Below are 60,948 nucleotides of genomic sequence, written 5' to 3' on the forward strand. Positions count from 1 at the left end.
TAAAAACAGTCAGCCTCCTTCAAGAGCAAGAGCATGTCAGAGGCAGAGAGGAAATCCTGAGCCAGTAACTCATCCAAAACTCAAACATCTGTGGTACTCTGCCCCATTTCTAGGCACAGGTTGGCCCTTAGCAATCATGCATGTACCCACCAGAAACAACCCTGCTGAGGAACTTAGTCACCTCCACCTCGAGGGACAAACATGATATCTCTTTGACCAAGCTCTGATCACTCGTCCTAATGTCTCTTTATGTGACTCAGTGTCAAACTTTGTTTGATAATTGCTCCTGTGAAGCACCTTGAGACATTTTCCTATGTTAAAGGTGCAATATAAATATAAATACAGGTTGTTGTTTGATATACTGATGGGGTGAGAGGAGACTCCTGTAGAGCATGAACACCAGCAGTTGAGCCAAATGGCCTGTTTCTGTGTTGTAAATTCAATGTATTTCTTAGCTTTGCTGCTGTGTTGACAGGTGACAGATAAACCTTTCCCTCTCTCTTTCTCTCTCTCTCTCTCACACAGGTCTGGTTTCAGAATCGGAGAGCGAAGTTCCGCAGGAATGAGCGAGCCATTTTAACTGGCCGGACAGTCTCACTCCTCAAATCCTACAGCATAGAAACGGCCATCGAACAGCCTGTTGTGGCCCGACACACCCCACTGAGCACAGAATACCGCCCGTGGTCAGCAAACTCATCCTACAGGTAATGATCAGTTGCCCGTAAGAGGGAATCGTTAACACAAACTGACAATGAAAGTCAAATTAAAAATCCCCACACAATGGCCAGAATTTTTGGCCCCATTGGTGTTGGGCATCATGGTGGGCAGGGGGGTCAATATGGCAAGAAGGCCAAAAATTAATTTTGTACAGGCTTGAGAGCACAGCGGGATTGTCTGCCATGGCAGAATGTGAATCCTGCTGGAGGCCAGCTTGAACCCGCTTTGCATCCCACTAATGGGATGCAAAGTAAAGCCCGACCAGAATCTTCCTCCCCACGCCAGATTTACCGTTACGCCGACCGGCCCAGAACACGTCTGGACAAATGTGACGTGCAGAAGCCAGAACTTGGTTAGGGCCTTGCTCGCATCGGGGACGTCCAAGGAGCAGAAGATGCTGGAGCCCTACAGCTACTGGACCCTGGAGGAACACATGCACCATGATTCTCATGGACATGGCTCCACCATGAAGCTTGCTTATGGAAGGTGGGAGGTCTCCGTTGATGTCTGGGGACTGCTTCAGGACATCACGGTCTTGGCCATGGGCTGCTATAAGACCATAAGACGTAGGCCATTCAGCCCATCGAGTCTACTCCGCCATTCAATGAGATCATGGCTGACCTGATAATCCTCAACTTCACTTTCCTGCCTTTTCCCCATAACCCTTGATCCACTTACTGATTAAAAATCTGTCTATCTCAGCCTTGAATATACTTAACTACCCAGCCTCTACAGCCCTCTGCAGTAAAGAATTCCACAGATCCATTACCCTCTGGGAGAAGAAATTCCTCCTCATCCATGTCTTCAATGGGTGACCCCTTACTCTGAGATTATGCCCTCTGGTCCTAGTTTCTCCCACAAAGGGAAACAACCTCTCAGCATCTACCCTGTCAAGCTCCCTAAGAATCTCGTATGTTTCAATTAGGTCACCCCTCATTCTTCTAAACTCCAATGAGCACAGGCCCATCCTACTCAACCTCTCCTCATAAGAAAATCCCTCCATACTTGGGATCAGCCTTCTCTGGACTGCCTCCAATGCCAGTATACTTTTGTTTAGGTAAGGGGACCAAAACTGTTCACAGTATTCTAGGTGTGGTCTAACCAGTGCCTTGTATAGTTTTAGCGAGACTTCCCTATTTTTATGCTCCATTCCCTTTGAAATAAAGGCCAACATTCCATTTGCCTTCCCTATTACCTGCTGAACTTGTATGCTAGCTTTTTGGGATTCATGCACGAGGACCCCCCAATCCCTCTGTGCTGCAACTTTCTGCAGTCTTTCTCCATTTAAATAATATTCAGCTCCTCTATTCTTCCTGCCAAAGTGCATAACCTCACATTTCCCCCATTATATTCCATCTGCCAAGTTTTTGCCCACTCACTTAACCTGTCTATATCCCTCTGTAGACTCTTTGTGTCATCCTCACCACTTGCCTTCCCACCTGTTTTTGTGTAACCCGCAAACTTGGCGATAGTACATTCATTTCCCTCATCCAAGTCATTAATATATATTGTAAATAATTGTGGCACCAGCACTGACCCCTGTGGCACTCCACCAGGTTGCCATCCTGAAAATGCCCCCTTATCTAAACTCTCTGCCTTCTATTAGTTAGCCATCCTCTATCCATGCTAATATACTACCCCCAACACCATGGGCTCTTATCTTATTAAGTGGCCTTATGTGCGTTACCTTATCAAAAGCCTATTGGAAAGCCAAATATATTACATCTACTGGTTCCCCTTTATCTATCCTGCATGTTACTTCCTCAAAGAATTCTAATAAATCTATCAGGTATGACTTCCACTTCATGAAGCCAGGTTGGTAGGTGATGGCAGGGGTGGGGGAGTCGACAGTGATTGGGGAAAGGACGTGGGTGACTAGGGGAGGGGAAAGGACGGGGGTGACTAGGGGAGGGGAAAGGACGTGGGTGACTAGGGGAGGGGAAAGGACGGGGGTGACTAGGGGAGGGGAAAGGACGGGGGTGACTAGGGGAGGGGAAAGGACGTGGGTGACTAGGGGAGGGGAAAGGACGTGGGTGACTAGGGGAGGGGAAAGGACGGGGGTGACTCGGGGAGGGGAAAGGACGGGGGAGCGGATCCAAAACTTAACAACTACCATGATTATCGAAATCAAAAGTGAGCAGAGCCTCATGTTGGTGGGAACAGGTGCTGCATGGGAGAATAACCCATGGGTGGGTAGAGATGCAGGTCGGCTCAGATGGACAACTAAAAGAGAACCCCATCAGGCAGCATTGATGAGTGTGAGGATGAAGGCCCCGTGTGCGTGAGAGAGTGCTCGCATGAGGCTCCAAAAATCCCTGCCACACACACACTTCTCCCTCCAGAATCACTCGTGGGCCGGCTGCGTGCAGCTGAACTGCTAGTGAAGGGGGGTGGGGGGGTGATGTTGCAGGGGGAGGACCCACGAAGCCTGTAAATGAAGCTGAAGGACAACATTACACATTATTCAGCGAAAGCGAATATATTTTCAGATTATAAAGCGACAAACTGTGTTCACCCGTCCAGCCACTTGTGATCAGAAATTCTTAACTTTTCTAGGCCTACCACTTCTTCTAGGTGCTGCCCTGACATCCACAGCAAGGGTGGAGACAGCCTGTACAATGCTTGTCCCTGTTGCCTCTGATTACTTCAGTGTGTCTCCTCTGGAGAACCAAGGCCTAGAGGGCCCCAGCTTGCTTTGGCTGTCCTCCTATGGGCCAACCACTCCCCCTGCGGTGACAGAGGACAAGGGTTGAGGGGGTTGCAGGCAAAGGGAACTCGGAGGGAGAGGACAGCCTCTGAGGATTCCTGAGTGGTTGACCTAGGGGTGTCCAGCTGCCCCTCCTCCTCTCTTCAGGTGCCCAAGGGGCCCAGCCTGACTCCTTGAGGGGAAGGAGCACCTGGAGGTGCCCCGTTTCCCTCTCGCGTTGCCACTGCAGAAACTCACCCATGACTCCTACGATGGGGTGGAGGTCTGCGTGCATCTCCGCGTTCTGCTGGACCAAGGTCCCCATGGAGACATCCACAGGCGCACATGTTAGCACCACTTCATCAGAGAGCAGGTGGATGCACTCCTCTGACTCGCCGGCCACTCTGTTGAGGGCTTCCAACAGCTCTGTGTGATGTTCCCACTTCTTCTGCTGACTCTCCACGATGAGTTGGAAGGTCAAATCCAAAGGCTCGTCATCTGATCGGACCTCACAGATGCCTCTTCCCCAGCAGTCCTCCGAGTGCCAGGGAGCTCAGCTGAACCTGCCTCCTCCTGCAGTGGACATGTGACTGTGCGGTAACCACCAGATTATGAACCCGCATCTGCTCTAGATCTAGGTCCCATCGTGGTGTGTGTCTCTGCGCTGACGCAGAGTGTGGGTAAGCGCTGTGACGGGTCTTCCAGGCTGCTTATTTCTGGCTCTTCATTGGGGGAGGAGTCCTCTTGGCTGCAGATGGGGACGTGAATAGAGCTGAGGCTGAGGGTGTCGGTAGAGATGAGTAGCCCATGGCAGCAGAGTCAAAAGCAGGAGAGAGAGCTCTCACAGTTGTGTTGAGAGAGGGATGATGGGGTGTGGGATCCTCACGTGGGCATTCGCCGCTGACCTCACCATTGCCGCAGGCAGGATCCACGTCCTCACCAGTCAGCGCGATGGCACACCCTCAAAATGAGTGAGGGGCCTAATGTGGGCCACTCCACCCCTTGTCTGGGACCCCTCCCTGCTATTGTCAGCCAGTTTCTCCTGCATGAAAACAGATGGAGAGATTGTGAGCAGGACACATGGCACTGCGTGGAATGTTTGCTGAGCGGAGCCACGGACAGGATGAAGACGTGAGCTCCAGAGGATATGAGCCTGATGGAGATGTGAAGATGTGTGTGAGAGTCACTGGTGTTGTCCCCTGAGGTGTGAGATCCCTGTGGGTGTGTGATGGGTTTATGAGTGTGTGGTTTGAGAGTGATAAGGTGGTTGACTTTACCCTGACAGAATGGATGAGATCATTCATCCTCTTCCTGCACTGGATGGCTGACCTCCTCTGAGCTCCAGTGCCACCACCTCCCAGCGGGGATTGGTGACTCTGGTGGACCTCCTGTGGCCAGAGCGGGGGTAGAGGACACTGCGGTGGTCTTCCACTGCATCCAGCAGGCTCCCCAGAGAGACGTCACTAAATGTGGGGGCTGCCGTCTTCCTTGCTTTTGGGGCCACCTGTCGCCTGGAGCAGTCCTGGAGCAGAGCTGCGCTCTGGTGCACTTTAAATATGGCGCTCGAAGCGAGGAACCGCTGAGGTCACAGTGTGGTGGGCAAATATGAGCCCGTCCACCAGCGATCTGGAGTATTTCCCCTGAATGCATTATTAATGAGGAGGGGCAGACTGGGAATGGAACGATGCGGCCGGCTGGTAAAACGACTTTTCTCCTGCCCCCTCCTGCACTTTGTACAAATCTGGGATCAATATGCCCAATGTATTCAATTTCTTGCTGAAATTATTTAAATACAAAGCTGATTTGAAACTGGAATCCTTCCGAACATAAATCAGGCAAATTGAGTGACGGGCAGAGAAAGTCAGTGTGTCTCAGTGAGTAACACATTCGACTTAGAGCCTGAAGGCTGCAGAGTTACAATGAATGTGAAACGAGGCCCTGTCTTCACCCTGTATCTAACCCCGTGCTGTACCTGTCCTGGGAGTGTTTGATGGGGACAGTGTAGAGGGAGCTTTACTCTGTATCTAACCCCATGTTGTACCTTCCCTGGGAGTATTTGATGGGGACAATGTAGAGGGAGCATTACTCTCAGAATCACGGAATGTTATGGTGCAGAAGGAGGCCATTCGGCCCATCGTTTCTGCACCAGCTCTCCAAATGAGCATTATAACTTAGGGCCATTCACCTGCCTTTTCCCCATACCCCTGCAAATTGTTTCTATTCAAATAACCATCTAATGCCCTCTCGAATGTCTCAATTGAACCTGTCTCCAGCACACTTCCAGTCAGTGCATTCCAGACCCGTACCACTCGTTGTGTGAAAAAGCTTTTTCTCATGTCACATTTGCTTCTTTTGCAAAATTACTTTAATTTTTTTTATTCATTCACGGGATGTGAGCTACACTGGCTGGGCCAGCATTTATTGTCCATCCCTAGTTGCCCTTGAGAAGGTGTTGGTGAGCTGCCTTTTTGAATCACTGTAGTCCATGTGGTGTAGATACACCCACTGTGCTGTTACGGAGGGAGTTCCAGGATTTTGACCCAGCGACAGTGAAGGAACGGCGATGTATTTCCAAGCCAGGATGGTGAGAGGCTTGGAGGGGAACTTCCAGGTGGTGGTGCTCCCAGGTGCTTGCTGCCCTTGTCCTTCTAGATGGTAGTGGTCAAAGGTTTGGAAGGTACTGTCTAAGGAGCCTTGGTGAGTTGGTGCAGTGCATCTTGTAGATGGTACACACTGCTGCTAACTGTGAATCAGTGGTGGAGGGAGTGAATGTTTGTGGATGTGGTGCCAATCAAGCGGGGCTGCTTTGTCCTGGACGGTGTCAAGCTTCTTGAGTGTTGTGGGAGCTGCACTCATCCAGGCAAGTATTCCATCACACTCCTGACTGGTGCCTTGTAGATGGTGGACAGTCTTTGGGGAGTCAGGAGGTGAGTTACACTTAACACAATTCCTAGCCTCTGACCTGCTCTTATAGCTACAGTATTTATATTGCTGGTCCAGTTCAGTTTCTGGTCAATGGTAATCCCCAGAATGTTGATTGTAGGGTATTCAGTGATGGTAATGCCATTGAACGTCAAGGAGTGATGGTTAGATTCTCTCTTGTTGGAGATGGTCATTGCCTGACACTTGTGTGGCATAAATGTTACTTGCCCTTGTCAGCCCAAGCCTGGATATTGTCCAGGTCTTGCTGCATATAGGCATGGACTGCTTCAGTATCTGAGAATTTATGAATGGTGCTGAACATTGTGCAATCATCAGTGAACATCCCCACTTCTGACTTTATGATGGAAGGAAGGTCATTGATGAAGCAGCTGAAGATGGTTGGGCTGAGGACACTACCCTGAGGAACTCCTGCAGTGATGTCCTGGAGCTGAGATGACTGACCTCCAACAACCACAACCATCTTCCTTTGTGCCAAGTATGACTCCAATCAGCAGAGAGCTTTCCCCCTGATTCCCATTGCCCTCTCATTCTTGATCTCTTTACGAGCGGGAACAGCTTCTCCCTATCTACGCTATCCACACCCCTCATGCTTTTGAACATCTCTATCAAATCTCCTTTTAGCCTTCTCCTCTCCAAGGAGAACAGTCCCAACCTCTCCAATCTATCTTCATAACTGAAGTTTCTCATCCCTGGAACCATTCTTGTAAATTTTTTCTGCACTCTCTCCAATGTGTTCACATCCTTCCTATAGTGTGATGCCCAGAACTGTACACAAGACTCCAGCTGAGGTCTAACCATTGTCGTATATAAATTCAGCATAACCTCCTTGCTCTTGTACTCTATGCCCATATTAATAAAACCCAGAATACTGTATGTTTTATTAACTGCTTTCTCCACATGTCCTGCCTCCTTCAATGATCTATTCACATATACATCCAGGTCCCTCTGCTCCTGCACACCCTTTATTTTATATTGTCTCCCCATGTCCTTCCTACCAAAATGTACCACCTCGCACTTCTCTGCATTGAACTTCATCTGCCACCTATCTGCCCACTCCACTAACTTGTCTATATCATTTTAAAGATCTATACTGTCTTATGCGCAATTTATAATGCTTCCAAGCTTTGTATCATCCACAAACTTTGAAATTGTCCCCTGCACACCAAGAATTAGATCATTAATATATATCAGGAAAAGCAAGGGTCCCAATACTGACCCCTGGGGAACTCCACTAAAAACCTTCCTCCAGCCTCAAAAAAATCCATTGACCTCTGTTTCCTATTTCTCAGCCAATTTTGTATCCACGTTGCTACTGTCCTTTTTATTCCATGATCTATAACTTTTCTCACAAGTCTGTTGTGTGGCACTGTGTTGAATGCCTTTTGAAAGTCCACGTACACCACATCAACAGCATTACCCTGGTCGACCTTTTCTGCTACCTCTTCAAAAAACTCCAAGTTAGTTAAACACGATTTCCCCTTTAGAAATCCACGCTTCCTGTCTCCTGGCCTTTGTCATAGGAGGGGTGGGTGTGGGGTGTGGATCTGGAACTTACTCCAAAGCTTTTTAAAAAAATAACTGCAGTTATATTTGTGTAAAGAGTCTTATCTGATGCACGTTTTGATAGCTCAATGCCTCCTTACAGCCCGACTGATTCCAGCTCGAGTAGCCCAGGAATGACAATGGCAAACAGCATCGCCAGTCTACGACTGAAGGCAAAGGAATTCAGTCTCCAGCGAAGCCACGCACCTCCCATCAATTGACCCAGGAGTGACCCGGGACTGAGCCAGGACTGACCCGGGACTGGCATGGGACAAAGCCGAGTGCTCAGGACTGTCTGACCAGGACAAGGTGGATGATATGGCCTATGTCTAGGAACCAACTCGATTCCCGATTGACTCTGGTTGCTACTTTTAGGACTCATGCATCTTACGACATCTCCTGGGATAGCACAGGGGTTATCATGCCGACCAGCACTGCAGTAGAGTAAGGTGCTGTGATCCTGACACTCAATGGTAACCAGTGGGTCACAGAACCATCACAGACATCACATTCAGTGTTCACGAGGACACGTGTCCTTATTAAAGACTGTGAGGTCTGTGGTGATTCATTGCTGGATACCTCAATCATAAACCCCTCCCCCAAGCCCCATAATCCTTTTCCCATCATCCCAGAATCCAATCCCACTGCTCATTGATTTTCAACACAAGGAGGCAGAGGAGAAGAGCGACCTTAATACACCAAGCGAGAAAAGGAGGTTGTTGCTGGGGTACAGGTTCCACACACCCTGACTCTCACTGGGGTACGGCTCCCACACACACTGACTCTCACTGGGGTACGGGTCCCATTCACACTGACTCTCACTGGGGTATGGATTCCACACACACTGACTCTCACTGGGGTACGGGTTCCACACACACTGACTCTCACTGGGGTACGGGTCCCACACACACACTGACTCTTACTGGGATACAGGCTCCACACACATTGACTCTCACTGGGGTACGGGTCCCACGCACACAGACTCTCACTGGGGTACAGGTCCCGCACACACTGACTCTCACTGGGGTACGGATTCCACACACACAGACTCTCACTGGGGTACGGGTCCCACTCACACTGACTCTCACTGGGGTATGGATTCCACACACACTGACTCTCACTGGGGTATGGGTCCCACACACACTGACTCTCACTGGGGTACAGGTCCCACTCACACTGACTCTCACTGGGGTACAGGTCCCACACACACTGACTCTCACTGGTGTATGGGTCCCACACACACTGACTCTCACTGGGGTACGGGTCCCACACACACTGACTCTGGTACTCTATCCCTTCGTACCCTTTGCGAGGCTGAACTTTGAGAGGGTTCAGACTGAGAAATCTGATATTGCGATTACTGAATACCCCATCCCCTTGTAAATTAATCCTCTTGAAATAACACATCCATTTGACTTTTGACAGCTCCTCTGGAAGCAGATTCTCTTAAGCTTTCTGACACTGTTCCAGTTTTTAATCATCCCCTGTACAAAGAGATTTAATCAAATTTTCCTGTCTCATTCTTTGGAGAACTATTTTAAATTGAATGACTGAGCCTCTTGCTTTGGAAACAGTTCCTATCTAATTCTTGTTCAAAACCTTTTGTCATTCTGATTCTGATCTTCAATCTCTCAGGATCTGGGATGAGAGTGTATCCCAATCCCAATCCCATTTGAGACAGGATTCTCCCAGTCTCCAGAGACATTCACTCCATCCACCAGCTTTCGGTTTGAACCTTGATCCCACAGGTGAAAGGTCAGTGATTTCCGGGGCCTGGACTATTCCAGAATCAAAATAACACATTGGGTTCTGAAAGGGATCTGACTGGAGGTTGTGGGGAAGCTGACTCTCGTACAAAACATTTTGTAGTAATGACTTGCCTTACGTATGTTTTAATTCTCTTTGTAAAAGAAAAATATTAAATAAAGCAAATTTAAGTATTACATTGAAAACCAGTGACAGGGCTAGAGCATAACCTCATCAGATTTTAACAACCTGACTCTAATTGAGTTCTGAAGAAGAGTCCTATTGGACTCAAACACTAACTGTTTCTCACTCCACAAAATGCTGCCGGACCTGTTGAGATTTTCCAGCATTTCCTGTTGTTGTTTCTGATCTCCAGCATCCGCAGTATTTTGCTTTTATTTGACTGTAGCTGTGTCCCATTCGGCATCTGCCAAGATCAACCATAGCAACTTGCATTTATATAGCACCTTTAATGGAATAGACTGTCCCGAGGCTGCTACACACGAGCAATTATCGAACAACAGTTGGCCCTGAGCAACATGAGATGGTGGTCGAAGAGGTCGGATTTAAGGAGAATGTTAAAGGAGGAGGCATAGGTAGAGAGGGCTCGTGGGATTGGGTGGTATATTCGTATAGAGAGAGGATTAATTAATGAGCAGGAAACAGACATACCAGCTTCCTCAAGCTCTGATTTCTTCTGTTATTAAGTGAGGTTTAGGGAGGGATCCCCAGAGCAGAGGATCAAGACAACTGAAGGCACGGATCCCAGTGAAATTTCCGTTAAAATCGGGGATGCCCAAGGAACAATGAGGCCATGGAGGGATTTGAAAACAAGAATGAGACTCTTTTAGCTGAGTACACTGATCTCCTCTGAAATCATAAACTGATTGAATTCTTCCCTCTTACCCAGTGTGTGCTATAGACGTGCAGCGTTGACACCGAGACATACATGGACTGTAGCGTAGCAGACCTGCCGTCTTACCCACTGTTCCTCAGCCTGTGATGTGGGCCTCTTTCTCTCTCTATTTTGCTTGGCTACTCTTCCCTTGGACCAGATTTTAATAACTTTTGGCCCTCAAAAAAGATTCCAAAAAATCATCATTGAGGAAAAAACATCCAGAACGGAGCCAAGCATTAAATAAAAGAGCAATTCCCTGGAGCACAAACTGGAGTCAGAAACAAAGCAAACATACTAGAGAGAGGCAGACATTTAAACCCCCTCCCCCCCCCACCAGCCCCCAATACTCTGCTCCCTGTGTCCCAATGTTGACAGGGACTCTCACCAAGAAACAATTAGATCAATCCCACTGTTAGCCTTCTTCTAGGGCTGATGGATTAGTTCTGCTCTCTCCTCCTCCATCACCTTGAACTCCTCCCCACTTCCCCTCCCCCTCCTTTACCCTCCCCATCCTGTGCTCTCCCCCTACTTCTCCCCTCCCCTCCCTCTCCCCTCCTCTCCTCTCCCCTCTTCTCCCCCTGCCCCCTCCCCTCTTCTCCCCCTGCCCCCTCCCCCCTCCCCTCTTCTCCCCCTCCCCTCCTTCCCTCTTCTCCCTCTCCCCTCCTTCCCTCTTCTCCCTCTCCCCTCCTCTCCTCTCCCCTCTTCTCCCCCTGCCCCCTCCCCTCTTCTCCCCCTGCCCCCTCCCCTCTTCTCCCTCTCCCCTCCTTCCCTCTTCTCCCTCTCCCCTCCTCTCCTCTCCCCTCTTCTCCCCCTGCCCCCTCCCCTCTTCTCCCCCTGCCCCCTCCCCTCTTCTCCCCCTCCCCTCCTTCCCTCTTCTCCCCCTCCCCTCCTCTCCCCTCCCCTCCCCTCCCTCTCCCCTCTCCTCCTCTCCCCCTCCCTCCCCTCCCTCTCCCCTCCCTCCCCTCCCTCTCCCCTCCCTCTCCCCTCTCCTCCTCTCCCCCTCCCTCCCCTCCCTCTCCCCTCCCTCCCCTCCCTCTCCCCTCTCCTCCTCTCCCCCTCCCTCCCCTCCCCCTCCCCTCCCTCTCCCCTCTCCTCTCCCCCTCCCTCCCCTCCCTCTCCCCTCCCTCCCCTCCCTCTCCCCTCCCTCCCCTCCCTCTCCCCTCCCTCTCCCCTCCCTCTCCCCTCCCTCCCCTCCCTCTCCCCTCCCTCCCCTCCCTCTCCCCTCCCTCCCCTCCCTCTCCTCCCTCTCCCCTCTCCCCTCCTCTCCCCTCCTCTCCCCTCTCCCCTCCCCTCTCTCCCCCTCCCCCTCTCCCCCTCCTCTCCCCCTCCCCCTCTCCCCTCTCTCCCTCCTCTCCCCCTCCCCCTCTCCCCTCTCTCCCTCCTCTCCCCCACCCCCCTCTCCTCTCCCCCTCCCCCATTCTCCCTTTCCCCCTCCCCCCTTCTCCCTTTCCCCCTCCCCCCTTCTCCCTCACCCCCTCCCCTCCTTCTCCCCCTCCCTCTCCTCCTCTCCCCTCTCCTCTCTCCTCCTCTCTCCCCTCCTCTCCCCTCTCCTCTTCTCCTCTCCCCTTCCTCTCCTCTCCCCCTTCCTCTACCAATCCCCTCCTCTCCCTTCCTCTCTCCTCTCCCCTCCTTTCCCCTTCCCCTCTATTGTAGGGTGGCTGAGTTGTGTTATTAATGATAGAGTTGATCTGCAGACCCTTCTTGGGTGGAAACATTAAGTTTATTCACAGTATACTCAGCAGCAACTACACGTGTGCCTTCAACTCCAACTCTATCTGTACACTGACTGCTGAGGTAGTCCGTGGTACTCTCCTATTGGTTACTACAGATCATGTATTATTCTTAAAGGTACATTACACTAAATAAAACCATAATTACTACATTCCTCCCCTTTTAACTCGGTTATGCATATATTTACAAGTACATATTTTTCAAGACACATAATATTTACACTGGGTAAAGAATTTCCAAGTTCAGTCTTTCTAGTGGTTTCCTGGTACGTGTGGAACGATGCAGCTCCACAACTTCAGATTCTTTGTCAGGAACCTCCTTTTATGGAATTGCCTGAACATCCGATGCTTCGGAGGACACTTGCAGTTCTGTATCCTCAACTTTTACAGGAACGTCAGACATGTCAGTCCTGGGTTGAATATCTTCAACAGGAAACGCAGACCCGGTCATGATCACTGGTCTCTTGATGATTTGTCTCTCTCTTCTGTAAATGATCCACATGTTTATGGATGATCCAGCCTTCCATCTCCACGTGGTAAGATAGAGGTCCAGTCACTGCACTTATTTCACCTGGTAACCACTTTGGTCCTTCACGTATACCTGCTCTCCAAAGGTAAATTTCCTCTCACTACTATGCCAGTCGTGTCTAGTTTTCTGGTCTCCCCTCTAAATTTGGTATTATTAAGCTCAATCTCGTCCTGAGACAGCATTTCAACAATAACTCCTCAGGTATGACACCTGTTGTTGTGCGAGGGGTGGTCCTGTAATGAAAAAGAAAGCGTGCTAGCTTGGTTGCCAAGGAATCACCAGTTACCTTTCTCATGCCTGCCTTGAATGTTTAAACCCCCTTTCAGCCAGTCCATTTGAAGGAGGATGATACGGTGCACTTTTCACGAGTGATACCGTTGCAGCTGATAAACCGTTGAAACTCAGCACTCATAAATGCCGTGCCGTTATCGGAAATGGCTACTTCTGGTATTCCGTGAATGGCAAAACTCTGGTGTAGTTTCTCAATTGTAGCGCAGGACATTGGTGACTTCACCTCATATATGTCCAACCATTTTGAATGGGCATTGACAATGATTAGAAACATTGTTCCCAGGAAAGGTCCAGTGCAGTCAATGTGTAACCGCACCCAGGGTCTACCTGGCCAATCCCATGGGTGTAATGGAGCTGACACTGGCAACTTATGCAGTTGCTGACATTGCATACAGTGCTTTACTAAACTCGCTATTTCGCCATCCATCCCAGGCCACCATAGATAGCTGTATTCTATGGTCTTCATTCGGGAAACTCCTGGATGGGCACTGTGTAGTTCAATTAACAGTGGCTCCCTTCCCTTTGGAGGAACTATCACTCGTGCTCCCACAATAAGATGCCACCCAGGCTGGTTACTTCATACCTTCTGTTGAAGTACAGTTTCATTTTGTCAGATACGGGCTCCTGTGACCAACCATGTAGCACTTGTTCTCGTACCTGAGATAGGACTGGGTTCTAACTTGTCCAGTCTCTGACCTGTCGAGCACAAACTGGCGAGGAATCTAAGAAATTTAACAGTAAAACAAGTTCCTGTGGAACTGGGACATGCTCATTATTTTCTTGTAAAGGCAAACGACCCAGGGCATCGGCATTTATAATTTGATGGCCAGGCCTATGTATGAAAGTGTATTCATATGCTGCCAGAATTAAAGCCCATTGTTGTATTCTTGCTGAGGCTATGGGTGGTATAGCCTTGTCCTCACTAAACAATCCTCACAATGGTTTATGGTCTGAAACGATTGTAAAATGGCGGCTGTGTACACACTGGTGAAATTTCTTGATGCCAGAGATGATGGACAGGCCTTTTCTTATCTGCGAGTGTCCCTTTTACACTGTGGTGAGTGTTCTTGATACCTAACCTATTGGCTGCTCCGTGCTGTCATCCATCTGTTGAAATAACACTGCTCCCACTCCGTAGGGAGATGAGTTACATGTCAGCACCAAGTCTTTCGCCTGGTCAAAATGCACTAATAAATTGGATGAGTGCAACAATTGCTTCACCTTTATGAACGCTTCTTTCTGGGGCACCTCCCAAGACCAATGTTGGTTCTTTTTGAGTAGAGAATGCGGAGGGGGGGTTGGTGGGGTGGAGGGGGGGGCAGCACCTTAGACAAACTGGGTAAATACTGCCCATAATAGTTGATCATTCCTAGGAATGATTTGAGCTCTGAGGTGATCTTTGGCACAGGTGCCTTTCTCATGGCTCTCACTTTCTCCTCAACTGGGTGGAGGTCCTGTGAATCTACCCGGTGACCCAAACAGATTACCTCCCTCGCTTGGAAAGTGCACCTTTTTTTAAAACACACTCCAGCTTGTAAGAAACATTTTAACACTTCTTCTAAGTTTGCCAAATGCCCTTTTTCAGTGATTCCCATCACCAATACATTGTCTAAATAGACCACAACCTGGACCAGTCCCTGCAGTGAGCTTTCCATTGTTCCCTGAACGATGGCACGAGTGGAGGAGACACCAAAAGGCAATCGTGTATATTGGTACAATCCTTTGTGGATATTAATTGTGACAAATTCCCTGGAGTCATTATCCAATTCTAGTTGTTGATCAGCATGGCTCATGTCAAGCTTTGTGTACCTTGTCCCTCCTGCCAGCTTGGCATGCAGGTCTTCAGTTTTTTGGAATGAGGTGCCTGTCCAGCTTAGTTACTTCATTAACCGTCAGTTTGCAGTCTTCACAAATTCGGATGCTTTGGTTGGGTTTAAGGCCAGGGACTATGGGTGCTGCCCATTCTGAGAACTGAACAGGTTGTATAACACCCAGTTTCTCGATCTGTTCAGCTCAGTGTTGACTTTTTCTCTCAGTGCGTATGGTACCGGTCTTGCCTTCATGAAGCGAGGGGTTGCTTCTGGATCTACATGAATCTTGGCCTGCAAGCCCTGGATTTTCCCCAGTTCGTCCTTGAAGATGGTGACGTCCTTTCTAAGTAGCTCTGGTCACCCAGTTGCTCTCAACTAGAAAATTTCAGCCCATTCTAACTTAATCTCCTTTAACCAGTTTCGCTCCTTCACCTGCTATCACCATCAAGGGTAACCTTGCTGGTTGGCTTCCATAATGGACAGTTACTCTGCTTATGCCTTTTTCTTGAATGTCATCACCTGTATATGTTTTTAGCTTGGCGGCTGTTTCTTCGAAACTTAATTGGTGTTCCCCATTATTCAAATACCTGAAGGTATGTTCCCCAATTATTGTAGTGGAAGCTCCCGTGTCCACTTCCATTCTAACAGCTTTGCCATTTACTTTCAGTGACCATGAAGTTGTCAGATTGACATAAAAACCCAACTGGGTCACTAATGCCCTTTAGGGAATGAAACCTGCCATCCTTACCCAGACTGGGACCATAGGAAGTCCAGACCCATATCAACGTGGTTGACTCTTAACTGCCCCCTGGTGGATACTCAGTTTATTATCAATCCCATTACTCACACTTCAAGCTGCTCACCACCACCTCCTCAGGGTAACTAGGGATGGATAATAAATGCCAGCCATGCCAGTGAAGCTCACATCATGAGAATGGTTTCAAATAAAACATTTAAATAAAATAAAGTCTGTTCACAACTTGGAGCCAGAACGCATCTGATCATTTTTATAATGTGGTTTTTACTTGTTGGCAACTGTAGCTGTCACCACATTCTCAAACTTAATTCCTTAACAGGAAAAGATAAGGCACAGTTATGTTCACCACACCTGACCAGAATAATGGCAACTGAGAGACAGGGGAGAGAGAGACGTGAAAAGAGAGAGAGATGGGAAGAGGGAGAGAGACAGAGGGAGAGAAAAAGACAGTGAGAAAGACAGTGAGAGACAGAGCAAGAGGTAGGGAGAGAGAGAGAAAGGGATAGAGGGAAACAGAGAGAGTGAGAGACAGAGATAGAGGAAGAAAGAGAGAGAGAGAGAGAGAGACGATGGGAGAGACAGAGCGAGAGAGCGGGAAAACGGTGAAGAAGAGAGCACAACAAAGACTCATAAGACCATAAGACGTAGGAGCAGGAGTAGGCCATTCAGCCCATCGAGTCTACTCCGCCATTCAATGAGATCATGGCTGATCTGATAATCCTCAACTCCACTTTCCTGCCTTTTCCCCATAACCCTTGATTCCCTTACTGGTTAAAAATCTGTCTATCTCAGCCTTGAATATACTTAACGACCCAGCTTCTACAGCCCTCTGTGGTAAAGAATTCCACAGATTCACTACCCTCAGAGAAGAAATTCCTCCTCATCTATGTTTTTAATGGGCAACCCCTTACTTTGAGATTATGTTGTCTGGTCCTAGACTCACTCACAAGAGGAAACAACCCCTCAGCATCTACCCTGTCAAGCTCCCTAAGAATCTTAATGTTTCAATAAGGTTGCCTCTCATTCTTCTAAACTCCAATGAGTACAGGCCCAACCTACTCAACCTCTCCCCATAAGAAAATCCCCCCACCCCTGGGATCAAATTAGTGAACCTTCTCTGAACTGCCTCCAATGCCAGTATATCTTTCCTTAGACAAGGGGACCAAAACTGTTCACTGTATTCTAGGTGTGGTCTAACTAGTGCCTTGTATAGTTTTAGCAAGACTTCCCTATTTTTATACTGCATTCCCTTTGAAATAAAGGGCAACATTCCATTTGCCTTCTCTATTACCTGTTGAACAAGTATGTTAGCTTTTTGGGATTCATGCACAATGACTTCCAAATCCCTCTGTGCTACAACTTTCTGCAGTCTTTCTCCATTTAAATAATATTCAGCTCCTCTACTCTTCCTGCCAAAGTGCATAACCTCACATTTTCCTACATTATATTCCATCTGCCAAGTTTTTGCCCACTCACTGAACCTGTATATATCCCTCTGTAGATTTTTTGTGTCACCCTCACCACTTGCCTTCCCACCTATTTTTGTGTCATCCACAAACTTGGTGATAGTACATTCACTTCCCTCATCTAAGTCATTAATATATATTGTAAATAACTGTGACCCCAGCACTGGTCCCTGTGACACTTCACTAGTTACAGGTTGCCATCCTGAAAATGCCCTCCTTATCCCAACTCTCTATTTTCTATTAGTTAGCCAATCCTCTACCCATGCTAATATACTCACACTTATAAAACACTTTTCACAACCTCAAGATGTCCCAGAGTTGTGGTCTAGGAACCATGGCAGCCAATTTGCACTCAGGAATCTCAGCCTTTCTCAGCTGCTCCCAGTTACAGAGTTAATCATCTCCAGCAGCTTCTCGTTGACCATACTGCCACCTGCTGCTCAGCACCAGCTCTGCAGCGTTCACAGACTGGATTTTAGCTCACTGGGAATGAATATTCCCAAAAACACAAAGGGCTGAGTGGGGGACAATTCCCACACAAAATAAATCAGACTGCGAGAAAAGAATAAAAAGAGGGATAGAATAAGAAGCAAAGAAATGAGGAAGGAGAAAGAGAGACGGTGGGATGGAGAAAGAGAAACAGGATTTCTAAAAGGCTTTTGATAAGAAGCCACATAAAAAGCTAATAATGTTCATAAGAAAGTTAAGGGCTCATGAAGTTAGGGACAATATATTAGCATGGGTAGTGGATTGGTTTATGGACAAGAGGTATAGAGTAGGCAAATAGGAAGGCAAATGATAGGTTGGCCTTTGTAGTATAAAGGACTGAGTACAGCAGCAGCAGGTGGCAGCACATCACCATCTTCTCAAGGGCAATTAGGGATGGGCAATAAACGCTGGCCTAGCCAGAGAAGCCCACATCCCGCGAATGAATTTTTAAAAAGTACCGCCCACTCAGTGATGTAAGAAGACACATGACCAAGACCTTGGGATCAGTGTGGTGTTGAGCAGAGATGGGTAAAGATCTGGATATGGAGATAGCTCCTTGTACCCTTTACTGTATTTATATATATATATATATATATATAGCTACAAGTAACTCGTAAAGACTTGCTGTTAATATTCAGAAGACTACAAAGACTTATGTAACAGATGTGTTCTGTAACCAACACCATTACAACAAGGGGACTATTGCAAGGGGATTGGAGTACAAGAATAAAGAACATGGGAAAGAGAAAGAACAGGCCAATGTGAGAGAAAGAGAAAGGAGAAAGATATTGAGAGAGACAAAGACAGATAGAGGGTGGGTAGAAAGAGGTTGAGACATGATGTTTAGCAGTAAGTGCAAATAAGCAAATCAAATTCTTTCCGCTGACATTGTGAAAATTGCTACAATTGTACAGGGTTTTGATGACACCACATCTGGAATACTGTCTGCAGTTTTGGTCTCCACATTTAAGAAAGGATTTACTTACATTGGGGGTGGTACAGAGAAGGTTCACTAGATTGGTCCCTGGGATGAGGGGGTTGTCCAATGATGAGAGGCTGAGTAAATTGGGTTTATATTCTCTGGAGTTTAGAGGAGTGAGAGACGATCTCATTGAAACCTACAAGATTCTGAGGGGGTTTGACAGAGTGGAGGCTGAGAGATTGTTTCCACTGGTCAGAGAATCTAAAACATGGGGGCTCAGTCTCAGGATAAGGGGCCGATCATTTAGGGCTGAGATGAGGAGAAATTTTACTGCACTCGAAGGTTTGTGAATCTTTGGATTTCTCTAACCCAGAGGGTTGTGGATGCTCCATCGGTGAATATATTTCAGGCTGGGATAGACAGAGTTTTGGTCTCTCAGGGAACTAAGGGATATGGGGAGTGGGCAGGAAAGAGCAGTTGAAAGCCAAGGTCAGCCATGATGGTGTTGAATGGTGGCAACAGGCTCGACAGGCCACATGGTCTTTTCTGCTCCTATTTGTTGCGGAAGACAGAACATGGGAAAGAGAAAGAACAGGCCAATGTGAGAGAAAGAGAAAGGAGAAAGATACTGAGAGAGACAAAGACAGATAGAGAGAGGGTGGGTAGAAAGAGGTTGAGACATGATGTTTAGCAGTAAGTGCAAATAAGCAAATCAAATTCTTTCCGCTGACATTGTGAAAAAGATGATAACCCATTAAATAATTAAAGTATTTATTGCCAAACCATGAACAGCCTCCAGATTGACACTTTCTACACAGCAAGAGCCCACAAATAGCAGCACGGTAACGACCAGATAATGTATTAGTTGAGAAAATAAATATTGTCCAAGACACCAGAAAGAACTGCTTTCCCTCTAAATAGTGGTCATGGGATCTTTATGGTCACCTCAAGAGGGCAGACAGGGCCTCAGTTTAATGTCTCATCTGAAAGATGGCACCTCTGACAGTGCAGCACTCCCTCAGTACTGACCCTCCCACAGTGCAGCACTCCATCATTACTACATTAAAGTGTCAGCCTGGATTATGGGTTCATGTTTCTAGAGTGAGGCACGAACCCATAACTTTCTGGCTCATTGGCACGTGTTTTGCCTCTGAACTAATGCTGACATCAAGTGGACAAGATTTTCCGAGTCCATGTGTGAGGGGTTAAGACCTCACACTTTATACTTTTACAAATATCTATAGACATGCTCATCACTATTTCTAAAATTTTAAAACTGAAGAAAGACCTTTAAAATGGCTGAAACTTGTTCTGTCTGAACAAAAGAAGCCATGTTGCAGTTTCAGGGAAACTCATACCTCGTTATCTCTGAGGAGCTACTAACGGCCACTTGCAGAGTGCACAGTGCAACTTCAAAGGGAGCTAGATGAAGGCCTTTTGTATTTGATAACCCAGGCTGACCAGCGGAGATGGAACATCTACCAAGTCAACAGCCTCTCCAATGTTCCTTTTAACCCATAATGGCTGAGATGTAATCAGCCTGGAACATGAAGTCAATTTCCAGACACTGGATAAAAATCCTTTGTTGAAGACATTGTGGAGAGGTTAAGTCATGTGGCATGGGCCTCTGGTTTGTGGAACAAGCAATATTGCTTTGCTGAATTGCATAGCTCAGTCTGCTGTTTAACATCTGACTAGCAGGGCACACTGAAGCCCAGGTTGTACACTGGGCTCCATCTACACTGCTTCTGCTGGAAATTCTGCACCATTGCATACAAGACTAATTCATCGCTGCGTGCATAAATCATGATGTAAAGTCAACACCACCAGAAAAGTGAATTATCCAGCATCAATTTTCAACCCACTGTCCTCTGTGAAGGAATAGCCCATTGGACTTTGATTCAACACTCTAAAGAACCCTGGTGAAACAATATTTATTTTCTCTGTGGTCTTTGTACTGTAAATCTTTTTTTTTTCTATCCCTCTCTTTACTATCTAAATATGAGGAGGGCAATGTGAACCCTCTTTCGAGTTTTGAGTGTGTGCAAATAAACTAATCCTTTGAGTTCATCCTACCTTGAATATTGCTTTAATAGAAGTTGGATCACACCCAAAACTGAGGGGTTGGGAAATATGCTACTGCTTATAAAGATCGAAACGAAATCGAAAATACCTTTCTGTTTATGGGTGGGCGGTGAGAGGAGAAATTAATGCTGTTTAAATTAACCCCCTCCTGTCCGTAACACTTGTTTCTGTGATGGCGTTAGATTTGGTGCAGAGTTTGAGTCTTGGTGGTTCCAGAGACCCCAAAGAATGAGCGTATCATCTGATCTCACTCTTCCCGTCTCTGCCCGAGGAATCGGTGTCAGAATTCTCACTCCCTGTTGTGTTCTCCCACTTTTCCTTCTTCTGGTCTCTCTTCATTTTGTTCAGCCGGATTGCACGCTTCCTGGTCAACCAGTGTTTTAAAGGAGACCAAAAAAAAAAGAGATTTTAGTTGCAGGATTTGCTGAGGAGTTTTAAACCCTTTCACATCCCAATTGACAATTATATGGATAGATATATAGTGAGACTGAGAGAAAGTGAGAGAGACAGACAGAGACAGGGGGAGAGAGAGACAGACAGACAGAGACAGACAGACAGACTGACAGGGAGAGAGAGAGACAGAGAAAGAGACAAACAGAGAGGGATAAAAGCAAAATACTGCGGATGATGGAAATCCAAAACAAAAACAAAAATACCTGGAAAACTCAGCAGGTCTGGCAGCATCTGCGGAGAGGAAAACAGTTAACGTTTCGAGTCCGCATGACTCTTCATCAGAACTAAGGAAAAATAGAAAAGAGATGAAATATAAGCTGGTTTAAGGGGGGGTGGGACAGGTAGAGCTGGATAGAGGGCCAGTGATAGGTGGAGATAACCAAAAGATGTCACAGACAAAAGGACAAAGAGGTGTTGACGGTGGTGATATTATCTAAGAAATGTGCTAATAGGTGACATTAAGGGTAGCAAGCAGGATGAGCAAGGTACAGATAACCCTAGTGGGGATGGGGTGGGGGGAAGGGATCGAAATAGGCTAAAAGATAAATATATAACAATGGATGGAAATACATTTAAAAATAATGGAAATAGGTGGGAAAAGAAAAATCTATATAAATTATTGGAAAAAGGGGGGTCAGAAAGGGGGTGGGGATGGAGGAGAGAGTTCATGATCTGATGTTGTTGAATTCAATATTCAGTTCGGAAGGCTGTAAAGTGCCTAGTCGGAAGATGAGGTGCTGTTCCTCCAGTTTGCGTCGAGCTGTACTGGAACAATGCAGCAAGCCAAGGACAGACATGTGGGCATGAGAGCAGGTTGGAGTGTTGAAATGGCAAGCAACAGGGAGGTCTGGGTCATGCTTGTGGACAGATCGAAGGTGTTCCGCAAAGCGGTCACCCAGTCTGCGTTTGGTCTCTCCAACGTAGAGGAAACTGCATTGGGAGCAACGAATGCAGTAGACTAAAGTGAGGGAAGTGCAAGTGAAATGCTGCTTCACTTGAAAGGAGTGTTTGGGCCCAAACAGAGAGGGAGACAGACAGACCGACAGGGAGAGAGAGAGAGACAAATCGATAGTGAGACAGACAAAGACAGACGGACAGAGAGACAGGGAGAGAGACAGACTGACAGGGAGAGAGAGAGAGACAGAGAGAAAGACAGATAGTGAGACTAACAGAGACAGACAGACAGACAGGCAGATAGCGAGACAAACAGAGAGAGAGTGAGACAGCTTGACAGTCAGGGAGAGAGACAGACCGACAGGGAGAGAGAGAGCGATATAGTGAGACAAACAGAGAGAGACAAACAGACTGACAGGAAGAGAGAGAGACAGCAAGATAGATAGTGAGACAGAGAGAGAGACACAGACAGACAGACAGGCTGACAGGGAAAGAGAGTGAGAAACAGTCAGATAGTGAGACAAACAAAGAGACAGACTGACAGACAGGGAGAGAGAGAGAGAGAAAGAGAGACAGGCAGATCGTGAGACAAACCGAGAGAAAGACAACAACAACAACAACAAACACAAAGACAAAAATGGCTGGAAAAACTCAGCAGGTCTGACAGCATCTGCAGGGGAACACAGTTAACGTTTCGAATCCGTATGACTCTTCATCAGAACTAAAGAGAAATAGAAATGAGGTGAAATATAAGCTGTTTAAGGGGGGGGGAACAGGTGGCACTGGATAGTAATAGGTGGGGGCAAAGAAGAGCTTGTCAAAGATGTTACAGACAAAAGGACAAAGAGGTGTTGACAGTGGTGATATTATCTAAGGAATGTGCTAATGGTGACATTAAGGGTAGAAAACAGAACGAGCAAGTGACAGATAGCCTTAGTGGGGGTGGGGTGGGGGGAAGGGATTGAAATAGGCTAAAAGGAGATAAAACAATATAGAAATAAATTTAAAAATAATAATAAAAATTGGTGGGATAATATAAATATATTAAAAATATATAACAATTATTAGAAAAAAGGGGATTGGAAAGGGGATAGGGGTGGAGGAGAGAGTTCATGATCTGAAGTTGTTGAACTCCATGTTAAGTTCGGAAGGCTGTAAAGTACCTAATCGGAAGATGAGGTGCTGTTCCTCCAGTTTGCGTTGAACTACACTGGGACATTGCAGCAGGCCAAGGACAGACATGTGGGCAAGAGAGCAGGGTGGAGTGTTGAAATGGCAAGCGACAGGGAGGTGTGGGTAATGCTTGCGGACAGACCGAAGATGTTCCGCAAAGCGGTCACCCAGTCTGCGTTTGGTCTCTCCAATGTAGAGGAAACCGCATTGGGAGCAGCAAATGCAGTAGACTAAACTGAGGGAAGTGCAAGTGAAGTGCTGCTTCACTTGAAAGGAGTGTTTGGGCCCTTGGACGGTGAAGAGGGAGGAAGTAAAGGGGCAGGTGTTGCACCTTCTGCGGTTGCATGGGAAGGTGCCGTGGGAGGGGGTTGAGGTGTAGGGGGTGATGGAGAAGTGGACCAGGGTGTCCCAGAGGGAACAGTCCCTATGGAATGCCGACAGTGGGGGGGGTGAAGGGAAGATTTGTTTGGTGATGGCATCATGCTGGAGTTGGCGGAAATAGCAGAGGATGATCCTTTGAATGCGTAGGCTGGTGGGGTGATAAATGAGGACAAGGGGGACCCTATCATGGTTCTGGGAGGGAGAGGAAGGTGTGAGGGCGGATGCGCAGGAGATGGGCCGGACACGGTTGAGGGCCCTGTCAACAACCATGGGTGGAAAACCTCGGTTAAGGAAGAAGGAAGACATGTCAGAGGAACTGTTTTTGAAGGTAGCATCATCAGAACAGATGCAGAGGCGAAGGAACTGAGAGAATGGGATGGAGTCCTTACAGGAAGCGGGGTATGAGGAGCTGTAGTCGAGGTAGCTGTGGGAGTCGGTAGGCTTGTAATGAATATTGGTGGACAGTCTATCACCAGAAATTGAGACAGAGAGGTCAAGGAAGGGAAGGGAAGGGAAGTGTTAGTGATGGACCATGTGAAAGTGATGGAGGGGTGGAAATCGGAAGTAAAATTAATAAATTTTTCAAGGACCAGACGAGAGCATGAAGCGACACCAAAGCAGTAATCGATGTACCGGAGAAAGAGTTGTGGGAGGGGGCCGGAGAAGGACTGGAACAAGGAATTGATGTTTTGAGTCTTCATGACTCTTCAACAGAACTGATTTTGAAGGGTCATGAGGACTCGAAACGTCAGCTCTTTTCTTCTCCGCCGATGCTGCCAGACCTGCTGAGTTTTTCCAGGTAATTCTGTTTTAGTTTTGGATTTCCAGCATCGGCAGTTTTTTGTTTTTATCTCTGGAACAAGGAACGTTCCACATACCCAATAAAGAGACAGGCATAGCTGGGGCCCATGCAGGTACCCATGGCTACCCCTTTTATTTGGAGGAAGTGAGACAAGTTTAAGGAGAAATTGTTCAGTGAGAGAACAAGTTCAGCCAGACGGAGGAGAGTAGTGGTGGATGGGGATTGTTCGGGCCTCTGTTCGAGGAAGAAGCGGAGAACCCTCAGACCATCCTGGTGGGGGATGGAGGTGTAAAGGGATTGGACATCCATGGTGAAGAGGAGGCTGTTGGGGCCAGGGAACTGGAAATTGTTGATATGATGTAGGGCATCAGAGGAATCGCGGATGTAGGTGGGAAGAGACTGGACAAGGGGGAGAGAATGGAGTCAAGATAGCAAGAAATGAATTCCGTGGGGCAGAAACAGGCTGACACGATCAGTCTGCTGGGACAGTCCTGGTTGTGGATTTTGGGTAGGAGATAGAAGCGGGCCGTCCGAGGTTGGGAGACTATCAGGTTGGAAGCTGTGGAGGGAAGATGAGGAGATGAGGTCAGTGACAGTCCTGGAAACAATGGCTTGATGTTCAGTGGTGGGGTCATGGTCCAGGGAGAGGTAGGAGGAAGTGTCTGCGAGTTGATGCTCAGCCTCCGCGAGGTAGAGGTCAGTGCGCCAGACAACAGCACCACCCTTGTCAGCGGGTTTGATAACAAAGTCAAGGTTGGACCTGAGAGAATGGAGTGAGGCAAGTTCAGAAGGAGACAGGTTATAGTGGGTGAGAGGAGCAGAGAAATTGAGATGACTGATGTCGCGCCGACAGTTCTCAATGAAAAGATCAAGAGAAGGTAAGAATCCAGAGGGAGGGGTCCAGGTGGAGGGAGAATATTGGAGGTGGGTAAAAGGATCCATGAAACAGGAGGAGGACTCCTGCCCAAAGAAGTGAGCCCAGAGACGAAGGCGGCGGAAGAGGAGTTCAGCATCGTGCCCAGCCCGAAATTCATTGAGATGAGGGCGTAAGGGTATGAAACTGAATCCTTTGCCGAGCACTGAACGTTCAGCATCAGAGAGGGGAAGGTCAGAGGTATAGTGTACACACGGCCAGGGCTGGGATTAGAAGACAGGATGGGGTCAGAGGGACGGGCAGGGATGGAGTGTCGATGAGTTGTTGGAGCTTGCATTCCTTTGCACCTGAAAGAGACAAAGTTTCTCATTAAGGTGTCGGATGAGACGAAGAATAAAATGAAACTGAGGGCAAGGACAGCTTAGAGATAGGGTGAGTCGGTGCTGCTGGAGGGAGAGGTCTATTGTGTTCATTAGGCGGCACATGACATTGAGTATGGATCTCAGGATGTGACAAGAACAGGAGTCCGAGGAGCATTGTATGTCCCAGAGATATCTGGCAATCTGGGTGGGTTCGAAACATGAGGGATGGGACTTCAGTTGGAATCTAGGTGAGGTAAGTCGGAGATGGAGACAGTCACTGAGGAAGGAGATATGGCTGTGAAAGCGGGTTTTAGTAAACACCTTGTCAAACACCAGGAGAGAAATGGAAAGCAATGAAGGTGAACAAGGCAAAAGAGACAAGCAGAAATCCTGTTGGAGAGAAGAGCAATACTTCTTCAAGGTAGACATTCCTGGAAGAGAAGTGGCAGTCAATTAAACACTAAGATACAAGCAAAATACTGCAGATGCTGGAAATCTGAAACAAAAACAAAAATAGCTGGAAAAGCTCAGGTCTGACAGCATCTGTGGAGAGGAAGACAAGAGTTAATGTTTCAAGCCTGTATGACTCTTCATCAGAACTAAAGAGAAATAGAAATGAGGTGAAATTTAAGCTGCTTAAGGGGGTGGGGGGGGGGTGCGGTGGAACAGGTGGAGCTGGATAGAGAGGAAGACAGACTGACAAACAGAGGGAGAGAGAGATAGACAGATATGAGACAAACAGAGACAGACAGAGAGATGCAGAGAGAGAGACAGACAGACAGGGACAGACAGGGAGACCAACGTAGAAACAGAGGCAAGCAGCGTAAAGGGTGACCAGGTGGGTAACATTCTGCAAAATTTCTAAGTATTTTTATTTTTCACAGCAGAATATTGAGGTGAGGATTTATTAAAAAACCTTCTATAGTCTTCAAAAGTTTTCTTCGTTCTCCACCTGCTGCTCTTCTTCTCTAAATTCTCCTCAGAAACAACTGGACATAACTGTGAAAGAGTGAATGAGGGTCACAGACATGTCACACAGCACAGCCCCCAGACCCCAGCCACAGTTTTACATCCCTGACCTGTTCATGCTGCATTGCACCCCCCACCCCCACTCCTCACCACTCCCGCAACCCCACTCCTCACCACCCCCACCCCCACTCCTCACTACCCCCCCACCCCCACTCCTCACCACCCCCACCCCCACTCCTCACCACCCCCACCCCCACTCCTCACCGCCCCCACACCCCCACTCCTCACCGCCCCCCCACCCCCACTCCTCACCGTCCCCCACCCCCACTCCTCACCGCCCCCACCCCCACTCCTCACCACCCCCCACCCCCACTCCTCACCACCCCCCCACCCCCACTCCTCACCACCCCCCCACCCCCACTCCTCACCACCCCCACCCCCATTCCTCACCACCCCCCCACCCCCACTCCTCACCACCCCCACTCCTCACCACCTCCACCCCCACTCCTCACCAACCCCCACCCCCACTCCTCACCACCCCCACCCCCACTCCTCACCACCCCCCACACCCACTCCTCACCACCCCCACCCCCACTCCTCACCACCCCCCACCCCCACTCCTCACCACCCCCACCCCCACTCCTCACCACCCCCACCCCCATTCCTCACCACCCCCACACCCACTCCTCACCACCCCCACCCCCACTCCTCACCAACCCCCACCCCCACTCCTCACCACCCCCCCACCCCCACTCCTCACCACCCCCACCCCCACTCCTCACCACCCCCACCCCCACTCCTCACCAACCCCCACCCCCACTCCTCACCACCCCCCCACCCCCACTCCTCACCACCCCCACCCCCACTCCTCACCAACCCCCACCCCCAATCCTCACCACCCCCCCACCCCCACTCCTCACCACCCCCACCCCCACTCCTCACCAACCCCCACCCCCAATCCTCACCACCCCCCCACCCCCACTCCTCACCACCCCCACCCCCACTCCTCACCATCCCCCCCCCACTCCTCACCATCCCCCCACCCCTATACCTCACCACCCCCCACCCCCACTCCTCACCACCCCCACCCCCACCCCCACTCCTCACCACCCCCCCACCCCCACTCCTCACCAGCCCCCCACTCCCACTGCTCACCACCCCCACCCCCACTCCTCACCAACCCCCCACCCCCACTCCTCACCACCCCCACACCCCCACTCCTCACCGCCCCCCCACCCCCACTCCTCACCGCCCCCCCACCCCCACTCCTCACCACCCCCACCCCCACTCCTCACCACCCCCACCCCCACTCCTCACCACCCCCACACCCCCACTCCTCACCACCCCCACCCCCACTCCTCACCAACCCCCACCCCCAATCCTCACCACCCCCCCACCCCCACTCCTCACCACCCCCACCCCCACTCCTCACCACCCCCCCCCCCACCCCCACTCCTCACCACCCCCCCACCCCTATACCTCACCACCCCCCCACCCCCACTCCTCACCACCCCCACCCCCACCCCAACTCCTCACCACCCCCCCACCCCTATACCTCACCACTCCCCCACCCCACTCCTCACCACCCCCACCCCCACCCCAACTCCTCACCACCCCCCCACCCCCACTCCTCACCACCCCCCCACCCCCACTCCCACTGCTCACCAGCCCCAGCCCCACTCCTCACCACCCCCCCCACCCCAACTCCTCACCACTCCCCCACCCCACTCCTCACCACCCCCACCCCCACCCCAACTCCTCACCACCCCCCCACCCCCACTCCTCACCACCCCCCCACCCCCACTCCTCACCAGCCCCCCACTCCCACTGCTCACCAGCCCCAGCCCCACTCCTCACCACCCCCCCACCCCAACTCCTCACCACCCCCCCACCCCCACTCCTCACCACCCCCCCACCCCCACTCCTCACCAGCCCCCCACTCCCACTGCTCACCAACCCCGCAACCCCACTCCTCACCACCCCCCACCCCACTCCTCACCACCCCCCCCACCCCCACTCCTCACCACCCCCCCACCCCCACTCCTCACCACCCCCGCAACCCCACTCCTCACCACCCCCACCCCCACTCCTCACCACCCCCACCCCCACTCCTCACCATCCCCCCACCCCCACTCCTCACCACCCCCATCCCCACTCCTCACCACCCCCCCACTCCCACTGCTCACCATCCCCCCACCCCACTCCTCACCACCCCCCCACCCCCACTCCTCACACCCCCACCCCCACTCCTCACCACCCCCACTCCTCACTGCCCCCCACCCCCACTCCTCACCAACCCCCACTCCCCCATGTCCCTGCCACTCTCCATCCCCCACCCCCACTCCTCACCACCCCACACCTCAACACCCTCTAACTCCCATCCCCCACACCCCATCCCCCACCACTCTCCATCCCCCCTCGTCCCACCACTCTCCACCCCCCCACCCCCCATCCCCCACCACTCTCCATTCCCCCACCCCCCACGTCCCCACCTCTCCCATCTCTCTGTCCATTTGAGATTTTCGGATTTTGAAGGGAATTGATAGGATTGATAGAGAGAAATTGTTTGCTCTGGTGGGAGAGTCTAGGACAAGGGGACAAACATTAAAATCAGAGTGAATAAGGAGAACAGTTAAGAAACACTTCTTCACACAATGACTGGTAGAAGTGTAGAACTCTCTCCCCCAAAAAGTAGAAGCTAGCTCAATAATAAATTTTAAATCTGAGATGGATCGAATTTTTTGCAAGACAAGGTTGTAGAGGATATGGAGCCAAGGCAAGTGGATGGAGTTGACACAAAGATCAGCCATTTTCCAATTGATTGATGGAACAGGTTTGAGGGGCTGAATGGCCTCATCTTGCCCCTGTGGATAACCATCCTGTCAACACTCATTTTCTACAGAGGTGAAGACTGATCTATGCAGTGTGTACCATCTACAGGATGCACTGCAGGAATTCACCAGAGGCTCCTTAGACAACACCTTCCAAACCCACGACTACTACCATCTAGAAAGACAAGAGCAGCAGACAGATGCCAGCAGGCAGACTCCACCACCTGGAAGTTCCCCTCCAAGCCACTCACCATCCTGACTTGGAAATATGTCACCGTTCCTTCACTGTCGCTGCGTCAAAATCCTGGAACTCCCTTCCTAACAGCACAGTGGGTGTACCTACACCACATGGACTGCAGCGGTTCAAGAAGGCAGCTCACCACCACCTTCTCAAGGGCAATAAATGCTGGCCCAGCCAGCGGAGCCCACATCTTTAAATTGGGGAGAGAGGGAAGTGGAAAAAAATACTTTGAGAAAAGGTGCAAAACTTACAAAAGTATTTATAAAAACACAGAAACATAGAAATCTAATGGGAGACAGGTCCACCTAAGCTGTGCTCAATGTGAGATTATTAGAAACAGGCAGAGACTTTCAGCCCCTCATGTCTGTTCAACCAATTAATCAGATGGTGGCTGATCTGGTCCTTAACATCAGCCACACATCTCATTTCCAAAAATTATTACCCATCAAGTATTGAATGGATGGGCGAGGTGAGGAGTGTAGAGAGGGATCTCATGATGAACAGGGTCAGTAAACACACAGTAACACTCACTGTATTCCTGTCAGGCGCTGAAAGCTGATTGGTGCTCGATTCCTTCACATTCTTGGAGCACTCAGGCCAACATTCTGAAAGAGACAAACTGGAATCAGGCACCTCCCCCTCTTACACACCCACACACACCCACACACACCCCCACACACACAGACCCGTCCACACACGCACCCACACACCCACCCACACACCCGTCCACCTACCCACACACACACACACATACATCCACACACCCACCCAGACACACACCCACACGCCCGTCCACCCACACACCCACTCACACACACACACCCACCCACACCCACACACCCACACATACACCCACACACCCGTCCACCCACACATACACACACACATACATCCACATACCCATCCAACCACACACCCACACACACACCCACACACACACCCACACACCCGTCCACCCACATACACACACACAGATACATCCACACACCCATCCAACCACACACCCACCCACACACCCGTCCACCCACACATACACACACACACATACATCCACACACCCATCCAACCACACACCCACACACACACCCACACACACACCCACAAACACACTCGTCCACACACCCACCCACACACCTGCCCACACACCCGCCCACAGCCTCCTGAGAGGTGAGACGAGGACCCACTTTGCCACGGCTGACACACTGTGGGATAGATTGGATTTTAAAATGTAGGATTACAGATACTCACTCTCGAAAGATCCCTGTTCTTCACCCTGGATTGCTGTAACAGTAGCCTGATCAAAGAAATGGAGAGAGCTGTGTGAATTGGGGTTGCCAGCACTACTTCATTCGTTTCAGAAACCATATCAAGGCCCTGCAGTAAAAATCCATTTTGGCCTCAATGTTCAATGCACTACTAAGGTACACAGTGCAGGAAGCTCCCGAGCTCCTCACTGCTCTTTTCCCATGTATCAAGTGTTGGCAGAAGCATTGGAGTTGGTCTCAGTATTGCCTGGCTACACAGGGCAGGGGTAGAGACAGGGCACCTGCTCCTGATCGCTAATCAGGCAACATCACCCTCCCCCCATTATACCCGCTCCCTCAAAAAGACAGCCATGTGTGGGTATATTCGTATGTGTGTGTGTGTGTATATTCATGTGTGTGAGTAAATTTGTGCGTGTGAGTATATCCATGTGTGTGATTTTATTCGTGTGTGTGGGTATATTCATGCTTCTGGCTATATTTGTGTGTGTGCGTATAGCCGTGTGTGTGGGTATATTCATGTTTGTGGGTATATTCATCTGTGTGTATATTCAATTGTGTGAGTATATTCATCCATGGGTATATTCATGTGTGTGGGTATACTCACGCGTGTGAGTATATTTGTGTATCTGTGGGTATATTTATGTGTGTGGGTGTATTCGTGTATGTGAGTATATGCGTCCATGGGTATATTCATGTGTGTGGGGATATTCGTGTGTGTGAGCATATTCATATGTGCGGGTATAATCGTGTGCGTGGGTATATTTGTGTGGGTGGGTATATTTATGTGTGTGATTTTATTCATGTGTGTGGGTATATTTGTGTGTGTGGATATATGCCTGTGTGTTGCTTTATTTGTGTGGGTGGGTATAGTCGTGTGTGTGGGTACATTCATGTGTGTGTAGGTATATTCGTGTGTGTGTGTGTGTATACGTGGGTATACTCCTGTTCTTTGGTGAAGGTGGGGTCTAGGTTTGGATGGTTTGATACTCTCCACAGTTGAATATTCATTGTTGGGTTCACAGATGAAGAATGGGCACCAGGGGGTAGTGTTTGCCTGTGGAGTTGCTCCTCAGTGATTCACCTTTAGGGATGTTGGGCAGTGGGGATTCGGAGCCACAGAAAAATGACTCCATTAACAGATAGTTAATCTTCATAACAATGGAGACATTTATCTCAACATCAGCGTCTGAAGTGAAAACAGGGAGAGACTCACATCCTGAAACGCTCTTGGAGACATTTCATCCATATCCGAAGTCTAAAATAAAACAACATCGAGCAAATGATACATCTTCAAATCTGTTTCAAATATTTCAACACAAAAAGCTGAACCATGTCATCCCAGACTGAACCCAGAAATCCCAGGCTGGACCCTGATATCCCAGACTGAACCCAGACATCCCAGACTGAACCCAGACATCCCAGACTGGATCCTGACATCCCAGACTGGATCCTGACATCCCAGGCTGGACCCCGACATCCCAGGCTGGACCCAGATATCCCAGACTGAACCCCAACATCCCAGACTGAACCCCAACATCCCAGGCTGGACCCAGATATCCCAGGCTGGACCCAGATACCCCAGTCTGAACCCAGATACCCCAGTCTGAACCCCAACATCACAGACTGAACCCCGACATCCCAGATTGAACCCAGATATCCCAGGCTGGACCCCGACATCCCAGACTGAACCCAGACATCCCAGACTGAAACCAGATATCTCAGACTGAACCCCAACATCCCAGGCTGCACCCAGATATCCCAAACTGGACCCCGACGTCCCAGACTGGACCCTGACATCCCAGACATCCCAGGCATCCCAGACTGAATCCAGGTATCCCAGACTGAACCCCGACATCCCAGACTAAACCCTGACATCCCAGACTAAACCCAGACATCCCAGACTAAATCCAGACATCCCAGACTAAATCCAGACATCCAAGACTGAAACCAGATATCTCAGACTGAACCTTAACATCCCAGGCTGCACACAGATATCCCAGACAGAACCCCAGCATCCCAGGCTGGACCCCGACATCCCAGACTGAACCCAGATATCCCAGACTGAAACCAGATATCTCAGACTGAACCCCGACATCCCAGACTGAACCCAGATATCCCAGACTGAACCCAGACATCCCAGACTGAACCCTGACATCCCAGACATCCCAGGTATCCCAGACTGAACCCTGACATCCCAGACTAAACCCCGACATCCCAGACTGAAACCAGATATCTCAGACTGAACCTCAACATCCCAGGCTGCACCCAGATATCCCAGCCTGAACCCTGACAACCCAGACTGAACCCAGACATCCCAGACTGAACCCTGACATCCCAGACTGAACCCAGATATCCCAGACTGAAACCAGATATCTCAGACCGAACCCCAACATCCCAGGATGAACCCAGATATCCCAGACTGGACCCCGACATCCCAGACTGAACCCAGATATCCCAGACTGAACCCAGACATCCCAGACTGAACCCTGACATCCCAGACTGAACCCTGACATCCCAGACATCCCAGGTATCCCAGACTGAACCCTGACATCCCAGACTAAACCCCGACATCCCAGACTGAAACCAGATATCTCAGACTGAACCTCAACATCCCAGGCTGCACCCAGATATCCCAGCCTGAACCCCGACAATCCAGACTGAACCCAGACATCCCAGACTGAACCCAGACATCCCAGACTGAACCCAGACATCCCAGACTGAACACTGACACCCAGATTGAATCCCAACATCCCAGACTGAACCTAGACATCCCAGACATCCCAGACTGAATCCAGGTATCCCAGACTGAACCCCGACATCCCAGGCTGAACCCAGACATCCCAGACTGAACGGAGACATTGTAGACTGTATATGTAGCCAGCTGGATATTACCAAGCTGTCTGAAGGTTCTCTGAGCCTCTTCAGTTTGGTCTGAAGGCTCAGGACATGTTCCTCTTGCCGGAAGAATTCAATCTGCAGCTCATCGCACTTCTCACCCTGTTCACGAATCAGCTTCCGATATGCATCATTCTGCTGCAGTGTCTCCGTGTGCAACTTGTGCAAATCTTCCCTTGATTTCAGAGCCTGTGGGAGTTAGCAGATAGCAGGTCACTAAGTGTTAGATACAGAGTAAAGCTCCCTCTACACTGTCCCCATCAAACACTCCCAGGACAGGTACAGCATGGGGTTAGATACAGAGTAAAGCTCCCTCTACACTGTCCCCAACAAACACTCCCAGGACAGGTACAGCATGGGGTTAGATACAGAGTAAAGCTCCCTCTACAGTGTCCCCATGAAACACTCCCAGGACAGGTACAGCACGAGGTTAGATACAGAGTAAAGCTCCCTCTACATTGTCCCCATCAAACACTCCTAGGACAGGTACAGCACGGGGTTAGATACAGAGTAAAGCTCCCTCTACATTGTCCCCATCAAACACTCCCAGGACAGGCTACAGCACGGGGTTAGATACAGAGTAAAGTTCCCTCTACAGTGTCCCCATCAAACACTCCCAGGACAGGCTACAGCACGGGGTTAGATACAGAGTAAAGTTCCCTCTACACTGTCCCCATTAAGCGCTCCCAGGACAGGTACAGCCTCTCTTTATGGTCAGTCTGTGAGTGGAAGGCGTGCAGATAAAATCACACATTTCTCTGCCTGAATGCATCACTGCAACTGTTCCACTGAAGAATAATAATCCCAAAGAGCACTTTACAGGAACACAGCTGATTTTATCACTCCAATTGCCTAGCTGTTTGTCACAAAGTGGGACATTTACAGAGTGTTACAGTTCAAAGTTCTTGTCTTTTTTCAGTTACCTGATCTCTCTCTATCGCCACCTCCTGCATTTGCTGCAGCATTGCTTCAATGCGAACCTTGTACATCTGGGAATCCTTCTGCAGAGTTATGCACCGAAGCTCAAAGACCTCTTTCTCCTCCAGGTACTTCATAGAGTCGGAGAGGACAAGACAAGAGTCGGGATTAGTCAGCAGCTGTTACTCTGCAGCTATACTGATCCGGGAATATCATCGTCAGACTGAGCTGGCTCTCAATACAAGACCCCTGGAAATGGAAAGTCATAGGAACCATAGGACTTCAGAGCGGGAGGAGGCCATTCAGCCCCTTGAGCCTGCTCCACCATTCAATAAGATCATGGCTGATCTGGTTGTGGTCTCAACTTCACTTTCCTGTCTGTCCCCCATAACCCTTGTGTCCCTTGTCGATCAAAAATCTGTCTAACTCAGCCTTGAATATATTCAATGGCTTTATTATTTATTTAAATTTATTATTTAATGGGAAATAAATTTATAATTTGTTACTTATTTAAAGTGTCGCCTCAGCCATATCTCCGGGATAGGTACAGAGGGGAGGTGAAGAAGCATATAAGAAAAGCAAAGAGGGAGTATGGGAAGAGACTGGCAGCTAACATAAAAGAGAATCCCAAGTCTTCTGAGGGCAAATAAATAGTGAAAGGATGGTAAAAGGAGGAGTAGGGCTGATTAGGGGCCAAAAAGAGGATTTACACATGGAGGCAAGGAGCATGGCTGAGGTATTAAATGAATATTTTGCATCTCTTTTTACCAAGGAAGAAGATGCTACCCAGGCCATCGTGAAAGAGGAGGTAATTCAGCCACTTCTCATACAATTGATTAAAATTGTTAAGGAGGAGGTATTGGATAGGCTGTCTGTACTTGAAGTTGATAAGGCACCAGGACCAGATGAGATGCATCCAAGGATACTGAGGGAAGTGAGAGTGGAAATTGCGGAGGCGCTGGCCATAATATTCCAACCTTCCTTAGACCCAGGGTGGTGCCAGAGGACTGGAGAATTGCAAACGTTACAACCTTGTTCAAAAAAGGATGTAAAGATAAGCCCAGCAACTACGGGCCATTCAGTTTAACTTCAGTGATGGGGAAACTTCTGGAAACAATAATTTGGGACAAAATTAATAGTCATATGGACAAATGTGGGTTAATTAAGGAAAGTCAACAGATTTCTTAAGGGAAAATCATATTTAACTAACTTGCTGGAGTTTTTTGAAGAGGTAACAGAGAGGGTTGATGAGGGTAATGCTGTTGATGTGGTTTACATGGACTTTCAAAAGGTATTTGATACAGTGTCACACAATAGACTTGTGAGAAAAGTTATAGCTCATGGGATAAAAGGGACAGTAGCAACATGGATACAAAATTAGCTGAGTGATAGGTAACAGAAAGTCGTGATTAATGGGCATTTTTTGGGCTGGAGGAAGCTTTGTAGTGGAGTTCCCCAGGAGTCAGTGTTGGGACCCTTGCTTTTCCAGAAATATATTAATGATCTCGAGCTTGATACACAGGGCACAATTTCAAAGTTTGCGGATGATACAAAACTTGGAAGCATTGTGAACTTTGAGGAGGATAGTGTAGAACTTCCAAAGGACATCGACAAGTTGATGGAGTGGGCAGATAGGTGGCAGATGAAGTTCAATGAGGAGAAATGTGGAGTGATTCATTTTGGTAGGAAGAACATAGAGACACAATATAAAATAAGGGGTACAACTCTAAAGGGGGTGCAGGAGCAGAGGGACCTGGGTGTATATGTGCATATATCATTGAAGGTGGCAGGACAGGTTGAGAGAGCAGTCAGTAAAGCAGACAGTATCCTGGGCTTTATTAATAGGGGCATAGAGCACACAAGAGCAAGGAGGTTATGTTGAACTTGTATAAGGTATGAGTTTGGCCTCAGCTGGAGTATTGTGTCCAGTTCTGGGCGCCACACTTTAGGCAGGAAGTGAAGGCATTAGAGAAGGTGCAGAAAAGATTCATGAGAATGGTTCCCGGAATGAGGAACTTCAGATATAAAGATAGATTGGAGAAGTTTGCACTGTTTCCTTAGAGAACAGAAGGCTGAGAGGAGGTTCGATAAAGGTACTTAAAATAAGGGGTCTGGACAGAGTCGGTGGAGAGAAATTGTTCCCACTCATGAAAGGATCAAGAACGAGAAGGTGCAGATTTAAAGTAAATAGTAAAAAAAGCAAAAGTAATATGAGAAATTTTTTTACGCAGCGAGTGGTTCAGGTCTAGAATGCACTGCCAGGGAGTGTGGTGGAGACAGACAGAATGTTTCAAAAGGGAATTGGACCATTAACTGAAAAGGAAAAATGTGCTGGGCTATGGGGAGATGGCAGGTTAATGGCACTCAGTGAGTTGCTCATTCAGAGAGCTAGTGCAGACACGATGGGCTGAATGGCCTCTTTCTGAACTGTAGTTATGTTAGATCTGTTTTGTGAGACCCTGGGACAGTGAATATCAGTAGGCTGTTCCACCACATGGGGCATCACACCCAAACCCTTCCCCTCACGTCGTTGACACAGGAGGCAGTTATCAGGGAGGGCAACACTGGCTCATCATTCCTCTCCCAATCTGTTCCTGAGGAACAGCCCCCTTCCGCTCCCATCCCAGCAACAGTGTAGCCAATATTGCCATCCCATAACAACTTGCATTTCTGTAATGCTCTTTGCAGAGATCAAATGTCCCAAAGCATTCCATGGCCTGGAAAATGAGATGGACATTAATGAGGTTTCAAAAGAAGAGAGGCAGAGAGGTTTAGGGAGGGAATTCTAGAGCTTAGGGCCCAGGCAGCTGAACTCACAGCTGCCAATGGTGGAGCCAAGGAAATTGAGTGTGCGCAAGAGGCCAGAATTGGAGGAGCGCAGAGATATGGAGGGGCTGGAGGAGAAAGCTAATGTAACACCTTTATTTAAGAAAGAAGGGAGGCAGAAAGCAGGAAACAACAGGCCTGTTAGCTTAGCATCTGTCATAGGAAAAGTGCTAGAATCCATTACTGAGGAAGTTATAGCGGGATACTTAGATAATCACAATTTGATCAGGCAGAGTCAACATGGCTTTGTGAAAGGGAAGTATTACCTAATATGTTCGAGTTTTTTGACAAAGTAACATTCAAGGTGGATAAAGGGTAGATGTGGTGTACTTGGATTTCCAACAGGCAGTTGATAAGATATCACAGAAGATAAGAGCACATGGTGTAGGAGGTAACATATTAGCATGGATAAAGGACTGGTTAGCTAACTAGGCATAAATGGGTCTTTTTTGGATTGGCAAGCTGTAACTAGTGGAGTGCCACAAGGATCAGTGCTGGGGCTTCAACTATTTACAATCTATATCAATGATTTGGAAGAAGGGACCAAATGTTTGGTAGCTAAATTTGCTGATGACACCAAAATAGGTAGGAAAGTCAAGAGGAGGTAGAGAGTCTGCAAAGTGACATAGACAGGTTAAGTGAGTGGATAAAAATTTGGCAGATGAAGTGAATGTGGGAAAATATGAACTTGTCCACCTTGGCAGGAACAATAGAAAAGAAGCGTATTATTTAAATAGGGAGAGATTGCAGAACTCTGAGGTACAGAGGGATCCGGGTGTCCTGGTACATGAATCACAAACAGTTAGTATGGAGGTACAGCAAGTGATTTGGAAGGCAAATGGAATGTTGGTGTTTATTGCAAGAGGAATGGAATATAAAAATAGGGAAGTTTTACTGCATCTGTACAGGGCCTTGGTGAGACAACATTTGGAAAACTGTGTACAGATTTGGACTCCTTACTACTTTAGAAGCATTTCAGAAAAGGTTCACTGGACTCACTCCTGGAATGAAGTAAGGTTGGACAGGTTGGGCCTGTACCCATTGGAGTTTAGAAGAATGAGAGGTGATCTTATTGAAACATCTAAGATCCTGAGGGGACTTGATAGGGTGGATGCTGAGAATGTTTCCTCTTGTGGGCGAGACTAGAAGTATGAGACATCATTTAAAAATAAGAGGTTTCCCTTTTAAGACAAAGATGAGGAGAAAGTTTTTCTCTCAGAGGATTGTTTTTCTTTGGAATTCTCTTCCCCAGAGAGCAGTGGAGGCTGGGTCACTGAATATATTCAAGGCTGAGTTAGACAGATTTTTGATCAAAAAGGGGGTCAAGGGTTATGGGGGACTGACAGGAAAATGGGGTTGAGACCACAATTAGATCAGCCAATCAGCTCCTGACCTCATTACAGCCTTGGTCCAAACATGGACAAAACAGCTGAACTTCTGAAGTGACTGCCCTTGACATCAAGGCTGCATTTTATCCCAATTTTGTTGATTTGGTTTTCATTTAAAAGATTATCAAGGCTGCATTTGACTGAGTGTGGCATCAAGGAGCCCTAGCAAAACTGGGATCAATGGGAATCAGGGGGAAAACTCTCCACTGATTGGAGTCATACCTAGCACAAAGGAAGATGGTTGTGGTTGTTGGAGGTCAGTCATTTCAGCTCCAGGACATCACTGCAGAAGTTCCTCAGGGTAGTGTCCTTGGCCCAACCATCTTCAGCTGCTTCATCAATTACCTTCCTTCCATCATAAAGTCAGAAGTGGGGATGTTCGCTGATGATTGCACAATGTTGAGCACCATTCGCGACTCCTCAGATACTGAAGCAGTCCATGTCCAGATGCAACAAGACCTGGACAATATCCAGGTTTGGGCTGACAAGTGGCAAGTAACATTCACGCCACACAAGTGTCAGGCAATGACCATCTCTAACAAGACAGGATTCAACCATCGCCGCTTGATGTTCAATGGCATTACCATCACTGAATCCCCCACTATCAACATCCTGGAACTGAACTGGATTAGCCAAATAAATACTATGGCTACAAGAGCAGGTCAGAGGCTAGGAATCATGCGACGAGTAACCCACCTACTGACTTCCCAAAGCCTGTCCACCATCTACAAGGTACAAGTCAGGAGTGTGATGGAATACTCCCCGCAGCTGGATGAGTCCAGCTCCCACAACACTCAAGAAGCTTGACACCATCCAGGATAAAGCCTGCTTGATTGGCACCCCTTCCACAAACATTCAATCCCTGCACCATCGATGCATAGTAGCAGCAGTGTGTACCATCTAGAAGATGTCTGCAGAAACAAGGCTCCTTAGACAGCAACTTCCAAACCCTCGACCACTACCACAAGAGCAGCAGATAGATGGGAACACCTTCACCTGGAAGTTCCCCTCTAAGTCACTCATCAGCCTGACTTGGAAATATATCGCCGTTCCTTCACTGTCGCTGGGTCAAAATCCTGGAACTCCCTCCCTAACAGCACTGTGGGTGTACCTACACCACATGGACTACAGCAGTTCAAGAAGGCAGCTCACCACCACCTTCTCAAGGGCAATTAGGGATGGGCAATAAATGTTGGCCAAGCCGGAGAAGCCCTACATCCCATGAATGAATATAAAAAAATAGCCATGATCTTATTGAATGGTGGAGCAGACACAAGGGGCTGAATGGCCTACCCTTGCTCCTATGTTTCTATGTAAGGACTGGAGAAGGTTACAGAGATAGGGAGAGGTGTAGACATTGAAGGAGTTTAGAGAGATAGAAAGGGTTGTAGGGATTGAGGGAGGTTACAGAGATAGGGAGGATTGTAGTGACTGGACAATGTTACATAGATAGGGAGGGTTGTGGAGGCTGAAGGAGGTTACATGGATAGGTATGTTATAGAGGCTGGAGGAGGATGCAGAAATAGTGAGGGCTGGAGGAGGTTACAGGGATAGGTATGATATAGAGGCTGGAGGAGGATGCAGAAATAGTGAGGGCTGGAGGAGGTTACAGAGATAGGGTGGATTGTAAAGGCTGGAGGAGGTTACAGAGATAGGGAGGGTTGTAGGGGTTGGAGGAGGTTACATGGATAGGGAGGGTTATAGAGGCTGGAGGAGGTTACAAAGATAGGGAGGGTTGTAGAGGCTGGAGGAGGTTACAGAGATAGTGAGGGCTGGAGGAGGTTACAGAGATAGGGTGGATTGTAGAGGCTGGAGGAGGTTACAGAGATAAGGAGGGTTGTAGAGGCTGGAGGAGGTTACAGAGAAAGGGAGGGCTGGAGGAGGTTACTGAGATAGGGAGAGCTGGGGGAGGTTATAGAGATAGGGAGGGTTGTAGGAGCTGGAGGATGTTACAGTGATAGGGAGGGTTGTAGATGCTGGAGGAGGTTACAGAGAAAGGGAGGGTCATAGAGGCTGTAGGAGGTTACAGAGATAGGGAGGGTTGGAGGAGGTTACAGGGATAGGGAAGGCTGGGGGAGGTTACAGAGATAGGGAGGGTTGGAGGAGGTTACAGGGATAGGGAAGGCTGGGGGAGGTTACAGAGATAGGGAGTGTTGGATAGGCTGGAGGAGGTTGCATTGATAGGGAGGGTTGTAGGGGCTGGAGGAGGTTACAGAGATAGGGAGGATTGTAGGGGCTGGAGGAAGTTACAGAGATAGGGAGGGTTGTAAAGACTGGAGAATGTTACAGAGATAGGGAGGGTTGTAGCGACAGGAGGGTGTTACATAGGTAAGGAGGGTTGTAGGGACTGGAGGAGGTTACAGTGATATGAAGGGTTGTAGATGCTGGAGGAGGTTAAAGAGACAGGGAGGGTTGTAGGGGCTGGAGGATGTTACAGTGATAGGGAGGGTTGTAGATGCTGGAGGAGGGTACAGAGATAGGGAGGGTTGCAGGGTCTGGAGGAGATTACAGAGTTAGAGAGGGTTGTAGGGTCTAGAGGAGGTTACAGAGATAGGGAGGATTGTAGCGACAGGAGGGTGTTACATAGATAGGGAGGGTTGTAGGGGCTGGAGGAGATTACAGAGATAGGGAGGGTTGTAGGGGCTGGAGGAGGTTACAGAGATAGGGAGGGTTGTAGAGGCTGGAGGAGGTTACAGAGAAAGGAAGGGCTGGAGGAGGTTACAGGGATAGGGAGGGTTGGATAGGCTGGAGAAAGTTACAGAAATAGGGAGGGTTGTAAAGGCTGGAGAAGGTTACAAAAATAGGGAGGGTTGTAGGATCTGGAGGAGTTTACAGAGATAGGGAGGATTTTAGAGGCTGGAGGAGGTTACAGAGGTAGGGAGGGTTGTAGAGGCTGGAGGTTTTTACTGAGAAAGGGAATATTGTAGAGGCTGGAGGATGTTACAGAGATAGGGAGGGCTGCAGGAGGTTACAGAGATAGGGAGGGTTGTAGTGGCTACAGGAGGTTACAGAGATAGGGAGAGTTGTAGAGGCTGGAGGTTGTTACAAAGATAGGGAGGGTTGTTGAGGCTGGAGGAGGTTACAAAGATAAGGAGGGTTGTGGAGGCTGGAGGAGGTTAGTGATAGGGAGGGTTGTAGGGGTTGGTGGAGGTTACAGAACTAGGGAGGGTTGTAGAAGTTGTTGGAGGTTACAGAGATAGGGAGGGTTGTAGAGGCTGAAGGAGGTTACAGATATAGGGAGGGTTGTAGAGGGTGGAGGAGGTTACAGTGATAGGGAGGGTTGTAGGGACTGGAGTAGGTTACAGTGAAAGTGAGGGCTGTAGGGGTTGGTGGAGGTTACAAGGATAGGGAGTGTTGTAGGGGCTAGAGAAGCTTACTAAGATAGGGAGGAGTGTAGAGGCTGGATGAGGTTACAGAGACAGGGAGGGTTATAGGGGCTGGAGGAGGTTCCAGAGATAGGGAGGGATATAGGGACTAGAGGAGGTTACAGAGAATGGGAGGGGTATAGGGACTGGAGGAGCTTACAGAGATAGCTAGAGAGCAATTTAAGGATGAGAATGGAATGCTAATTTTGAGTTGTTGCTGACGCCGGGAGCAGTATATAAATCAGCAAACGGAGAGGTGAATTGGACTTGAAATGTTTCATCGACTGAGTTTTGGATGGGCTGAAGTTCAAGAGCTGAGTAAATAGCCTGGTAGGACAGTTAGAATGGTGACGTTTGGAGCTAACAAAGGCATGGATGAGGGATTCAGCAGATGAGATGAGGTATAGGAAGGCCAGCATTTATTGCCCATCCCTAATTGCCCCTTGAGAAGGTGATGGTGAGCTGCCTTCTTGAACCGTGGCAGTCCATGTGGTGTAGGTACACCCACAGTTCTGTTAGGGGAGGGTGTTCCAGGATTTTGACCCAGTGACAGTGAAGGAACGGCGATATATTTCCAAGTCAGGATGGTGAGTGACTTGGAGGGGAACTTCCAGGTGAGGGTGTTCCCATCTATCTGCTGCCCTTGTCCTTCTAGATGGCAGTGGTCGAGAGTTTGGAAGTTGCTGTCTAAGGAGCCTTGTTTCTGCAAATATCTTCTAGATAGTACACACTGCTGCTACTGTGCTTCGATGGTACAGGGAGTGAATGTTTGTGGAAGGGGTGCCAATCAAGTGGGCTGCTTTGTCCTGGATGGTGTCAAGCTTCTTGAGTGTTGTGGGAGCTGCACTCATCCAGGCAAGTGGGGAGTATTCCATCACACTCCTGACTTGTGCCTTGTAGATGGCGGACAGGCTTTGGGGAATCAGGAGGTGAGTTACTCCCCACAGGATTCCTAGCTCTGACCTGCTCTTGTAGCCACAGTATTTATATACTAGTCCAGTTCAGTTTCTGGTCAATGGTAACCCCCAGGATGTTGATAGTGGGAGATTCAGTGATGGTAATGCCATTGGAAGTCAAGGAGAGATGGTTGGATTCTCTCTTGTTTGAGATGGTCATTGCCTGGCACTTGTGTGGCGCGAATGTTATTTGCCACTTGTCAGCCCAAGCCTGGATATGGTCCAGGTCTTGCTGCATTTGGACATGGACTGCTTCAGTATCTGAGGAGTCACGAATGGTGCTGAACATTGTCCCCTCTTTGTATCAAACTTACTATCTGGTTCAAGAGGACAGTTCATCACCACCTTCTCAGGGGCAACTAGACCTTACAAGTGACATCCATATCCCAGAATAAGGTAGAAGATAAATACCCACCTTATCCCGCATTTCTTCAACATCCCGAAGTTCTTTGCGTAGATTATAAATGCTGTTGACAAGTTCTTGGTGTTCCTCCAGTGCTGTCCTCCGATCATCCTCCAAAGTCTGGATGTACATCTTATTTTTATCAATTTTGTCAACCTTTAGTTTGTGCAACAATCAAATAAATGCAGATTAGATCGATGAGTGTGGCAGTGTGTTTCTGCCTCTTAGCCATAATATACAGGTTAAGTAGGTACATGGAGTGAATCATATAGCAAGTGCAGCCTGTTTAAGAAGACACTCCCAAATGACTGAGACTTATTGGGGAGATAGTGGCATAATGGTAATGTCACCAGGCTACTAATAAGTTATGAATTTAGACTCCCAGGCTAATGCTCAGGGGATAGGGGTTCAAATCCCACCATGGCAGCTGGTGGAATTTAAATTCAATTAATAAATCTGGAATTGAAAGCTAATCTCAGTAGTGACCATGACAACTATCAACAATTGTTGTAAAAAGCCATCAGTTTCACTCATGCCCTTTAGGGAGGGAAATCTGCTGTCCTTATCCAGCCTGGACTGCATGTGACTCCAGACACATAACTGCCCTCTGAAATGGCCTACCAAGCCACTCAGTTCAAGGGCAAATAGGGATAGGCAACAAATGCTGGCAATGCCCTCATCCCATGAAGGGATAAAAAATAAACCCAAATAACTGACATGGTAAAATATGCAAGAGGCACTCTCAAGCCGCAATGCACCAAATAAGTTTTAGAACTAAAATTCATTAAAACCACAATCCCAGTGGATCGATGATCTGTTGCAAAGCAGCTGAATCGGGGGTCTCTGGCCCTTCCCCTTCAGCCTGCTTCCTATCTGCCACCAAATTCCCCTGAGGGTCAGTATGTGCTGGTCAGCCTGAGGCTGCAATGGGTTTAGTCCAAGAAATGGCCTTTGTGGAATGGGGTTCTCTTTGCAGAGAAACCACTCTATCTCTGAGATAGAATACTTGTACACTCACTTCCCATTGTATAGAATGTAAAGCATTCAGTATGCTGATCATTTTAAAAATGAGTACAGCTAAATAGAAAACAAAGAACTGGTGCCAGTCCCCAAGACGCGCTTCTACTGATTTTTACTGTATCAGCAAACAGTAATGATGTCTTGCTGCAATTGTATAAAGCCTTGGTGAGACTGCACCTGGAGTATTGTGCACAGTTTTGGTCTCCTTATTTAAGGAAGAATATACTTGCCAATAGAAGGAGTGCAATGGAGATTCAGCAGACTAATCCCTGGGATTGTTTTATGAAGAGAAATTGAGACTGGGCCTGTGTTCTCTAGAGTTTAGAAGAATAAGAGGTGATCTCATTGACACTTACAAAATTACTACAGGGTGTGATAGGGTAGATGTGGATTGGATGTTTCCCCTGGCTGGTGAGTCTAGAACCAGGAGACACAGTCTCAGAATAAGGGGCAGGCCGTTTAAGACTGAGGGTGGTGAACCTTTGGAATTCTCTACCCCAAAGGGCTGTGGACGTTCAATCATTGAGCACATTCAAGAAAGGGATAGCGTGGGATAGTAGAATTGAGGTAGATGATCAGCCATGATCTAGCTGAATGGCAGGGCAGGCTGGACAGGCCAATTGGCCTACTCCTGTTCCTATTAATTTCTTTCCATCACACTCTGTTAACTCCAATAATGGCATTGCCACTTTTTACTTTGAAAAGATTCCAGGCATTCACTCTGTGACTCTCTGAGAAACACTCCTTTCCTACATCAGCCTGGGAAAGGCATCGTGTTCCCCTCAGCTACTGGGAGCTGAAATCAATACCTTTCTTTGCCAGTCATTCCAGTTCTGAACCAGATCTTGAGTGAGACCAGGGCTGCATTTCACAGTCGCTGGCATGGACTTGATGGGCTGTATGGCCTCCTTCTGTACCATAAATGACTCTCTGGACTCATGCTGCAGCAACAACAAATCACATTTATATAGCACCTTTGATGTACGTTGCAAGGTGCTTTGCAGGAGCGTTATCTCACAAAATGTCGCACTTGGTCACATAAGGAGATATCAGGCAGGTGACCTAAAACTTGGTCAAAGATCTAAGCAGCTTTTTCCAGAAGCACAGAGAGGCGGAGAGTTGAAGAGGGAACTCCAGAGCTTAGGGTCCAGGCAGCTGAAGGCACAGCCGCCAACGGTGGAGCGATTAAAATTGGGATACACAAGGGGCCGGAATTTGAGGAGCGCAGAGATCTCAGAGGGTTATGGGGTTGGAGGAAATTACAGAGATAGAGAGGGGGTGAATTCATGGAGGGGTTTGCAAAAAGGTAGGTCAGCGAGCAGAGGTGGGTGATGGGCGAACGGGACTCACTGAGTTAGGACATGGACACTAGAGTTTTGGATGTGCTCAAGTTTATGGAGTTTGGAAGGTGGGACATCAGCCTGGAGTCATGAATGACAAAGGCATGAATGAGGATGAGGAGAATGAGGGTGAGGTGAAAAAGGGTGAGGGAATGAGGATGAGGAGAATGAGGGTGAGGAGAATGAGGGTGAGGAAAATGACGGTGAAGAGAATGAGGATGAAGAGAATGAGGATGAAGAGAATGAGATTTAGGAGATTGAGGGCGAGGAGAATGAGGATGAGGAGAATAAGTGTGAGGAGAATACATGTGAGGAGAAGGCCATTTTGAATCGTGGAACAATATCTCACAAGTCAGCACATGGAAGAGGGACAATAACAGAAGATAAATCCCAGGCGATAATTACCTTCATAGGACGGAGCAGCTCCTGGATTTTTGCTTTGAGTAAATCATTTTCCCTTTGAATCTCCCAGATCAACTCCTGCTTGGGTCTCTGCTCCATGGCATGTTTGAGTTTCATGGTTTGTGTACGTTCCACTTTACAGCCATCCTCTGCAAGCATTAGACTGTGTTTCAACTTCTCAACCTGTAGCAATGTTTACAATTCTCAGGTTATACTTCACACAATTCACAATCACCACAGCAGCACCAGGGGTATGGGACAAACATCTCAGGCCCACCATTCTTTCATTGGGAAATGGTCAGGTCCATTGTCTCCAATGGGAGTGAATGGGAAGGGGTTTGGATCCATTGGGATTGTGTACAATGGGAGTGAATGAGAAGGGTTTGATCCATTGGGATTGTGTACAATGGGAGTGAATGGGAAGGGGGTTGGATCCATTGGGATTGTGTACAATGGGAGTGATGAGAAGGGGGTTGGGTCCATTGGGATTGTGTAAAATGGGAGTGAATGGGAAGGGGTTTGGGTCCATTGGGATTGTGTACAATGGGAGTGAATGGAAAGGGGTTTAGATCCATTGGGATTGTGTACAATGGGAGTGAATGAGAAGGGGTTTGATCCATTGGGATTGTGTACAATGGGAGTGAATGGGAAGGGATTTGAGTCCATTGGGATTATGTACAATGGGAGTGAATGGGAAGGGATTTGGGTCCATTGGGATTGTGTACAATGGGAGTGAATGGGAAGAGATTTGGGTCCATTGGGATTGTGTACAATGGGAGTGAATGGGAAGGGATTTGGCTCCATTGGGATTGTGTACAATGGGAGTGAATGGGAAGGGATTTGGGTCCATTGGGATTGTGTGTAGTGAGAATGAATGGAAACTGGAAGACATTAGTCCAAAGTTCACAGACTTAATGTTTCAGATGTGTGACCTTCCATTAGAAAGGTTTCGCCAGTTCTGATGTAAGGTCACAGAGATAAAACATTAACTCAGTTTCCCTCTCCACACTCACTGTCTGACCTGTTTTTATTCCAAAGTTCACAACGCTGGAATTAGAAAATTAGAAAATGCTCTTTGTATCTCAGGATAATCTACACACGCATGATACAGCCAGAAATAAGGAGATGATCAGGTTGGAGAGTGGAGGGAGGGGAATCCATGGGGATTTTGGAAGGAGGTGGAATTAATGGGAAATACTCCCACCTCCCAACACGCGAACCCACCTCCAGCTGTAAATCCCTGTTCTTCATCAGTGCCGAATTCTTCTCCTCACTCTGCAGCGCAAAGTCCTTCGCCCACTTGTAATTCTCCTCCTTACAGCTCTTCAGCTCCTCACTGTAATTGTTCCGTTCTTCCCTCAACTTCCAGAAACGTTCCTGGTGTTTCTGCAGCTCACTGGCTTTCACCTGGAGCTGTTTGATGTGGTCGTCCTTCTTCGCCAGCTCAGTTGTCAAGTCTTGGAGGCGCTTGTTGCTCTGGATCACTGCCTGCTGCTGCTTCTGCACTTCAGCCATCAGCAGCTGTGTCAGGCTGGACTCTCCCCCAGCATCTGGGCAAACGCAGAGAGAGCTCGTTGTTAATCTGACAACCCTGTAAGACCACACCAAAGATTATCCATCACCCCTTCTATTGTTTTAGGGTCCTCTCTGCGACCTGTGATTCACAAAGAGCAGTCTGAGGGGAGGGCTCCCTCACACCTGGTTTTCAGCTCTCGGTGTTGTTTTCCACAATGCTCACTTTCTTCGCTCGTGAATCGATACACTTATAATCACTGGCTAATCCACTGCAGGAGGAGGCGCACTGATGTCCAATTCTGTCCTCAACTGAGATCAGAACAAATCAAAAGGGCCAACAGGACATCCCAAATTACATCAGAGTCAATTAAATATATTTTTTAAAGAGTAGCCAGTGTTGCAATGTAGGAAACACTTGTGCACTGCAAGGTCCCACAGTCAGCAATGAATTAACTGGTGTTGGTCAAGGGATAAATATTCACCAGGATACCAGGAGAGCTTCCCTGGTCTTCTAAGAGTGACATGGGATCTCCACCGACAGTGCAGCGCTCCTCAGCACTAACCCTCTGACAGTGCAGCACTGCCTCAGTACTGACCCTCCGACAGTGCAGCACTCCCTCAGTACTGACCCTCCGACAGTGCAGCACTCCCTCAGTACTGACCTTCCAACAGTGCAGCACTCCCTCAGCACTAACCCTCTGACAGTGGAGCACTCTCTCAGTACTGACCCTTTGATGGTGCAGCACTCCCTTAATTCTGACCCTCTGACAGAAGCAAGTTAAAGGAAGTGTGTGACAGTCATGTCATACTCATAAAGTAGCGCTGCCCAACCATGATTAATTGCAGCTGGAGGTTTCATCACATGACTTTACCCCAACTGCAGTCATTAGTCGGCCAACACATCCATCCTTGTGTCGTGGGCCTTCCAACGCCAATTGCAAAGCAAAAGGACTCATTACCCAATTGGATGAAGCTTGACCCTTTTCCCCCCCCATTTTCAGTACTTTTATATCTGGTAAAGAGAAATGTTCAAAATAATTCTAATACAAATAACCTTTTTTAATGTCCCAATGACATTTCTCCAGGGTTAAACACAGCAGTGTCCTGGAGATTGAAAAGAAAGCAGAAAATGCTGGAAAAACTCAGCAGGTCTGACATTATCTGTGAAGAGAAAGACAGAGTTAACATTTCAAGTCCGTATGACTCTTCTTCAGAGCTTTTTGCTTTTATCCTGGAAGTTGATCTTCAATTCCTCGAGACTCCAGGCCAATCCTGGAGGGTTGACAAGACTACCATAAGGATAATTGGATAGTGGAGGCTGTAATTTTCATCCACCCTGTCCTCTCAAAATGGCTTCCAGAAAGCCAGCTGACTACTGTTTGTGGTTTCTGGACAAACAGAGACAAAAACTCTGGGAAGTTACTTAAAAATGCAAATGGATTTTCCAGGTGCAGGTTGACTGCCCCCTCAGCATCTCAATGGAGGTGATTTAAAGGACAATGGCTACCAGACCTGTCAGCTCCATGAAGATGGAGTGTCAGTGAGCTGACCATAACTGGTATGTTAGTGGGACATCAATCATCCCCTCATTGTGTATCAATCACCTTGGCTCTAAACCATTATGTGGATAATAGGACACATCGAAACCGCCATCACATGACCCAAATTAGCTGGGAGGGGGGATTGAAGCCTTAGTACTGCACAAGCAATGCCAGCAAGACAGTCTGGGACCAGCACACAAAGATCATCATCCAACAAAAAGGAATGAACCCTGCCTCGAACAGTCATCTCAGGCAGTGAAAAGAGCGGCTAATTTGTTTTCACCTACAAGACTATTGTTTTTTCTCTACAGATGTTCCGCCACAATTTCGCATGAAAAATCCATAAACATCTGACCGCCATTGTCTTCAAAGAACCAAAAGAGAGAATCCTTCAGGCTGACAACACTGGTTCATCCTAAAGGACTGGTTAAGACTACATGACTTGTTTCTTGTTACTGTTAGTAATCTAAGTGCATGTTTCATCTCCAGAACTCATCTTTTCTTGTGTAAATACATGTCTGTTTGTTTGAGGTAATGGGTGTTAGACTGTGCCTACATTCCGGGTGTTGTACAAAAATCTTTTGATTTAACCTTACCAGAAAGCCTATTTGTGTCAATTGTTTAAAGTCACAACACTCAAAAGGTTTAAAACACACCTAAAAAAAATCTCTTGTTGCAGTCACCCGAGAGGTGAGGAAAGAAGGGAAAAGGTGATCTGACCACCTCTTCCCATCTGTTGCAGGAGAGAGAGGCAGAGATTTAGAGAGGGTATTCCAGATCTTGGGGCCCAGAAAGCTGAAGGCAAGGCTGCCAAGAGGGAACTGATTAAAATCAGGGAAGCACAAGAGGCCAAAATCTGAGGAGCGCAGAGATCACGGAGGTTGGTGGGGCTGGAGGAGGTTACAGAGATAGGGAGGGTTGTGGGGGCTGGAGGAGGTTACAGAGATAGGGAGGGCTGTAGGGGCTGGAGGAGGTTACAGAGATAGGGAGGGTTGTGGGGGCTGGAGGAGGTTACAGAGATAGGGAGGGCTGTAGGGGCTGGAGGAGGTTACAGAGATAGGGAGGGTTGTAGAGGCTGGAGGAGGTTACAGAGATAGGGAGGGCTGGAGGAGGTTACAGATATAGGGAGGGCTGGAGGAGGTTACAGAGATAGGGAGGGCTGTAGGGGCTGGAGGAGGTTACAGAGATAGGGAGGACTGGAGGAGGTTACAGAGATAGGGAGGGTTGTGGGGGCTGGAGGAGGTTACAGAGATAGGGAGGGCTGTAGGGGCTGGGGGAGGTTACAGAGATAGGGAGGGCTGTAGGGGCTGGGGGAGGTTACAGAGATAGGGAGGGCTGTAGGGGCTGGAGGAGATTACAGAGATAGGGAGGGCTGTAGGGGCTGGGGGAGGTTACAGAGATAGGGAGGGTGTAGGGACTGGAGGAGGTTACAGAGATAGGGAAGGTTGTGGGGGCTGGAAGAGGTTACAGAGATAGGGAGGGCTGTAGGGGCTGGAGGAGGTTACAGAGATAGGGAGGGTTGTAGGGGCTGGGGGAGGTTACAGAGATAGGGAGGGTGTAGGGACTGGAGGAGGTTACAGAGATAGGGAAGGTTGTGGGGGCTGGAGGAGGTTACAGAGATAGGGAGGGCTGTAGGGGCTGGAGGAGGTTACAGAGATAGGGAGGGTTGTAGAGGCTGGAGGAGGTTACAGAGATAGGGAGGGCTGGAGGAGGTTACAGATATAGGGAGGGTTGTAGAGGCTGGAGGAGGTTACAGAGATAGGGAGGGCTGGAGGAGGTTACAGAGATAGGGAGGGCTGTAGGGGCTGGAGGAGGTTACAGAGATAGGGAGGGCTGGAGGAGGTTACAGAGATAGGGAGGGTTGTGGGGGCTGGAGGAGGTTACAGAGATAGGGACGGCTGTAGGGGCTGGGGGAGGTTACAGAGATAGGGAGGGCTGTAGGGGCTGGGGGAGGTTACAGAGATAGGGAGGGTGTAGGGACTGGAGGAGGTTACAGAGATAGGGAGGGCTGTAGGGGCTGGGGGATGTTACAGAGATAGGGAGGGTGTAGGGACTGGAGGAGGTTACAGAGATAGGGAGGGCTGTAGGGGCTGGGGGAGGTTACAGAGATAGGGAGGGCTGTAGGAGCTGGAGGAGGTTACAGAGATAGGGAGGGCTGTAGGGGCTGGAGGAGGTTACAGAGATAGGGAGGGCTGTAGGGGCTGGGGGAGGTTACAGAGATAGGGAGGGCTGTAGGGGCTGGGGGAGGTTACAGAGATAGGGAGGGCTGTAGGGGCTGGAGGAGATTACAGAGATAGGGAGGGCTGTAGGGGCTGGGGGAGGTTACAGAGATAGGGAGGGTGTAGGGACTGGAGGAGGTTACAGAGATAGGGAGGGCTGTAGGGGCTGGGGGAGGTTACAGAGATAGGGAGGGTATAGGGACTGGAGGAGGTTACAGAGATAGGGAGGGTTGTAGGGGCTGGAGGAGGTTACAGAGATAGGGAGGGTAAGCCTATGGAAGTATTTGAATAGAATGATGACGGATTTGGATCCAATGTAGGTCAGGGAGCACAGTGGTAATGGGTGAATAGGGCCTGGTGGAAGTTAGAACACAAGACAGTGGAGTTTTGGATGAGCTGGAGTTTCGAAGACAGGAGAGTAGCCAGGAGAGCGGTAGAGAGGTAAATGAGAAGGTTTTCTCTTACCAAGAATGACGGAGAATGTGCGGGTGGGGTCCTGTCCCGCTATCCGCCTGTAAAGTTCTGGGTAGTACAGCTCCAGGCTTTCCAGGAAAGCAATGTAGCCTTTGCAGCCAGTCCGCTGCAGTATGTCAAGCAGCATGCCTACAAATACAATGAGGAGACAGTCAGTATTCAATGGGAAGGCCCTGCTCTCTCCGCAACCTCTCCTTTATTTCTGGGATCTGCCACTAAACCTCTGCTGCCGGCCGGAAGGGACCAACAGAAACTGAGGCAGAGCCAGTCTCCATCCCAGCTCCTGGGCGCTATGAGCTCAGGGAAAGTCGCCTTTGTCCTCTTCAGCTCGAAGCATCCACTTGGCTCAGAACCAAGTCCCAGGTTTGGGGATTTGAGCCTCGCTCCAGAACTGCAGACCAGAATTTGAAAGACTTGCATTACTATAGCGCCTTTTATTATCACAGGGTGTTTGAATGCATTTTCCAGCTATTAAATACAGTTACAGCTGTAATGTAGGAAATGCAGCAAAGCAATTTTTGCACAGTAAGATCCCAGAAACAACAAGGTGATAATGAACAGATCATCACTTTTCTCAGTATTGTTTAAAGAATCACCTTGGTCCCAGGACACGTGGGAGAAGACCCCACTTTTTTTTTCAGATACCAGGCATGAGAACTCTTACACTGCCAGGGAGTCGGTTTAATGCCTAATCTTTAAAAGGTGCCATTTCCAACATTGCAGCAGTCCTTCATGACTGACCCTTCAACAGTGCGGCACTCCCTCAATACTGACCCTCCGACAGTGAGGCGCTCCCTCACTGCTGACCCTCCAACAGTGCGGCACTCCTTCAGTACTTATCCTCTGACAGTGCGGCACTCCCTCAGCACTTACCTACCAAGAGTGCCACAGTCCGTCAGTACTGAGGCTCTGACAGTGCGGCACTCTCTCAGTAATAACCCTCCAACAGTTCAGCACTCCCTCATTACTGACCCTCTGACAGTGCAGTGCTCCCTCAGTACTGACTCTCCAACAGTGCTGCACTCTCTCAGCACTGACACTACGACAGTCCGGTGCTCCCTCAGTACTGACCCTCCGACAGTGCAGCGCACCCTCAGTACTGACTGACCCGCCGACATTGCGGCGCTCCCTCAGTACGGATCCTCTGACAGTGCAGCACTCCCCCAGTACTGACCCTCTGACAGTGTAGAGCTCCCTCAGTACTGACCCTCCGACGGTGCAGCACTCCCCCAGTACTGACCCTCTGACGGTGTAGAGCTCCCTCAGTACTGACCCTCCGACAGTGAGGCGCACCCTCAGTACTGACCCTCCGACAGTGAGGCGCACCCTCAGTACTGACCCTCCGACAGTGAGGCGCACCCTTAGTACTGACCCTCCGACAGTGAGGCGCACCCTCAGTACTGACCCTCCAACAGTGAGGCGCACCCTCAGTATTGACCCTCCAACAGTGCGGCGCACCCTCAGTATTGACCTTCCGACAGTGCAGCACTCCCTCAGTACTGACCCTCCGACAGTGAGGCGCACCCTCAGTACTGACCCTCCAACTGTGTGATGCTCCCTCAGTACTGACCCTCCGGCAGTGCAGCACTCCCTCAATACTGATTCTCCAACAGTGCGGCGCTCCCTCACTGCTGACCCTCCAACAGTGCAGGACTCCTTCAGTACTGACCGTCTGACAGTGAGATGCTCCCTCAGTACTGACCCTCCGACAGTGCAGCGCTCCCTCGATACTGACCTTCCGACAATGCAGCACTCCCTCAGTACTGACCCTCTGACAGCACGGCACTCCCTCACTACTGACCCTCCGATAGTGCAGTACTCCATCAATACTGACCCTCCGACACTGCAGTGCCCCCTCAGTACTGACCCCCTGATAGTGCAGCACTCCCTCAGTACTGATCGTCTGACAGTGTGATGCTCCTTTAGTACTGACCCTCTGACAGTACAGCACTCCCTCAGTACTGACCCTGTGACAGTGCGGCACTCCCTCAGTGCTGACCCTCTGACAGTGCAGTGCTCCCTCAGTATTGACCCTCCAAAAGTGTGGCGCTCCCTCAGTACTGACCGTACCACAGTGCAATGCTCCCTCAGTATTGACCCTCCGACAGTGTGATCCTCCCTCAGTACTGACCGTCTGACAGTGTGATGCTCCCTCAGTACTGACCCTCTGACAGTGTGATGCTCCCTCAGTACTGACCCTCTGACAGTGCAGCACTCCCTCAGTACTGACTGTCTGACAGTGTGATGCTCCTTCAGTACTGAACCTCTGACAGTACAGCACTCCCTCAGTACTGACCCTCTGACAGTGCAGCACTCCCTCAGTACTGCACTGGAGTGTTAGCCTGGACTGTTTTCCCAAGTCTCTTAAGCAGGACACAATCTATGACCCTCTGACTCCAAGGGGAGTCCTGAGCTACTCACTGAGCTGCGACTGACTCGGAAGGATACAACGAAAAATGGGCTCAGTGATGTGAGAAGGCTTCCTGATGGAGTCGGTGTTGTAGCGTCATAGAACTTTACCAGAGGTCTGGGGGTGGGAGGGGGGCATCCCTCAGCCCATCATGCCTGTGCTGGCTCTTTGAAAGCCTAGATTCTTTATCGTAAGCTTGTAAAATAATCCTTTTCAGGCACCTGCCTGAAAGTTTCACCACCCTTTCAGCTAGTGTATCCAAATATTCACCACCCCCAGGAGAACGTTCTCCTCATTCTCCCTCCAATTCTTTTGATCATTATTTTCAAGCTCTGACCTCTGGGTACCGACCCTCCAGCCACTGGAAACAGTTTCTCCTCATTTCCTCCATCAAAACCCTGCATAATTTTGCACAACTCAATTAAATCTCCCCATTAACCTTCTCCTCTAAAGAGAACAATCCCTGGTCCTCCAGCCTTTCCACATAACCTGAAGCCTCTCATCACTGGTCCCATTCTTGTAAATCTCCCCCGCACCCTCTTCAGGATTTTATCAGCTTCTTCCTCAGTCGCTCTCTGGGCACCCACCTACTTTCCGTCGCCGGGTGACCAGGTTTGGGTCATTGAAGATTTGCTCCTCGTCATCATGAATGAGAACTTTGCACTGTCGGAGGTAGGGAGTAATCCTTGATGGCTCAATCATTGAGGTTAATTTCGCTCGGTAATTATCCAGGTTGTTCCACAGTTCATTGGCGTCGGTTTCACTCTGATCTGACATTGTGACTCTAATTCCTGGGAAGAGATTTTCTGTAAATATATTTACAGAATTGCAAAATAAATGATGCTATCAAAACTTTAATGGCTCCCCTCCACAGTTCTGCACTACCACATCTTACTGTATTTCTACCAATGTTAGTCTAGTTCCTTCACACTACCACTCAGAACCCGTACCCCAGTGAGAGTCAGAGTGTGTGGGACCTGTGCCCCAGTGAGAGTCAGTGTGTGTGGGACCCGTGCTCCAGTGAGAGTCAGTGTGTGTGGGACCCGTACCCCAGGGAGAGTCAGTGTGTGTAGGACCCGTGCCCCAGTGAGAGTCAGTGTGTGTGGGACCCGTACCCCAGTGAGAATCAATGTAGAGCCATAGAACCATAGAACAGTACAGCACAGAAAACAGGCCATTCGGCCCTTCTAGTCTGTGCCGAAATATTATTCCACTAGTCCCATTGACCTGCACCTAGTCCATAACCCTCCAGACCTCTCCCATCCATGTATCTATCCAATTTATTCTTAAAACTTAAGAGTGAGCCTGCATTTATCACGTCAGACGGTAGCTCGTTCCACACACTCACCACTCTCTGAGTGAAGAAGTTCCCCCTAATGTTCCCTCTAAACCTTTCCCCTTTCACCCTAAAGCCATGTCCTCTCGTGTTTATCTCTCCTAATCTAAGTGGAAAGAGCCTACTCACATTTACTCTGTCTATACCCTCATAATTTTATAAACTTTTATCACATCTCCCCTCATCCTTCTATGCTCCAAGGAATAAAGTCCTAACCTGTTTAATCATTCCCTGTAACCCAACTCCTTCAGACCCGGCAACACCCTAGTAAATCTTCTCTGCACTCTTTCAATCTTACTGATATCCTTCCTGTAGTTAGGCGACCAGAACTGCACACAATACTCCAAAGTTGGCCTCACCAATGTCTTATACAACCTCACCATAACATCCCAACTCCTATACTCAATACTTTGATTTATGAAGGCCAGTATGCCAAAAGCTTTCTTTACAACCCTGTCTACCTGTGACGCCACTTTCAGGGAATTATGTATCTGAACTCCCAGATCCCTTTGTTCCTCCACACTCCTCAGTGCCCTACTATTTACTGTGTATGTCCTACCTTGGTTTGTCCTTCCAAAATGCAACACCTCACACTTTTCCGCATTAAATTCCATCTGCCATTTTCTGGCCCATTTTTCCAGTTGGTCCAGATCTCTCTGCAAGCTTTGAAAGCCTTCCTCGCTGTCCACAATGCCTCCAATCTTAGTGTCATCAGCAAACTTGCTGATCCAATTCACCACATTATCATCCAAATCATTGATATAGACAACAAACAACAATGGTCCCAGCACAGATCCCTGAGGCACACCACTAGTCACAGGCCTCCAGTCTAAGAAGCAATCATCCACTACCACTCTCTGTCTTCTTCCACACAGCCAATTTCAAATCCAGTTTACAACCTCTCCATGGATACCAAGTGTCTGAACCTTCTGAACTAACCTCCCATGTGGGACCTTGTCAAAGGCCTTACTAAAGTCCATGTAGGCAACATCCACAGCCTTTCCTTCATCTATTTTCTTGGTAACCTCCTCGAAAAACTCTACAAGGTTCATTAAACACGACCTACCACACACAAAGCCATGCTGACTATCCTTAATCAGCCCTTGGCTGTCCAAATAATTATATATCCGATCTCTCAGAACACCTTCCAATAATTTACCTACTGCTGACGTCAGGCTCACTGGCCTGTAATTACCTGGTTTACTTTTGGAGCCTTTTTTAAACAACGGAACAACATGAGCTACCTTCCAATCCTCCGGCACCTCACCCGTGGCTAAGGACATTTTAAATATTTCTGCCAGGACCCCTGCAATTTCTACACTAGTCTCCCTCAAGGTCCGAGGGAATATCATGTCAGGCCCGGGGGATTTATCTACCTTTATTTGCTGTAAGGCAACAAGCACCTCCTCCTCTTTAATCTCTATATGTTCCATGAAACTACTGCTTGTTTCCCTTCCTTCCTTATACACGATTCCAGTTTCCTGAGTAAATACTGATGCAAAAAAACTGTTTAAGATCTCCCCCATCTTGTGAGGTTCCACACATAGACGACCACTCTGATCTTCAAGGGGACCAATTGTGTCCCTTACTATCCTTTTACTCTTAATATACTTGTAGAAACCCTTCGGGTTTACCTTCACATTATCTGCCAAAGCAACCTCATGTCTTCTTTTTGCCTTCCTGATTTCCTTTTTTAGTATTTTCTTACATTTTCTATACTCTACAAGTACCTCACTTGCTCCTTGTTGCCTATACCTGCCATACACCTCTCTCTTCTTCTTAACCAGATCGCCAATATCCCTTGAAAACCAAGGTTCCCTATGCCTGTTAACTTTGTCTTTAATCCTGACAGGGACATGCAAACTCTGCACTCTCAAAATTTCGCCTTTGAATGCCTTCCACTTACTGAACACATCCTTGCCAGAAAACAACTTATGCCAATCCACTCTTCCTAGATCCTTTCTCATTTCCACAAAATTGGCCTTTCTCCAATTTAGAATCTCAGCTCAAGGACCAGACCCATCCTTATCCATAATTAACTTAAAACTAATGACATTGTGGTCACTGGACCCAAAATGTTCGCCTACACATACTTCTGTCACCTGACCTGTCTGGTTCCCTAATAGAAGATCAAGTATTGCATCCTCTCTCGTTGGTACCTCTATATATTGATTTAGAAAACTTTCCTGAACACATTTGACAAACTCCAAACCATCCAGCCCTTTTACAGTATTGGGAATCTCAGTCAATATGTGTAAAGTTAAAATCTCCTACTGTCACAACTTTCTGTTTCTTACATCGGTCTGCTATCTCTCTACAGATTTGCTCCTCCAATTCTCTCTGACTATTGAGCGGTCTATAATACAACCCTCTTAGTGTGGTCGCACCTTTCCCATTCCTCAGCTCCACCAATATGGCCTCTGTAGACGAGCCCTCTGGGCTGTCCTGCTTACGCACAGCTGTGATATTTTCCCTGACTAGTAATCACACTCCTCCCCCTTTCATCCCTCCCCCTCTATCACGTATGCAACAATGAAACCCCGGAACATTGAGCTGCCAGTCCTGCCCCACCTGCAACCAAGTCTCACTAATAGCAATAATGTCGTAATCCCACGTGCCAATCCACTCCCTAAGCTCATCTGCCTTTCCGACAATACTTCTTGCATTGAAATAGATGCACCTGAGAACATTTCTATCACGTACGGACCCTTGATTTCTGTCTATACATGCATTCCTCGCTTGACTTTTATCCTCCTCCACCTCACTATCTGCTCTAACACTCTGGTTCCCCACTTCCTGCAAATCTAGTTTAAACCCCCCGGAGCAGCACTAGCAAACCTACCCGCAAGGATGTTAGTCCCCCTCCAGTTCAGGTGCAAACCGTCCCGTCAGAACAGGTCCCACCTTCCCTGGAACAGAGCCCAATTGTCCAGAAACATGAAGCCCTCCCTCCTGCACCATCTCCTTAGCCACGTATTTAGCTGCATTATCCTCCTATTTCTAGCCTCACTAGCACGTGGCACGGGTAGCACTCCTGCGATCATAACCCAGGAGGTCCTGTTCTTCAACTTAATATCTAACTCCCTAAACTCTCTTTGCAGGACCTCCTCCTCCTTCCTATCCACATCATTGGTCCCTACATGGACCACGACATCTGGCTGCTCACCCTCCCTCCTGAGAATATTGAGAACTCGCTCCGAGATATCGCAGACCCTGGCACCAGGGAGGCAACAGACCATTCTGGATTCTCAATCTCTCCCACAGAACCTCTTATCTGTCCCCTTAACTATCGAATCCCCTATCACTACTGCTCTCCTCTTTTCCCTCCCTCCTTTCTGAGCTGAGGGTCCAGCCTCGGTGCCAGAGACACGACCACTACAACTTGTCCCTGGTAGGTCGTCCCCACGAACAGTATCCAAAACGGTATACCTATTGTTGATGGGAACGGCCACAGGGGTGCTCTGCTCTTTCTGTCTATTCCCCTTCCCTCTCCTGACAATCACCCAGCTGCTTGCCTCCTGACTTTTAGGGGTGACTGTCTCCCTGAAACTCCTGTCTATTACTGCCTCTGCTTCCCATATGATCCGAAGTTCATCCAGCTCCAGCTCCAGTTCCCTAACTTGGTTTGTCAGGAGCTGCAGCTGGATGCACCTTTTGCAGGTGTAGTCACCAGGGACAATTGTGCTGTCCCAGACTTCCCACATGCTGCATTCGGAGCACTCGACTGCCCTAACTGCTGCCTCCATTACCTACTCCTAATTTAATTAAAGGACTTTACCCGGCCCTACCCCACTGGGAGCAAGCTCGTCCTCAGCCTCTGCTCACCGAAACCTCAAACCTCCACTCCTTCGCTGGGCCGCTCACACACTGGCCGCTCACAAACTGGCCGCTCACACACTGGCCGCTCACACACTGGCCGCTCCTCTTTTATTTTCAGTCTCCGCGCTCTTTTTAAAATGAACTCCCCTCGCTCTCCATGCTCTTTTTAAAAAAGTGTGTGTGGGACCCGTACCCCAGTGAGAATCAGTGTGTGTGGAACCCGTACCCCAGTGAGAGTCAGTGTATGTGGGACCCGTACCCCAGTGAGAGTCAGTTTGTGTGGAACCCGTACCCCAGTGAGAGTCAGTGTATGTGGGACCCATACCCCAGTGAGAGTCAGTTTGTGTGGTACCCGTACCCCAGTGAGAGTCAGTGTATGTGGGACCCATACCCCAGTGAGAGTCAGTTTGTGTGGAACCCGTACCCCAGTGAGAGTCAGTGTGTGTGGAATCTGTACCCCAGTGAGAGTCAGTGTGTGTGGAATCTGTACCCCAGTGAGAGTCAGTGTGTGTGGGACCCGTGCCCCAGTGAGAGTCAGTGTGTGTGGAATCTGTACCCCAGTGAGAGACAGTGTGTGTGGGAGCTGTCAGCTATACATAAGCACTGATCAGAAGCACAAGTGAAGTATTTGTGTCAAAGATCCAACAACTTCAGCAATCTTAAATGCTGCCAAAGTGATTTTGCCATGGCCTCTCGGCTCTCCCCCTCCACACAATAATCATTGGCACTGCCCAGGTCCTTGTGGAGTACAGTCAGTGTAATTTGCTCTTTCACGGGTTGTAAGGTTTGAGAACCTCTCAGTGATTTTGTTTTAGCTCTGGATCAAAAACAGTGGCTTTTCAAAAAGTGAAACACGCTCATCTCCCCCCTCCCTGTATCAGTGCCTCAGAGACTGGGTGACACAGAAAGATCTCAGCCCCCAGTTCAAACCAGCCCACAAGAGGTTGCAACAATGAGAGAAAATGCTTACCTTGTCCGTGTGAAGCACAGGGTAGTCTGCAGCATTCTGAACAGCAGCAAACATCAGAAAGAGGAAGCTTCGATGAATTGTGAATTGTAACAATGTTGGGTGGGGTCACCTCACAAAACTCTGACACAACGTTTCACCGATTCAATGTCATTCGACTGCACATCAGTCAGCACAGGAGGCCATTCAGCCCATTGAGCTGGTGCTGACCCTCTGAAATAATTATATTAGCACTGAGGGCATGGCAGTGTAGTGGTTATGTCACTGAGCTGGTAATCTCGATATAAAAGGGTTTGA

General features: G+C 48.7%; 2 protein-coding genes across 5 annotated transcripts in view; one reads left to right on the forward strand and one right to left on the reverse strand.

The window, feature by feature from the left end:
* LOC121281511 (paired mesoderm homeobox protein 2-like) overlaps positions 1 to 8,709 on the forward strand; it is a 177,043-nt gene extending 168,334 nt beyond the window's left edge. Inside the window, exons 4-5 of the mRNA XM_041194456.1 lie at positions 526 to 704; positions 7,992 to 8,709. Of these exons, the coding sequence (XP_041050390.1) occupies positions 526 to 704; positions 7,992 to 8,109 (297 nt within the window). The 3' untranslated portion in view covers positions 8,110 to 8,709. The remainder of the gene's footprint in view (positions 1 to 525; positions 705 to 7,991) is intronic.
* A 10,576-nt stretch (positions 8,710 to 19,285) lies between these two features.
* On the reverse strand, positions 19,286 to 60,725 carry card9 (caspase recruitment domain family, member 9). 4 transcript variants are annotated; one of them, XM_041192861.1, is made up of 14 exons: positions 60,655 to 60,725; positions 55,117 to 55,335; positions 52,111 to 52,248; positions 47,595 to 47,920; positions 46,374 to 46,553; positions 45,438 to 45,569; positions 43,621 to 43,764; positions 34,676 to 34,801; positions 33,750 to 33,941; positions 32,071 to 32,112; positions 30,841 to 30,886; positions 30,124 to 30,197; positions 26,468 to 26,550; positions 19,286 to 20,976 (listed from the first exon to the last, which is right to left on the reverse strand). In XM_041192861.1, the coding sequence occupies exons 2-14, from the start codon at positions 55,304 to 55,306 to the stop codon at positions 20,850 to 20,852; spliced, it is 1,800 nt and encodes a 599-aa protein (XP_041048795.1). In that variant the 5' UTR covers positions 55,307 to 55,335; positions 60,655 to 60,725; the 3' UTR covers positions 19,286 to 20,849. The 4 variants fall into 4 exon arrangements, with proteins under 4 accessions (XP_041048795.1, XP_041048796.1, XP_041048797.1 ...); XM_041192862.1 differs by having other exon boundaries at positions 55,117 to 55,320; positions 60,655 to 60,695; XM_041192863.1 differs by lacking the exon at positions 45,438 to 45,569.
* Positions 60,726 to 60,948: the final 223 nt, after the last annotated feature.

Source organism: Carcharodon carcharias, chromosome 8, assembly GCF_017639515.1.
Source record: "Carcharodon carcharias isolate sCarCar2 chromosome 8, sCarCar2.pri, whole genome shotgun sequence".
NCBI lineage: Eukaryota > Metazoa > Chordata > Chondrichthyes > Lamniformes > Lamnidae > Carcharodon > Carcharodon carcharias.

Bases quoted from the DNA above. Each gene is read 5' to 3' on its own strand.
- card9 (XM_041192861.1), bottom strand. From the start codon at position 55,306: ATGTCAGATCAGAGTGAAACCGACGCCAATGAACTGTGGAACAACCTG. The intron at 30,887-32,070 runs GTGAGTCTCTCC...TTCTTTGATCAG, and splicing joins CTCCAAGAGCGTTTCAGGAT to GCTACTGTTACAGCAATCCA. The intron at 20,977-26,467 runs GTTTTTTAATAA...CTGGTTGACCAG, and splicing joins ACTTTTGAAGACTATAGAAG to GAAGCGTGCAATCCGGCTGA.